This window comes from Littorina saxatilis, linkage group LG10, assembly GCF_037325665.1.
Source record: "Littorina saxatilis isolate snail1 linkage group LG10, US_GU_Lsax_2.0, whole genome shotgun sequence".
Lineage (NCBI taxonomy): Eukaryota > Metazoa > Mollusca > Gastropoda > Littorinimorpha > Littorinidae > Littorina > Littorina saxatilis.
This window is the reverse complement of record NC_090254.1, coordinates 17,351,425-17,422,701: the sequence shown is the minus strand read 5'-3', so window position 1 is coordinate 17,422,701 and position 71,277 is coordinate 17,351,425. Positions and strand designations below refer to the sequence as shown.

General features: G+C 43.1%; 4 protein-coding genes across 9 annotated transcripts in view; 3 read left to right on the top strand and 1 right to left on the bottom strand.

Moving 5' to 3' along the window:
• The window catches only part of LOC138978298 (centrosomal protein of 104 kDa-like), a 54,560-nt gene extending 50,380 nt beyond the window's left edge, over positions 1-4,180 (top strand). For all 5 annotated transcript variants that reach the window (XM_070350980.1, XM_070350978.1, XM_070350979.1 and 2 more), the window contains 4 exons: positions 343-451; positions 731-869; positions 1,504-1,650; positions 2,448-4,180. In XM_070350980.1, the coding sequence (XP_070207081.1) occupies positions 343-451; positions 731-869; positions 1,504-1,650; positions 2,448-2,518 (466 nt within the window). In that variant the 3' untranslated portion in view covers positions 2,519-4,180. The remainder of the gene's footprint in view (positions 1-342; positions 452-730; positions 870-1,503; positions 1,651-2,447) is intronic.
• A 576-nt stretch (positions 4,181-4,756) lies between these two features.
• Positions 4,757-13,575, top strand: LOC138978300 (short-chain dehydrogenase/reductase 3-like). Its single transcript, XM_070350981.1, has 6 exons — positions 4,757-5,460; positions 5,943-6,065; positions 6,565-6,705; positions 7,882-8,123; positions 9,782-9,907; positions 10,437-13,575. Exons 1-6 carry the CDS (start codon positions 5,263-5,265, stop codon positions 10,591-10,593), a joined length of 987 nt encoding a protein of 328 aa, XP_070207082.1. The 5' UTR covers positions 4,757-5,262; the 3' UTR covers positions 10,594-13,575.
• An 8,610-nt stretch (positions 13,576-22,185) lies between these two features.
• Positions 22,186-56,739, top strand: LOC138978296 (uro-adherence factor A-like). Of its 2 annotated transcripts, none has more exons than XM_070350975.1 (27): positions 22,186-22,402; positions 23,318-23,394; positions 23,741-23,944; positions 25,953-26,179; positions 27,165-27,283; positions 27,681-27,884; positions 28,775-28,815; positions 29,340-29,440; positions 31,025-31,109; positions 31,560-31,673; positions 37,769-37,973; positions 38,394-38,486; positions 39,010-39,099; positions 41,133-41,253; positions 41,472-41,628; positions 42,796-42,901; positions 44,268-44,343; positions 44,640-44,722; positions 45,085-45,169; positions 45,425-45,559; positions 46,065-46,192; positions 47,420-49,192; positions 49,731-49,826; positions 50,159-50,984; positions 51,581-51,726; positions 53,503-53,595; positions 54,062-56,739. In XM_070350975.1, the coding sequence occupies exons 1-27, from the start codon at positions 22,274-22,276 to the stop codon at positions 54,233-54,235; spliced, it is 5,688 nt and encodes a 1,895-aa protein (XP_070207076.1). In that variant the 5' UTR covers positions 22,186-22,273; the 3' UTR covers positions 54,236-56,739. The 2 variants fall into 2 exon arrangements, with proteins under 2 accessions (XP_070207076.1, XP_070207075.1); XM_070350974.1 differs by having other exon boundaries at positions 50,159-50,999.
• A 2,589-nt stretch (positions 56,740-59,328) lies between these two features.
• Positions 59,329-71,277, bottom strand: part of LOC138978295 (uncharacterized) — a 55,163-nt gene continuing 43,214 nt past the window's right edge. Inside the window, exons 4-6 of the mRNA XM_070350973.1 lie at positions 68,611-68,800; positions 67,280-67,422; positions 59,329-64,048 (exon numbers count right to left, since the gene is read on the bottom strand). Coding sequence (XP_070207074.1) covers positions 60,977-64,048; positions 67,280-67,422; positions 68,611-68,800 — 3,405 coding nt within the window. The 3' untranslated portion in view covers positions 59,329-60,976. The remainder of the gene's footprint in view (positions 64,049-67,279; positions 67,423-68,610; positions 68,801-71,277) is intronic.

Below are 71,277 nucleotides of genomic sequence, written 5' to 3'. Positions count from 1 at the left end.
TTTCAGACACAGCAAATGTGATTGTTCGTTGGATTAATTATATCTTGCCCAGAGTAGCACGCATCATGTTCATGGCAGTTTATGAAATATCACATCTTCATTTTTATTCTAATGTTTAAGCTGGTGAGCGTTTCTCATACCACAAGCTGCTCAGTCTCATGCTGTCAGTTTTGCAACTGTTCCATTTTCATCACATGATCAGTTTCAGCAATCATTTCTATTTTTTTCTCCTCTCTTTCTCTTTTCTTTGTGCGTGTGTGGGAATTGTGTGTGTGTGTGTGTGTGTGTGTGTGTGTGTGTGTGTGTGTGTTCAGTTTATTAAATGTGCTATTGTGATTGCAGGATCTGCATTTTCTGCTCAGAACGCAATGACGCGTTCACAGAAGAAGGACTGGACATTCACTACTGGAAGAGCTGTCCCATGCTGAAACGCTGTGCCAACTGCAAACAGGTACGCACATGTGTGTAAGAGATTGATGGGAAACGCAGAGAGGTAGACATACATTTTCAGTGATATCGAGAGGAAGAATGAGAGAGAGAGGTATGGTGTGATTAAAATCAATTGACGAACTAGATTAAGTGAGAGAATTTGAATATTGTTGAGAGAGGACATGAAAGAGATTAGGAGAGAGAGTTTTGGGAAGATATACACACACACACACACAAACACACACACACACTTCATAGCATATGGAGATTCATTTTATTCTTATCTACTCTTTCCTTACAGGTGGTGGAGATAGCTACCTACACAGATCACGTCCTGACGGAGTGCGAGGCCAAGAGCAACTTTGGCAAATGTCCGCGCTGCTCCGAGGCCATTCCTCGTGCTGAGCTGGACCAGCACATTGCCGACAAGACCTGCAACCGTGAGTTGATGGAGATAACTTTTTGTCACAGATTCTTTTTGATTATTTACACAGGTTATTAAAGAGTTTCAAAGTTTTCAAGTACACCTAATGCTTAGACATATTCAGTCCAAGAGGATTTGGAATACAAAAACAAATAGACTGCCAACGAACGTTCCAAAATCCAGAATAAAAAACAAGTTGTGTTATTGGAACTTTATATTTATAACAAAACAATAACATACCTTTCTTTTTTTCTTTTTCTGTTTCGTCTTTACACCTGTTCCTTTGTCCCGTTGTGCTCTCACACCGCCCCGTCCCTGCACTCGCTGCTCCAACCACCTCTGAATTTCGTTCCGCTGCCAGACTTGTCGATTTTACAGACGCTCCAGGGGGGGATGTGGTAGGCTACCCTCGGAAGATGACACTGCACTTCTGCTGAGTCACTTGTTTTTTTATTCTAGAGGATTTGGGTTTGTTGGTTCTGTAAACTGGTGTGTCACAGCCTGTGTACACATTTTAATGCTTGTTCTACATGTCTTTCAAACAATAAATAAAAAAAATTGTGTTATCCTCATCTAGCCATATCAACAGTACATGTAACTCAGCACTCACCATTTTTCTTGACAACTTCTATTATCTTCTTGTTGTGCAGCGTTCAAGCCAAACATGAACCACTGTCCACTGTGTCACGAGAACCTGTCTGGCCATGAGGATGGGTGGAAGGACCATCTCATGACTCGTGAAGGCTGTAAGCAGAACCCACGCAGACTCATCGCTCTCAACAAACAGCCTACCGGAGGTAATTGAAGTGACAAGAGGGAGACCGCTCTATAAGGATAATGGAGGGAAGGGTTAAGGGAGAGTGGCATGAAAATTCTCCGTATTTTCCGTATTTTTGAAAAAAATAAATTTTCCGTATTTTTTTTTCTCCTAGTCATAGTTATAGTAAAATAGTTTTGGGGCCATGCAGTTTGAATCCAATTTTAAGGCTCAGATAGCCCCAGATTGCACCAAATTGCACCCTTGAAAAAAAATTTCGGGGGGGCATGCCCCCGGACCCCCCTAGAAGTCTTGGCGCTTTTTTTTCAGTATTTTTTTTTTTTTTTCAGTTTTCATGCCTGGGGAGAGTGGAGAGAGAGACGCACCAGCATACACACACACACACGTGCATGCACAAACAAACAAGTACTCACATAATAGGTGCATTTGGCTGCCTGCTGAAGCCATCATTCTTATAATATGATATACGATCTGGGAGGCAAAGTGCTAGAAGAAAATACAAGTCAAAATATAGGACTACTCATAATTCCATGCTTTTGGCAATTTGGAAGATAATACAGGCTGAATTTTTGTGCCACACATTCAACGATCTTGTGCTCGTACACAAAGGCATGCATACTTGCACGCATACAATCCTGCATTCACACAGACGCAGGCACATGTATGCACACACACACACACACACACACACACACACACACACACACCAACCACATGCGCAGACACACACAGACACACACAGACACATTAACTGAAACGTTGAAACTAGACAAAAAATCCATTATAATTTTGTTCATTGTGTTCAACTATTTTCAGGAGCCAAAGGAGGAGCTCGCCAGCCTCCGTCTAAAATCTCCAGACCAACAGCCAAGAAAACTCCAAGATAATGTGAAGGCCTGAACCAATATACCCAGAATGCTGCTGTACAACACCAAATATGATTCAAAACATTGTTTGTTACACCACGTTTTACTCGATGGAGAGTATTTGGATAAATGTCTTCTTTGTTAGAAGTACATGTATTCATTTTTGAATGCTATTTTTCAACATTTTTTTCTTTCTCTTACATGACTGAACAATGGTACTAAAATCTGCTGAAATTCAGTGTGAAACCTAATTGGTTCCTTTTATCCCTTTTGCATGTTCACCGTAACCCATGCATCTCAGGCTTTTCCACCAATCTGATCTATGCTACTATGCTGTTTTAGCGTAGAATCTCTCTAGCAAAGGCTCTCAGTATGTTTTTATTTTATTTATCAGCTGATTTAAGATTTTCTTTCCGTCCTGACAGTTGGGTATTTAATAAGCATGTTAATGAGTAGATATATTGATGACATCTATGTTATATATCACGGATATATCACTGGTAGGTGAATTATACTGTTTTATTCTTAGGTTTAAACTGTACAACTTTTCCTAGTTAGATTTACATGCTTTTAAACAGATTTAAACACGCATTACCGTTATTTTCATTCTGTAATAATTTAGTTGGTTTGGGTTTATTGAAAGCTGTGAAAGAACAGAGGAACAGTTTGGAAAGAAGGAAATGGGTGTCGGGTAAACATTGAGCAGGAGGGGGGGGGGGGGGGGGGGGGGGGGTTAGATAAAGGACTTCAGGAAGTGTGGTAGAGGTGAACTAGCTAGAAAAGTCCTTGTTGATTTTTGTTGATGAAGCACTGATTTACACTGAACAAATGTCCCAAGTAAAAATCTGCTGTATGCACTATGTTTGTCATACACCTATGCAACAACTACTCTCTGAACTGACTTAAAACTGTGATTTTCATGTTGTGATGTTGGGGGTTTTCAAACCCAGTTTGCTTTAATTGTATTTATATTTTTGTTCGTCTCTGTCGTTCAGAACATGTACATGATTGTCTGTTATTAAAAAAAAATGCAAAGACTCTGTGATGCTAGAGCAGTGTCTTAAACCCAGATTCCAGGTTGTGGGATTCTGAATTCAGTGTTACTGTTGTGCCAACTTGATCTGAACAAATTAGCGTGGGAATAGTACTGGTTGTGTAATGGTCAGTTTTGTGTGTATGGAATTGTAAATGAGCTGAAGACCTACATATGAGTGGTAAGAAGTTGTTGGAAACATGATCTTGTTTGTTTATTTTTGTACTTTTCCTGTAGCAGGACTAAGCCAGTACAGATGACTTGGCCAGTACAGTTTCACAAGCAGATTGAAGTGTCTGGTTTATTTTTAAGAATGGTATCATTCAGGCATTTTGATAGTTTGAACTCAACTTTTATGTCGAAATATACATGGAACAGGTTGTGAACATGTTTTTAGCTGTTTGCAAACTACACATTTGGAATTATTGCATTTAACAAATATTTAACAAATTTGTCTTTCCTGACTAACGCCTAAGACTTTGAATTCATGGAGATGTCAGAATGGTACAGTTCTTATAGCAAATGCAGATGTCTGAATTGCGCTGTGAAACTCTTCCACGTTCGTAGTCCTGCAAGGGCAATACCTGTACATAAGACCATTACAGATGAAAAGGCTTGAATTGCACATCTTTTGTTTTCAGGGATGCTTGTCAATCACTCAATGTTATATGAATACATTTTATTAATACGCTTAGTTGGTAGCATGTTTGCATAGGTTGATAACTTCAGTCAGGATTGGCACATGACAATAATTATGTATATTATGCACATAGTCATTGCCATTGGTTTTACAAGGAAATCTTGTTATTGAATATTTAGTTTTTTCTTCCATCATTTCAACCCAAACTGCTGACTATGGAATTCTCAGTAACAAGAAAACCTTGCCTTACTCTTTATCCTGATTGGTTAATTATTGCACATATGTAATATGCTCTTAAGGCAATAGGAGGTTGTTCTCTCATAGCCATTTAGAAAACTTTAGTGTTTTTCTTTTTATATTCGTAGAGGCATTAATGCACATAGTTTCATTCTTTTTAAAATGGGTATGAGTTTCACAGTTATAGTATTCATAGTACTGGAGGGTTGCATGATGATGAGAATGGTTATTTGTATACAGTTACAGTCTACTGCAAATAAAGACATTTACATAAAGTAGTTTATTTGTTTGTTGTGGAAGTGGTGAGCATCATTTAATTGTGATGACAAAGAAACACATTGACACTACAAGCACATGTGCTAACACATTTCTCTCTTTTTGACAGACGGATTCACAGTCACACCAAGCAAACAAACAATATTATTGTTATGATAAGGAAACAAATTTACACTTCCAAGAACATGTGCTGAGACATTAATTTCTCTCTTTTTGACCGACACACACGCTCAAGTAAACAACAACAAAAACGTATCTTTCACCATTATACAAACTACCCTTGACACACATGTTGAAGAAAGCAGGCAACTACACAAAGACAAATGTCGACTCAAATCGAAACTGCACTTTTCCTGGGTACTTCTTTTACCCGGAACCGGTCGATTTCGGTCGATTCCGGTCGATTCCGGGTAAAAGAACTACTGCTTTTCCTGGAGAAGGGACGTAATCATACAGCACGGAGAGAGTGACTGTTCCTTACTAGGTTCGACAACTCGACACAAAATTTACCAGACACAAAAGTGCAGTTTCGATTTCGAAGGATACAATTTAAACAAGTTTTGTCTGCTCTGATGGAGAATGGCAGTGTTCACGTGGATGAAACGATTACTAACACTGTTAAAGAACGTGGTCTATTTATTTTTTAAAGAGGCGTGGGCCCGAATATCAAAGGCAGAAGCCAAATCAATACGAGAAGACATCATCTTGGTCACTGGGGGAGGCAAAGGGATAGGAAAACAAATCGCCCTGCAGTTTGCTATACATAAGCCAGCGCACGTAAGTATATTTGTGACAATTGTGTATAATTAGGATTAATGTGGTTTATCCCCCCTCACTGTAGTGTACTCGGAGGAGAAGACGAAACGTTAAAACCATGCAGTTGCATTAGTGTGCACATCGGTCAGTTTACGAAGGTCAGCCAAATCATGCAGAATTGTCAATTGACATAAAACGTCAGAAACGCCCTTTTTTTGTGTGTCTGTAACCCAACGACCACACACACACACACACACACATACACACACATATACACATACACGTTTATGATGCTCCCGGAAAAGCCTGAATTATTGTAATTTGTACTGTGTATCACGAACGGGCAGGGGATCACTAAATTCCATTTACCTCAGGGCAATTAGCACCGTCTCCAAACCCACCTTCCCTTTGAACAAAAATTATCATAAACTTGTGCTCAAGCTGAATCTTTTTGTTCAGAGCATTGAGTTTGTTACAGTCAGCATATTTAATTTATTTTGCAGATTATCCTGTGGGGCAGAACAGAGACATGTCTGGAAGAGACAGCAAATGCAGTTCGCAGACTGGATGTCAACTGTGCCTTCATGCTGTGTGATGTTGCAGATAGGGAGCAGATTTATTCTTGTGTAAATCTCTTTTTCTTCACACTTTTTGTTTCTGTGTGTGTTTAATATCAATTGTGGATATATATATTTAATGTTAGCACAGTAAAGGACCAGCCGGTTAACTCACAAAGAGGGAATATGATCTGAATGTTTAGTTTACGAGGGTTACCGATATTACCATAATTAACCATGTAATGCTTTTATTCTTCCAGTGCTTTGAACAAGCAATTAAAAAATAATGGCAACAATTAAGATAAATCAATAATAAAATATAACCTGAATTGAATAAAACAGAAACTGATCTTATTACAATGATCAGAAATGCACAGAATTCATGAGAGAGAGAGATCGAGAGAGAAAGAGAACCCTTGCATGCATGAAAGCATGAGTGTTTTATGTATAACCGTGAAACAAAATCATTTTTTCAAAATAATTACATTCCCTTGTTGCTTGTGCAAAAAATATATAAACATTAACAAAAATATACTACGGTATTTGAAATGGTTTGCATTCATTGCAGGCACAAGAGTTGAAGGCAAAGTTTGGAGAGGTCAGTATCCTTGTGAACAATGCTGGTGTTGTCATTGGCAACACCATTCTAGATGCCAAGCCTGAGGACATTGAACGCACTTTTGACGTCAATACTTTGGCCCATATGTGGGTAAGTTTTTGACTCACATGCGAAGCAAAAGTGAGTCTATGTACTCACCCGAGTCGTCCGTCCGTCCGTCCGTCCGTCCGGACGTCCGGAAAACTTTAACGTTGGATATTTCTTGGACACTATTCAGTCTATCAGTACCAAATTTGGCAAGATGGTGTATGATGACAAGGCCCCAAAAAACATACATAGCATCTTGACCTTGCTTCAAGGTCAAGGTCGCAGGGGCCATAAATGTTGCCTAAAAAACAGCTATTTTTCACATTTTTCCCATTTTCTCTGAAGTTTTTGAGATTGAATACCTCACCTATATATGATATATAGGGCAAAGTAAGCCCCATCTTTTGATACCAGTTTGGTTTACCTTGCTTCAAGGTCAAGGTCACAGGAGCTCTTCAAAGTTGGATTGTATACATATTTTGAAGTGACCTTGACCCTGAACTATGGAAGATAACTGTTTCAAACTTAAAAATTATGTGGGGCACATGTTATGCTTTCATCATGAGACACATTTGGTCCCATATGATCAAGGTCAAGGTCACTTTGACCCTTATGAAATGTGACCAAAATAAGGTAGTGAACCACTAAAAGTGACCATATCTCATGGTAGAAAGAGCCAATAAGCACCATTGTACTTCTTATGTCTTGAATTAACAGCTTTGTGTTGCATGATCTTGGATGACCTTGACCTTGGGTCAAGGTCACATGTATTTTGGTAGGAAAATGTGTAAAGCAGTTCTTAGTGTATGATGTCATTGCTAGGTTTAGTTATTTGACCTTGACCCTGAAGGTCAAGGTTATGTAAAGGTCAAGGTCAAGCATGTGAGTCGTATGGGCTTTGCCCTTCTTGTTACTGTAGTTTGTGTGTTTTTGAAGGTATCTGTAGGCCAAATGTCTTTGTGATGCAAGCAAACAGACACACAGATACACACACACTGTCACACACACACACACACACACACACACACACACACACACACACACACAAGTTAAAAGTATTACTCTTAATTTTTTTCTTACCAGAATCATGCTTTCAAACTAAGTAGTCATGCAAGTCAATATTTACTGTTTCATTAACCCCCCCCCCCCCCCCCCCCCCCCATGTATACAAGGGTTGGGATTATGCTCATAATGTTCAGCCTGTAGCTCATGTATGAGCAACAAGTTTATTTGTTTCAGACTCTCAAGGCATTTTTGCCAGACATGCTTAAGAACAATCGCGGACACATCGTCATCATAAGTTCAGTCCTGGGACTTTTTGGACTGAAAGGAGCGGGGGACTACGTAAGCTCTAAATTTGCGTCCACTGGTTTGTCCGAGTCTTTGCGACAGGAGATGCGGGCTCTGGGAAAGAACGTCAAAGTCACAAGCGTTCACCCTTACCAAGTTGACAATGACATGTTTCCTGGCATGCAGACAAGGTGATCATTAAATTTAAAGTGGAGTTTGATAATTAGATCAGAAATGACAATGAGGAATAACTGTCCTTTTAGCGCTTTTGAGCAAAATATGGCAGTCTCAGAGTACTGTACAAACATTTAAGATTCAATGTACATTAAGATACACATTAGTGTAGGTCCTTTTCTCTGTATTTTACACCAGCCAAAAGTGTTCCGACATTGTTTGTGGACAGGTATGTTTTGGTCAAAATGATAGACAAAGGGAGTACAGAATATGTCTTTTATCTGGAGGTGTCCTCACATCGCAGGTACATGTGTACAGGTATAGTAACCACTGTATTGATGTTTTAGGGTGGCTGCCTAGATCCTTGCATTTTGTTGTACAGTGGAACCCCCCTTTTAAGATCTAAAAAATCGGAGAAAATTAGGTCTTAAAAAGGAGGGGGGTCTTAAAATGGGGGTATTTTAATTACAGAGGTTGTGAACAGACAGTCTGAGAAAACAGGGCCTTAAAAGGGAGGGAGTCTTACCACTATTGTGACTAGCATTGCCACGGCGTTAACGTCCTGCCTGCCCAAGCTTGCCACCAAGAAACTTCCCAAAAAACAGTAACTGTAAAGAAATCTGTCTAGCAAGCTTGAATTAAGTCCAATCACCACCAAATTTTGTGTACTAATTCAAAAATGGATGCCCAGTTCAGTCGTGCTATTTATAAGTTTGTCACGCGATTTGTTTTAGCAAAGGGGGGTGAAAGGGGGATAATTTGTGTTTTTTAACTTTTTTTGTGTGTGTTTTCTTTTCCACTGCTTTTTTAAAAGTTATTTTTTAACAGAAAGTATTATAAATAATTTTATAACCAAACAAGGTGTAAAACCTATGAATTAGCTGAAATATTGTTAAAATTCTACACAGAAATAAGGAGACATTACAAAGAAAAAAACAAGCAAATCCCGCATTCACTCACAGCATCCTGACTCAAATGAAACAAAACTGTGACACTCACCAAATGATGTCTAGGTAATCCATATTGAATATAAGTCACATTTTCACAACAAAGTCCCAACTGTACACCTATGAACATTTCCAAAAGGATTAGGCTCCAGCCATCCATTGTTATCAGTGCTGCCACGCCCCCCCTTGCAACTACACATTCGAAGATTCATGCAGTACCACCCTAACACATGTAGTTTGCCGACTCATACTAGCAGCAACAACGGGACTGTTTCTTCCTCAATATCACTGCTATTATCGCTTTCTTGAGGCGAAAACAACACGTCGGAATCATGATCTACAGGGTCCTCAAGATCCAACATCCGGAGAATCTCCTCCCGTGACAAGGCTCGCCTTCGATTCATTTTTTTTCTCGAAAAAACCGCACAAACCAGCCTAATTTTACATATGGCGGAAGGGCACACCAAGTGTGTCAAGGGAAACAACTCAATTTACTGCAAGCTTCAAAAACGGGGAAGCAATCACGAGTCGTGTACCTTGTATGTCTAATACTAAAATAGTCACTTCCCGTCCGTGGGCGTTGCAGCGCTATTACTAATATAGTCACCTCCCGTCGCGAAAGTGTTAAAGGGGGGTGGGGGGGGGGGGGGGGGGGGGGGGTTAGGGTCTTAAAAGGGGGGTCCCACTGTATGCTCAATGCTATTCTGCACAGCGTTTTCTGATTACAGGTTGTCATTCCTTCTGCCACCCCTGTCAGAGAGGGACGTTGCTGAAAGAACAGTGGATGCTGTGCTCCACGACAGTTGCCAGATACTGATGCCTCGTTTCATGTATCTCTTGTACTTCTTTAACAGGTGAGCTGTTGGAAATGTGGCCGATACTGATTGAAGGGTGAATATTCATGAGAAAGTAGCTTTTTAATAAAGCGGAAAAACAAAATAGCGAAGAGATCTGCATGCACATAAAGAGATTGGAGAATGCCCTTTAAAAAAAAATTAATAGGTAGAAATATTGAAGTGTACATTGAAGGAAAGGGAATGTATGTATTTCACAGTGTAAGTGTTTAAGACCACATTATAAAAAAAGGAGCAGAGAACAAAAGCTTGAAAAGTAATAGTTCATGATGCAGATTTTATGATCATCAGAAACATATATAAACTCCATGAGCAGAAACAGGCACACACACACAAAGACACACACACACAAAGACACACAGACACACACACACACACACACACACAAAGACACACACACACACAGAGCAGTAAAATTACACAAAAGCATACTTATATAGTGAATTGTTCAAGATCAAACATACAATACAGTTTCGTCTTTCAGTCTGATTGTTCAAGATCAAACGTACAATACAGTTTCGTCTTTCAGTCTGATGCCAGTGACAGTGTCAACGATCGTCAACAAAGCCCTTGGTGTCGACAAGGCCATGGACACGGTCATCAAAAACTCCGCAGCAAGGGCGCGTTCAGCATCAATCAACAGCATTACCTCCCTTGGAGCTGCTTCTGAAACCACCGCCAGTTGAATTTACTGCAACTTGCATGACTGTTCGTGTTCATCTCTATTTACCTCACAGTTAGATTTTTGAGCTGGTTTGTTTGTGTGTGTGTGTGTTTATTTTGGTTCTTGTTTTTTTAATAATTTTTTGTTATAACTTTTTAATTGTGAATGTGTTTGTTTCTTTGTTTCCATCTCTGCATACTTTTGGAGTTTTGTGTGTGTATCTCTGTATGCATGTTGTGCAACTTCTGCAAGTTAATTTACTTTACCGAGTATTATTGATTGTTCACTGGAGTGTGTTTGACCTCTTTATGTCTCATTTGGTGACTCTGCAAAGAGAAACCCCACAAATTTTAGCTAATTTCTGTGTATGATGAGCAATGCTGAACAGACGAATTCCGTAAATAACACCATCGGGTTTGTGTGGGTTGAGGGAGAGTGACCCTTTTCTTGCAAAACGATTGACAAACAAAAGAGGGACCAATCTCTAGCGAGGTTGTGTGTGACTCCACGTGTTTCCGGCACGCCCCTCGCTAGTGAGTGGTCCCTCTATTGTTTGTCTGCCGTTTTGCAAGGAAAGATCACTCTTCCAGAACCCACACAAACCCGACAAAGTTATTTCCAAAAATTGTCTATTGGCGATTGCTTTTTTTTATTTGCAACTTAAAAATCAAAAAGGTTGGAGTGAACAAACTCAGGGGGAGAGAGTTTTGCATGATGCAAATCAGTAGAAAAGAAAAGTTGCTGCTTTTATTGACATCACAAAATTGTGCCAAACTGGTCATGTATACAGCATGGCCTGTATACATGTATGGAATTCAAAGATGCTTGGCATCTAGCTCCCATTGCAGGATTGCCCATTCAGAGTTAGAACTGAGGATTGATCCCTTGGGTAGGACCCATAAGATGAGATTTTTACCTGTCGTGTTCCTCTTCCTGTTTGTTTGAGTGGGTTTTTTTGGTGGTTTTTTTGTTGACATTTAGCAATGATTTCATACAGGTGCTGCTTTGGATGAGATATGATTTTATGTATAAAGATATTAGTTGATACCCCAGAGAGTTTTTTTGTTTTTGTTTTTTGGGGGGTGTCCCTGTTAAACAGTATGAACCACATGCAGCTTGCACAAGATGGATAAACGTGGTTTTACATGACTAGAGTGCAGCTGTATTGCGTGATTTTTCACAGTTACAATACATGTTGTTAAATAATATGTTGCCACTTGTGTGATCATAAATATTTTTAAAAAAATCAAATACATACTAAAAATCATGCTTTTTGATCCACAAATTAACCACAAGTCATTTACAACGATTTTTATCAATGTTGTATCAACTTAATAGAAATGAAATATTTAGTAATATTTTGAATGTTGCCACAAATGTATTCTTTCACGCAACTTTTACAAAATCTAGTCAACTTTTTGTTATTTGTGTGAAATGATTTTTACTTTGATTATTAAAAGTATGTACAGTTAAGGTTTTAATGTATTGTTTACTTTCTAACAAGTGTCATGAGAAACCAGTATGTGTTGAGTAATATTTCCTGAAAACATGCTTTTGTTTGCTACAAATTGACCACTAGTTATTTACAACAATAAATATGTTACTGTACTTAATTTGACATATTTGTTTGTTTTAAGTTACTTTTGTTTATAATTTTGTGTAAACATTGCTCTTGTACTGCATGAAATAAAATAACACAATTATTTAAAACCATGCAGGCAGAAAAGACGAATTCCAGAAATAACTCTGTCTGGTTTGTATGGGTTCTGACAGAGTGATTACCCTTGCTTTTTCTCGGACAAACTTACAACACGTGGTTCCTGTACACGTGTATAAAACACACACCCTCGCTAGTGACTGGCCTGTAATGTCACGTGGAAAAGTTTACCCAGGTGACATTATTTCCAACATGACATTACAGGCCAGTCATTAGCGAGGGGGGGTGCCTCATAAACATGTACAGGAACCACGTGTCGTAAGTTTGTCCAAGGAAAAGCAAGGGTACTCTCACTCTTTTACAATGAACCCTTACGGGCGCAGTGGCGTGGTGGGAAGACGTCGGCCTCCTAATCGGGAGGTCGTGAGTTCGAATCCCGGTCGCTGCCGCCTGGTGGGTTAAGAGTGGAGATTTTTCCGATCTCCCAGGTCAACTTATGTGCAGACCTGCTAGTGACTTAACCCTCTTCGTGTGTACTTGTACACGCCAGCACAAGACCAAGTGCGCACGGAAAAGATCCTGTAATCCATGTCAGAGTTTGGTGGGTTATGGAAACACGAAAATACCCAGCATGTCTACTCAACGAAAGTAGAGTGATACTGACTATGCTCTCAGAGTATAGTGTGGGGAACCCAAATGGGCAAAACGAGCTCACACGTAACCAGACAATTCTGGAACACTGAAGAAGAAGAAGAAGAAGAACCCTCACAATCCTGACAGAACTATTTCCAAAAATTGTCTATTAGGAAAAGTAAACCACAGTTGGCATTTTGTTTAAGGCCAAATAAAAAAAATTGTCTGTTTCTGGTAACATGGCTAAAAAAAATAGGGTCGGTTGGTCGGGATTTTTTTTTTTTTTTTTTTTTTTAATTTTTTTTACCCCAAATGTAGACCAATAAAACTAACTTTAAAAATCGCGCAAAGAGACTGGATTCACTATACATAGAGACAAGACACTCAACACATTTACAAATCGTCAGCGGACTTTCGTTTTCACACGTTTCTGTTGTTCATTTTCTCACCCTGTCCTTTACCACCCAAAAATAAATAAAAATTTTTGAGTTTGGAAAAAAAAAGTTTAGGGTCGGCGCCGAAATTTAGGGTCGGTCGGGTGACCAGAAACAGACAATTTTTTTTTTTTGGCCTAACCTCCTTCACAATTTTGTTTTGTTTTGTTTTGTTTTTTGTATTTGCCAAGCACATCATCGTGGGGCTTTTAATCCATAACATGCATCCGTCTACAATGGATCTTCATTCATCCTTCAACATGTATAATAAATATGTAAATGGCAATTTAATATCATATTCTTACTCCGAATCACATTAGCATTGAGTCACCTGAGATGCTTATCACTGAAAAACGCTTACCCGGCTAAAGAATTTAAAGGGAAGCAACCCCATCACCAAAACGAAAGTGAAAGTAGCTTTGGTAATGGGCCAGTACACCGGGAGTTACCTCCCATACGGGTGTATGCCACGTCACTTCCTCTAGGAACACGTGCCTATTATCATACGTCTTTTTCACCTCGGAGAGGACGGTTCACTTTTTGACGCTCTGTGGCTGACCTTGTGTGTTTGAGTGACACCCGCCGGCCACGTTACCCAGCTTGTCTGCTCGCCTTGCCTACAGTTTGGTGAGCTCGTTCCCGTTTGTTGTTGGTTGTTTGCGCTGTTTCGTTACTGTACGTTGTCCGTTTTTTACGGACTTGTGTGTCAGTGACTTGCGTGTTTCGCCATTTTGTTGTGTGAGTTAGTTAGCTAACTCGTGTGACTTTGCTAGTAGCTCTGCGTGCCCTCTTTCTGTTTGGGCAAGTGTAGCTTTAGTATTTTGTTGACGCGTAAGCGTGTGTGTTTACTGTGTTTTCAGTCGTTTTGACTTACGTTTCAGTAAATCTTTTTACTTTGCCACGTGTTGTTGACGTTTGTGTCAGTGTCTTGCGTGTCGCCATTTTGTTGTGTGAGTTAGTTTTCTAGCTCGTGTGACTTTGTTTGTAGCTCTCCGTGCCTCTGCTTGTGGGGCAAGTTTAGCTATAGTATTTTGTTAACGCATTAGTGCGTGTGTTTACTGAATTTTCCAGTCGTTTAGACTTATGTTTCAGTAAATTTTTTCGCGTTGCCACGTGTTGTTGTCAACATGTCTGATTCAGACAAGCGCCGTGGCAAGTCGGACCCCAAGGGGAAAATTAAGGCTAAGTCTTCCTCTTCCAAGGCAACGTTACTTGTTACAGACCAAGAGCGTAACACTTTGTTGGCTGTACCAATCTCGGCGCCTAGCGCTGTTACTACTTCTGCTTCTTTTGCGGCGCCTAGCGCTACTGTTACTTCTGCACCTGTCTCTACATCGGAGACTTCGTCTTCTTTGTTAGCACCTGGACAAGGTGCGTTGGTTTCCTCTCTGTTAAAGTCACTGGTTCCAGAAATCCGCAGCTTGGTGCAGGCAGAATTTCAGCGTTCCGTCGCCAGCAGTTCGGCGTTTCCGGCATCTGGCAGTGACGTCCGGGCATTGGCTTCCGTGTCTTTGTCCTCCACTTCCGGCTTGGAGCAGCGTCCCCCCTCTTCAGCGTCGGTTGGTAAGCAGAGCTGGTCCGATAGCCCTCGTGAGGCGCCTGGACGTTCTCCTTCGGGGGACAGCTCTTTCGCATCGGGTCACGACCGATACCTTGCTGATCTTTCATTTCCGGCGATAACCTACGAGGCCCCGGACTTGTTCGAACAGCGGCGGCAGTCGGTTTCGACTGCCGCATTTCCGGCACTTGCCGGAAGTGATGATCCGTCCGCTCCGGCACGCTACGGCGGTCGCGGCAGGATGGAGTATTCACTGACTTCCGGTCCTTCCGGATCGCGAAGTCAACCAGTGCAGTCTTCACTTCCGCATTTTGCGGTTCCGTTGACTACACTTCCGGTTTCGGCCGGAAACGCTTCTTCCTCTTCTGGTGGTTCCTTCCGGATACCAGATAGTGGATTACAGCGTGCGCCTTCCGGCTTTCAAGCGCCTAGGCTTGAGCAGGCATCACTCCACTCAGTCGGGGGAGTGACGTCAGCTCATCCAGCTCCGGTTTTTGCGGATGGTCGTCCTGCTTACCCTTTACCTTCACAGGGTTTTGGGCGGCAGGATGACGTTAGTGCTCAGGCTTTTCCGGTTTCCGGTTTGCCAGGGCATGCTTCTGCTTCCGGAACTGGTGACTTCGGTCATGGTTCCACGTGTGACTATTCTGATGCTCCATCAGTGGTCAGCGAGGAGTCGCGGGGCGTGTTTCCGTCGAAGCTCAAGGCTGTTCTTGACGTCGCGGCGGAAGTAACGTCTCGTTATTTTCCTGAAGGGGTGGTGGCTGCGGACTCTTCCGCATCATTCGTTCCTTCTGCCATGGCGGACTTCCGGCCGGCACAGGAGGATGTTTCTTCCTTCCGGTTCGCCGAGTCTCCGTCAGTGGCTTACCAACTTTCGCATTCACTGGTTCGTCCAGCACATGCGGGGAGTGGTATTCGGCCAGTGCCTGTTCCGTTACTGCTTCCTTTTGGTCCAGTTCCGGAATCAGCTCAGCAGTGGGTGGCTTCAGCTGCCCAAGCCTCTTCCTTCGTGCCTACGGCCAATAGGAAGCTTGGCATGCCCAATCAGAGCCAGAATTGGCTGGCGTCTTTTGCACTCCCTAGGGCTACCCTTCCGGTTTCCCGGGAATTGCTGCCTCTTCTGACTAAACCGATCAAGCGTGATTCGGTTTTGCCGGTTTCCGAGGCTTCCCTCCTCTCTGCTGAGGAGGTTGGACGTCGGCAGATCGAACTGTCCTCCATTGCGGAGACTCTCGTTCGGGCTCTGTCTCGGGCATTGACCGATTCGCTAGTTCCTTTCACTCTCAGTGAAGAACAGAATGCGGACGATGTCTCTGCGCTTTTGACCGCATTGGCCAAGGTCAATGAGGAACAATTGCGTCTTTCCTCCCTGCAGTACACCCAAGCGGTACTCTGCAGGAGGGATCTCTTCCTCTCGCAGTCCCAATTCACGGAGCTGGCTACTAGGGAGACCTTGAGAGTCTCCCCGGTCTCAGAGGAGTCTCTCTTCTGTCCGCTGGCACTGGATGCCAGACAGAAGGAGATTCAGTCAAACAAGGACAGTCAGTTCCTTGACTACACTCTGAAGGGGGTGAAACAGTCTCAGCCTTCTAAACAGAAGCAGGCTCAGACATCGTCTAACCCCAAGCCAGCTCAGAAGCGGCAGGCTTCGCCGGCCGCTCGTGGTGGGAAGAAGAGGACGGCATCGGGGAGGGGGCGTGGCGGCTCTGGAAGTAAGCCACACCCCCAATGAAGCGCTCCCGATCTCACCTCCCTCCCGCCCTCCACCTTGGTGATGGCGGGAGGCCCCTCCCGGGCACTTTCTCGTTGGATGTCGGTAGTAGACAGCCAATGGATTGTGGGAGTGGTGAGTTCGGGCTTCTGTCTACTCTGGCGGGAGGAAAAGGCGCCTCTTACCCGAGTGCCTCCGCGGTTCAAGCCCCCCTTCTCGCAGGAAGCACGTTCCGTCTTGCAGTCGGAAATTGCCTCCCTGGAGCAGAAGGGCGCGGTGGAGAGAGTTCGGGTCCACAGCTCCCTGGGATTTTACGGGCGTCTGGTCGCTGTTCCCAAAGCATCAGGAGGATGGCGTCCCGTGTTGGATTTATCTCTCCTCAATACTTTCTTGAGGGAGATAAAATTCAAGATGGAGACGCCAGCCTCTGTCCGAGACTCTCTCCGCCCAGGAGACTGGGTGACCTCGATCGATCTCACGGACGCATACTTTCACATTCTTATGCATCCGACCGACCGGAAATGGCTTCGTTTCCGGTGGGGAGATCAGATCTACCAGTTTCGCGCACTCCCTTTCGGGCTGTCTCTCGCACCGTGGATTTTCACCATGGTGGTGAGACAGGTCTGTGCACTGGTGAGGTCCCAGGGTATCCGTCTGCGGGCTTATCTGGACGACTGGCTCATCATGAACCAGTCCCAGAGCGGCTGTTCGCAGGATACCCTGACGGTTCTTCGAGAATCCAACTGGTTGGGGTTCTCGATCAACCGGGTAAAGTCGGAGCTGACCCCGTCACAGACATTCACTTATCTGGGGATGTCTTTCGACACGGTCGCTTGGACTGTCCAGCCTTCTCAGAGAAGGGTGGACAAGCTCCAAGCTCAGATTCGCTCCACTTTACCTCTCCTGTTGGCTTCCATCCGCTCGCTCGCCTCCATCTTGGGGCAGATGGAGTCTATGGCTCTTCTGGTTTCACTGGGCCGGGTCCACAAATGTCCGCTTCAGTTCGCGCTGAAGCCGTTTGTGGACTCTCCTCTGGTGGACTGGGACGCCCTCATCCCTTTGCAGGGATGGTTCCAGTCTGCGACCCTTCCGTGGTTGCACACGGAGTGGGTCTGCAGAGGTGTTCCGATCGTCGTGCCCCTCCCCGACCTGGACCTCTTTACAGATGCGTCCAGGGAGGGTTGGGGGCACATACAGATCTTCAGACTCCTCCCTTTCCGTTACTCAGCCGAGTAATCCGGAAAGCGGAGATGGAGGAGCCGGCCCTTCTTCTTCTGGTCGCTCCTCTGTGGCCGTCGCAGGTCTGGTTTCCAGATCTTCTTCGGCTTGCCCAAGGGCCCCCCATTCCTCTCGCACTCGTGCGAGGGGAACTAGTGCAGCCCCGAACAGGCATTCCACACGAGGAGCCCAGTCTTCTGAAGCTTCACGTGTGGAAGTTGTTCGGGACTCGCTGAAGCGCTCTGGGGCGTCGTCTTTGACTCTGGACTTGGTGGCTCGCTCGCATAGAGCGTCCACCTCTTCAGTTTATGCTTCCCACTGGAAGGCATGGACTGCCTGGTGTTCAGCTAGAGGGGTGAGTTCGGTGGCTCCGCGCTCTATTCAGGTCGCTAACCACCTCTCTTTCATGTCTTCACAGGGCGCCTCAGTCTCCTCGTTGAGGGTCCGGCGCTCCGCTATTTCGGCGACTCTTCAGCAGATTGGTCGTTCTGTTCGAGTCGGGGGCGTTATAGCTGCAGTCATTAAAGGGGCTGCTCTTAAGGAAGCTAAAGCTCGTTTGCCCGCTCCCAAGTGGGACTTGTTTTTAATCCTGGAATTCCTTCGTTCTGCGGATTTTGAGCCTTTAAGCGAGGCCAGTCTGTTCAATGTCACTCGCAAAGCGCTGTTTCTCCTTTTGTTGGCTACGGCCCGACGGGGTAGCGAGGTCCACGCCCTGTCGGGTCAGCCTGGAGATATCTCCTTTGAGCCGGACGGTTCCGCATCTTTGCGTTTCCGGCCTGATTTCCTGGCCAAGAATCAGTCTCCGGGGCAGGCCTCTCCGCTGGTTAGAGTTAAGGCTCTGACCAGCGCGTTGGCCCCGGGTGACCCCGATTCGGTCAATTGCCCTGTGAGGGCACTTCGTCTGTACTTAGCCCGGACTCAGCCGATTCGGTCTAGTTCTCAGAAGTTGTTGTTTATCTCTCTCCTTACTAGGCGCGAGAAAGATTTGTCGAAGGTAACGTTGGCCCGGTGGGTGTCCTCGCTCATCAAGCAGGCTTATGAGTGGAGGCGCACAAAGAGGGGGGGGGTTATGCCCTCCTTGCCACTTGACTCGGCCCGAGCCCATGAGACGAGGGCGTGGGCATCCTCTCTGGCAGTTCTGCGCTCCAGACGTCTAGAGGAGGTGCTGACAACTGCGTATTGGCGTTCCGAAGATGTTTTCATAAACTTTTATCTTCGGGACGTCACAGCTCTTCGACAGGATGGCTCCAGAGGCCTTCCAGCGCTCATAGCAGCAGGCCAGTTCCTGTCCAGATCTTGATGGTGAGTTTTGATTCATTTCTAGCCCACCGCCTTGTTGATGTTATCTGCTAATGTGATTCGGAGTAAGAATATGATATTAAATGGAAAATTTCCTAAATAAATTATCATTTAATTAATATACTTACCCGAATCACATACTGTATTCCCTCCCACCTGCCCCGCTTATGGTTTTAAGATTTTTTAAAGCCGTATGATAATAGGCACGTGTTCCTAGAGGAAGTGACGTGGCATACACCCGTATGGGAGGTAACTCCCGGTGTACTGGCCCATTACCAAAGCTACTTTCACTTTCGTTTTGGTGATGGGGTTGCTTCCCTTTAAATTCTTTAGCCGGGTAAGCGTTTTTCAGTGATAAGCATCTCAGGTGACTCAATGCTAATGTGATTCGGGTAAGTATATTAATTAAATGATAATTTATTTAGGAAATTTTCCAGTATACAAGACATACAACATTAGGACCTAACCGACAGACAGACATATAACATACCGTTCACTTAAGTATGGCCGGAGCATAACATCACATGCAGATTACAATACTGATAAAAAAAGGGAGAGAGAGAGAGAGAGAGAGAGAGCGCGAGAGGGGGTTAATGATGGTGGTGGTATCATTTATAATGTATACTCTTTAGTAATAATGCAAATAATAGATTCTTTTTGAACTTCCACCCTACAATAGTCAAAAGTCACTAAAATACAAGACACCCCTACTCCCATAAGATTGGACAGGGTGACAGACAGGTAAGAGGATAAGTGAAGCAGACAGACATAAGACATACACACACACTCTTGCCTAAAATCTTATAAAAACCTACAATTTTAAACTGTACAAAAAGTTAAGCTGAAATGGATTCACAATTTTAAGCAACTAGTGTAGCTTGAAGATTTATGTTAACGTGTGTGTTCATGAAATTACATTACCATACGTTGCTGATTTATACAAGTGAATTTGATTTGTGCAAATTTATTTGGTATGATTGTTAGTTGTTTTCATTTTTACAGTCTTAATATCTTCATTAGAAATGATACAGCTGTATGCATGATATACATGTTTATTTCTGCAAACAATTAACTGTGCTGTGCAGAAGGCATCCTTTTTATTTTGGAAAGTATTTTTCAGTTCTTTGATTCATCATTTAACACATTGCAGCCAACTTTATGATTGTAAAATATGTTTATCAAAGTGTGTTTTTTATTCATTGGAATTTTTTTGTTTTTTTCAGATTGTTTGACTAACACTGCTGATTTCTCCCCCATCCAACCCTGTACTTACCCATTTCCATATCCCATGTATGACACGAGAAAAACAGTATTTAAAATGTTTACCTTGTCAATATTTATTAAGTCTGTCACACAAATTTTCCACCAAAACTTACCTGTGACTTACACTTTTGTATGGGGGTTTAAAGCATGCATGCTCAATTGGGAAAGGGGGGGGGGGGGGGAAGGGTATATGCATGGTTTATATACTTACAACCATAAAACGGACTTAATTTCTCTGTATTCTTCCCACCTCTGAAACAAAGACACATGTTCTCTCTAGATTTTTGCGTTTTGTTTTGTTTGTAAGAAAACAAATATGCATGAATTTTCTGAAACTTACATTGTGTAGAAAACCCACCTCAGGTTTTAAAAATAAAGTTGTTAAAAACTCATTGTTTGACAGGGTGCATCTGTGTGTGTGTGTGTGTGTGTGTGTGTGTGTGTGTGTGTGTGTGTGTTTGCTTTCTGTATCTGATTACTTGTTCATGATGTCAGCTGTGGGTTTCCCATCGTTAAAACTGTTAAAACTGTCATTCATATTTTAAACGTTTCAAATAAAACCCAAAGCCACATTTTGATCCTGAATTTGAACATTGTATGCCCAACAATGGCGTCACATGTTCTATAGACATTTCTGTGAAATAACAGCAAGGGTCAGAGGTTATATGGCCTTCAAGTTACAAGAGCGTTGTCACAGGCCGTAAAAGTAGGCAAGTTGACGGTCTGCCGGTAGTGAGTGTAGTGTCGGCCTTCCATTGAAGTATTTTTTACAAGTACATGGGTGGGATTCTTCTGGTATATGCCGGATTTGTAATGTCTGTGGTGACGTTTTTTTGGTTGTACAAATCCTTCAGTGTCTGGGGGCCCCCAGAACCCCCCTTAAAATTCTTCAGGGTTCATGAGATTTTTCAGTCCCACCCATGCAAGTACCGTACTTTCCGGGTGACAAAAAAGGCGCTTCGTTATACAAGACGCACCCCCTTCTTTTTAAAAAAGATTGTAATCCAGTCACCCATTGGACGCAGGGGGCCGATAGGGCGCACCAAAATGACCCAGTTTTTGCCATGAGAGGTGGTTCCCCTGTCATATCTGAGAGAGGAAACACTTCCTGCACCGGGGTCAGTGCATGACCGGTCAGTGACCGACTTTAACTGAGTGAAAATATGTGTGCTCTGTGTGTGCGGCCAGATCAAAGGCATTGTGATAGCTGGGTACGTGGCCGCCTTGTTTATAGACACGACCTTCTTCCCAGGGGTCAATGACCCAGTTTTTGCTATGAGAGGTGGTTCCCCTGTCATATCTGAGAGAGGAAACACTTCCTGCACCGGGGTCAGTGACCGGTCAGTGACCGAGTTTAACTTTGACAGAGTGGAAATCTGTGTGTGCGGCCAGATCAAAGGCAGGGCAGTACCTAGTAGCTGAAACATGCATTATCACAAGTTGTTTGACTTTTTTATCAACAAAATTGCACCTCTTTGGAAAGTCCTTGCACAATCTCTTGAATGAGGACAAAATGTTTAATTTCTTTAAGAATTGGCTGGACGAAGACACTCAAATGTTGAAAATGATATTCGAATTTGATGAATATAAATAATTATTTTCTTGAATAAGTTATGCAGACCCAAATCAAAACAAATCTTTGAACAAATATTGATGGGATGATTTATGGGCTTCACGGCCTACTGCATTTGTCTTCACAAACTAAACTAAACTCTAAAGGTGAGGGTGGAGATAGAGAAAGGTACGGGTTGGAGGAACAGAGCTATACCGTTTCAGGAATCGGGAATACCCATTCTGGTTTGGTAAACAGAACGTCCGGTCGCAAAGAAAATGGCGGGTGATTTGTTTGGATGCAGTGGCAGTTTGGGGTTGCTGAAAGTTTTAGTTTTTTCTCGGTTTGTTTTTTCTCAGTGAGCTGTTACCAGCATGGCAAATAGAAGTATACGACTGTATGTTCGAACAAAACGAACGTATGGGCCGGAGTACTTTCAGATACCACTGTGGTACATTGATGTCACCGATTTTGCGGGTTGTACAGTTGGCAAAATCAAAGAGGTACGGAAATGGTCATTTAGAAAGTAGAACTTGGAAATGATCGGGAGATCACCTGTTATTGTTTTTCCTGTTCCATTGCATGGTGCACAATGGCTATAACGGCATCAAACTCCGGCACTCAGGCCAAAGATGATACAGTATAGGGCCTACAAGTTATTTTAGTTACAACTACAAGACAGTACAAGTACAAGCACCTGAAAGTCAGAACATAAGCCACCTCCCCCTACCCTCCATTTTGAGTCAAGCATTTTACTTTTTACTTTTTTTAATTTACACAAGCACATGTGGGTTTGTATTGGCCAAAAATTGTGTGCGCTGTTTTTGTAACGGTTAAAAAAAGTTACGGTTGGGAGGGAAAAATTAATAGGGCTCGGGAAATAGAAAACATTGATTGAATTGATTTTCTTTGCCTAAACTTGATAATGATAGAGTCAGACCAACATACAATAAGAACCAATTTGAGTATTTTTACCAAAGTTTAAAAATTATAGTTCTGGGCGGTCTTTCAAAAGTTAATGAAATAAGCTGAAATTCTTGTCAATGTTATTTGATTTATTCAATCATAGCATAGATAAATTAATAGATTACTACTTGCATCATACTCATAGTCATAGATTCAAACATACATTAAAGCTTACCAGTACTATTTGGAAAGTATAATTTTATTTATAAATCATTGAATGCATGTGATTGTGAGTTGTGACTGAATGACTGATGGTGCCTTCAAAATTACTATTCTCGATTTGAAGTTAAACTGATAACTGACAGTGACAATCAGATAATGAAAATATATGTAATTGTTATTGTTAGAATAATTAAAATACATGTACAATGTGGGGCCGCATAAGTCTATAAACTAGAGTCAATCATGAATCAAAGAACAACTGAAAACTTGGTTTGGTCTTTTATTTCCAGGCATGCAGGAGCAAGAAAGATAGTAAACCCAAGGTTGATGACCTTTTCTACCAGAATCAGTCTTTGGCTGATGACAGGTGAGAAATTTGATTTTGACATTTTGTGTCTTATTTTGTTTGTTTATTTGTTAGTAAATGTAAAGACAATGAAAGGCGTGGGAATTGTAATGAATTTCTAGAACCCAGTCTGAAAAGTAATTTTAAGGCTTCTCAATCTCAAGTTTGAAGTGTATCAGGTTTCAAATCTTTAGCAAATGTAGCTGTAAGTGTAACATTTATTTGGAATGTACCAGATTTGATGTTTGAAAGCTTTTGTTTATCTTTTTTTGTGTGAGACGTAAAGTTCACAGTTTGAAACATGACATGTCTGCTCTTCTTTTTTTCTTCTTTTTAACTTTTGATTATTTCTAATTCTATTTTACAGGTCAGTGGCACATTACAATTTGCCAGATGGGGCCATATTGGAAACTACTTCCAATCCAATCATGGTTGCAATGATTTACACCAAAATGATAGAGATTGAACGAGAGCGAGATGCCCACCCTGATGACATTGGGGTACAGAGATGGACTCACAAATCGCACATAAAAAAGCAAACGCTGCTGAGTGTTCTCTTCAACGCTAAAAAGTATGTCCAGAGATTGTATGAACTTAAGAGTAAACTGCTGAGTGCAGACTACATTAAGTTTGATTCTAGTTTGTTATTCCCTTATTGATTGGTTGAACTGAGGGAAAAAGAAGTACCAAACTGGTTCTGTCACGTTTCAATATATCACTTAAGGTGATTATGAACCGGTTAATTACTACTAATTAACTAACCACACCACGATCCACTCTCGCAGTCATACAATTAAATAGAGTCAACAAAAGTATAAGTTTCAGACGCCTGTTTATGTATAAACTCTCCACCTCCCTCGAGCCTTCACTCAAAATATGTTCCTTTTACGTTCTCAACACGTAAAAAAACCAGTGTTCACTGACAAAGTGCCAGTAGTATATAGAAAATTATAGTAACACGCTGAACCCGTGTAAATATAGTTAAATGCGAATGTTCTGTTCGAAAAGCTCTAGTTCGTGCAGGTGTCACACACCCCACGTTGTCACTACTCCAATGAAATCACAGATACGAAAAGACAACGGTGGTCAACGGGGTGCGTACGACATGGTGCACTTAGCTTTCTTTCTGTATGCTGGTTAGCCGGTATGCTGGTTAGCCGGGTTGCTGGTTAGCCGGTCTGCTGGTTAGCCGGTCTGCTGGTTAGCCGGTTAGCGTAGCTTCCTCAGGTCCCAGCTCCAACGTCTGCAGCTAGCAGTGTCCCGTCAAAGGCAGCCGTGCAGCGGTTACAGGAAAACGAACCGAAACGAAACGAAGGCTGCAAACAGAAAGCATCGGTGCACTAAACATGTCAGCTACCCCTCACCCACCACCTTAAAACATGTCATCTTTAAATATCTCATCGAGCACGTGGGCCTGCACAAAACGGACTTTTTACAACAACAAAACAGCCATTTTCCGTCCTTCTCTCCCTATCTGCAAAAACCATATACAGATTAGTATTTTAGCGTCACAGAGAGTAAATTATGCGCTAACCTGGAAAGAACAACAGAGAGTATTTCATTCCACAACACAGACTCATCAACAGCGTTAAATAATGATTTATTACCTCAAAAGCCTATGATTGTACTCTCAATGGAAGCAAAGTCCGCTTCCTCCCTGGAACAGCCTCTGTTCGTCAACAGTGACCAAAAACGTCCAGAACCCCTTGTCGAATCCTTATGCGAAAGCCATCGCCGACGAAGGAAAGTTGACGACTTGTCCTCAGCAAAATACGTGGCAGAGAAAAGGAATAACTTGTGGAAGTTCCCCTAGAGTGCCGAATATAATACTCGGTGAAAAACCATCATACTCTAGAAACTGTGTATTAGATCCTTCCCCTTCTGCCGCTGGGTGTCAAGTGTGTCGTCCTTTGAGTCTCTGACAGACCACCTAGCCAAATACACGTGACTGACCTTGTCACAAAACCAGTCCAGCTATACACAATTCTGCCTCCCAAGCAGAAAAAAGAGACACGAGAAACTCAATCCGTGAAAATCCCGTGCGCTACAAAACATCCGTGCTCATTGAGCACTGTCAGCAAACTCTGCTGTAGCCCAATATCACGCACAGGCGCTTTCTATCATACTCGACCAAGAACAGGCACTCCACCGAGTGACACTTTCCTGGTCTCTGTCACCCGATCGTGACAGGTTCCTTTGAAAAATTATTTTGAGTTCTACTTCTAGTTCTAGCAGTAGCAGATCTTCATTTGTTAAAAGTAAAACTTAGATTTGAGCAACCTCAAGTCTCCCACCTTGACAGAATTGATAGAATCAAAAAACAAGAATTGTAGGTTATTGGAACGTTTAATTATTGACAAAACAAAACGTTACATTCACAGTACGTCGAACCAGTGGCCTTTTAAGCAGACAGTCAAACACATGATATAGATAATTAACTTATCTCAAAATCGTTGATGAAAGTTGAAACACGCTTGCAAGATGCCGGTGAGGTAATGTACCTTGCACAGGTCTTCTAACATTACCTCCAAAAAATGATACCAGGAGGTGTGAAACATTCTCTTACCTTTGAATTTCAGGCTGGACGATGTGCAGCCTCCACACTTTCCCACCTATGACGACTTTGTCATTTACCTGGAGAGACTGGGCAGGAAAGGCGCTAACGTCAACCCCAGGTACTCTGGTCGTGATTTTGTGAGATGGTTCGCAGAATACCTGGAGCTGGACACCGGGCAACCAGACCCTGTCCGATCATTTCAAGCTCGCCATGCTGCTCGTCTGGGGTTGACTGGGCCTAAGGGTGCAGGTACAAACTACAATACAATACAAAACAATGATTATAGGTACAATGCAATACAATACATAACATACAATACAATACAGCTCAATTCAATAGACAATACAATACAACACAATACTGTACAATACAATAAAATTAAATGTGTACGTTTACAATCTCAAAATGAGAAATTAAACTGAAAAGGTTTACAATACATTGTAGGCTGATTGTGAGAGGTTGTTTGGTTTAGGGCACTGGCATTTTGAACTACTCAATGTATTTACTTAATAATCTTTTCGTGTTTGTTCTGTTTTTGGCTCACGTAAGTGTAGCCTATGCGATGCTAACTTTTGTCTGTTTGTGCGTATGTATGTATGTGGTAGAAACTCTAACATTTGAAGACGTCACATTACATTGACGTCACATTATGACGTAAGAGGGTTTGACGTCACGCGAAGGAATTACTGAAAGTCTCGGTCATTGTTTTTTTGAGCGGGCCGAGACTAGTTGGCAGTCGTGTCCCTGTAAGTAGGCTACATGCAGACAGACAGATCTAGATCTAGTGTCTCGCTTTCTTGCACAGTTTCACCTATGCTCTTTCTGTGTGTGTGTGTGTGTGTGTGTGTGTGTGTGTGTGTGTGTGTGTGTGTGTGTGTGTGTGTGTGTGTGTGTGTGTGTGTGTGTGTGTGTGTGTGTGACGGAGTTATTGAGTTTGTGTTACTGTTTGTCGATTTCTTACGTGAGCCTTGAAGGCTTCGCCTCTTGTTATTTTAATTTTTAGTTTTTACTTTTTTTGTTCTTGCAACAACAACAAAAAATCATTTTTTATGCTATTGTAACTATTTGCTTCCTCTTTCAGCATGAAATTGTAGGTCTTGCTTACTGATTATCTGTGAATGCATATATATATCCCTTTTAAGTTCAAATAATGTTTCGCTTGTTTTAAGCTTTTTGCACATACTTTTAATAAATATTTCACCATGACTGACCTCTGATGAATGGTTTTACACAGGCGGAGAACCTGCAGCAACAGGGGGAGATAAAAAGGGGAAGAATCCGAAGGGTAAGGGGAAACAACTTGTGAAACGAAATCCAGCCACAGCGCCCGCCAGACCCCGACAGCCAAAGCAGGTATAGTTTTGCAAGGGTATTGTTTTGAGTTATAAATTAAAACTAACTTTTTTACACAGATATTTTTTCTTAAAAATAAATTAAAATTAATGTTGTTGCATAGATCACAATATACACTCTTTGGTTTAAACAAAAAATTCAAAGCAGGTGTGTTTTTAAATTGATAGGTACATTGGAATCTAAAATTCACTCAATAATAAGACAGTTCAATGAGACATGCAATTAGAAAGAGAGAGAGAGAACAACATTTGTGTAAAATCAAGAGACAGACAAGCATTTTTTATACTCTTTATGTCTTTTCACTTTGTGAGAATCACATATGCATACAGTGACTTTGAAAAGCAATTTACGTATGAAACGAAACATGACTAAATTATCATGTTATCTTTTCCCCCAGGATCGACTGTGTGAAGACTGCGAACAGAACCTGGCAGAGATCTACTGCGAAAGCTGCGTGGGTCCAGGGGGTTCCCTGGGGGTTCTTCTCTGCCTCGAATGCACGCACCAGGTTCACAGGGGAGCCCTGCGCGGGAACCACGACTGCAAAGACATTTCCGAGGCTCCGAGAGCCCCGAGAAACCCTCAAGGATATTGTCCTCATGTAGGTTGTTTACTTTCAGTTAAACTAGACACTTCATAAATTGGTACTGTGGAGGGCGGGGATGTAGCTCAGTCGGTAGCGGGCTGGATTTGTATCCAGTTAGCCGCTGTCAGCGGGAGTTCGTCCCCACGTTCGGCGAGAGATTTATTTCTCAGAGTCAACTTTGTGTGCAGACTCTCCTCGGTGTCCGAACACCCCCCCGTGTGTACACGCAAGCACAAGACCAAGTGCGCACGAAAAAGATCCTGTAATCCATGTCAGAGTTCGGTGGGTTATAGAAACACGAAAATACCCAGCATGCTTCCCCCGAAAGCGGCGTATGGCTGCCTAAATGGCGGGGTAAAAAACGGTCATACACGTAAAATTCCACTCATGCAAGAAACACGAGTGTACGTGGGAGTTTCAGCCCACGAACGCAGAAGAAGAAGAAGAAGGTACTGTGGGAATTGTTCCAGCATAGCCAAATATGAAGTGGAAGGGACATTAACAACCAACAAACAATGGTCATGGTACAGTGGAACCCTTCTTTTTAGACCTCCATAAACCTGAGAAAATCATGTATTCTTCTTCGTCTTCTTCTGCGTTCGTGGGCTGAAACTCCCACGTACACTCGTGTTTTTTGCACGAGTGGAATTTTACGTGTATGACCGTTTTTTACCCCAAATTGTCAAGTTCCTTACTTATAAATTGTTCCTTACCATCCTGATGAATTCAGCGCCAAGCTGAAAAAAAATTGATGAAGAACTTACCTAAACTTGTTGCTGTTGTGTTTTATTTTTATGTTGAAATTGTCAAGTGTCACAAACTTCAGTTTTCCAGCTGACCCACAAGTAATTGTGTTTGTAACAGTAACACCCAGTTAATTTTTAATTGATTTGTTTTTGTTTCAGCCATACAAAGCACCGTTTGCCATTGTGCTGGCCATGACCAGGTAGCCTCATCTTCTTCTGTCTTGCTTTTACGTATTCATTTAAATTTTAAATAAAATGGTGAATCGTAAAATACTGCAGACTGTGTAACAAAAGGTTGGCTTTTAAATTTACCAAATGGGGAGTTCCGCGTAAATTTTTTCTTAAATCGTGACAACTGTCTTTCAATGCTCACACATACATACCCAAACACATGTACATGCATGGTCGCACACACACAAGTGCTCTCACGCATGCACTTTCTCCCTCTTTCTTTCTGCTTCACTCACACATGCACGCAAGCACGCACATACACACACACTCCCTCCCTCTCTCTCTCTTGCTCTTTTTCTATCTTTCTCTTGTTTTCTCTCTCTTCCTCTCTCAATCACTACTCACTCAATCACTCACCCATTTTCTCACTTACTTGCTAAGTTATGTGTTGTACCATCTGTGTGATGGCAATGTATTTTGTTCCTTTTTCGTTTTCTTTCCTTGTTTGCTTGTAAGTGTGTTTTGTTGTTGGACTCATTGTGATTGTGTGCAGGGCACTGAGTGAGAATCGTCAGCAGCTGAGTATGGATGAAGAAGAGATCAAGCAGAGAGCTCAGCCCTTGACCGACACTGACCTCCATGACAAGCAAGCAGGTCAGTTAGTGTCCTTGCTGATCTGGTTCTTGTTTGAGAGAGAGAGAGGGAGAGAGACAGACAGACACACAGACAGACAGAGAGAGAGACAGATACAGAGAGACAGACACAGAGAGAGAAAGAGAGAGATATTGGTTGGTTTGTTGGTTATTATTTTGTATTGTCCCTTCAGCTGATATTGCTATTCAAGACCAATGCAAGTTTGTTTTCTCAGTTCACATGGCAAGCTCCATGCTTCAAACTATTTTCAATCGGATCTATCACTGTAAAAAGAAGGTTCTAAAACTTCATAACTTTGACATTTGTTTATTCAGATCTTGTTAAAAATCTTGATCTCATTCAAAAAGTTACAAATCTTGTCCGGGGGAACATCCCGTAAAAGAGAGAGAGAGAGAGAGAGAGAGAGAGAGAGAGAGAGAGAGAGAGAGAGAGAGAGAGGTCACATATGATCAGGGTCAAGGTCACTTTGACCCTTTATGAAATGTGACCAAAATAAGGTAGTGAACCACTAAAAGTGACCATATCTCATGGTAGAAAAAGCCAATAAGCACCATTGTACTTCCTATGTCTTGAATTAACAGCTTTGTTTTGCATGACCTTGGATGACCTTGACCTTGGGTCAAGGTCACCTGTATTTTGGTAGGAAAAATGTGTAAAGCAGTTCTTAGTGTATGATGTCATTGCTAGGTTTAGTTATTTATCATGTAAAGGTCAAGGTCAAGCATGTGAGTCGTATGGGCTTTGCCCTTCTTGTTCGGTGTTTTGTTGGTGAGACTTTGATGTTTCATGTGCACGTATGTTTTCTAGCTTAAATTTGTCAGTACCAACAATGAATGGCCCCTTTCTCTCCTTCTCGGAAGCGGCATGCTTTTTGCAAGCAGTACACAACAGGACGTTTTTTTTCCCGATCATAGTTTAGCCAGTCTCTCTGCTCACCAGTCAGATTTTGTATTGTCTGCCTGGAAGGAATGCTTCCTCTGTCCGGAGTCATACTTTTTCAATCTCTCGGACTCCGTTCCCTCTGGTTTGGCTTTTTTTTTTTTTGGGGGGGGGGCTGGTAGTTGTCCAAGTATTTCTACATGTTTACAGCTTCAGATCTGCCTAGGCTTCTGAGACACACATGCTGCGTCGACAATTCTGATTGGTTAAAATCGCGTCAACGAAAAGTCCTGATAACCCTGAAATCATACGTTCATTCTGATTGGTTCATGGTCACTAAAGAAAATTTCCCGATCAGCTGGAACGGGAGCTTGATCACATCTAATTTTAGCAATCGTAGACGACAACGTGCTTCACAACAGACAATCGTCGCTCGGAAAATGATAATACCACAGACCCAAAATGTACACTCGCCAAGTGGGCGATCATTATAAGACTTTCTACTCGCCCACACTCATTTCTAGTCGCCTGTGGCGAGTGGGCGACCGATCTTGCTCATGCCTGTTATACGCATCACATGCACAGCTTGGTGTGTTCGACTTTAAGACTTGGCTTTTGAGGTTTATACATGAGGAAGGCAGTTCAGTTATATGCCGAGACAATTGTTATTTGAGTGTGTTCGGTGTCATATTTTTTTTGTTGCAGGCAAAATAATGGGAGGCTTTGACTGCATTGAGAACACACTCATCCCCAAAAACTTGATCCAGAAGGAGGCATCAGGTCGACACACGTAAGTACCATGGTATTTGAAGTTGTGAATACAATTTCTGCTGGCTCATTTTGTGTCCTCCCTTTGCTTATGTATCTTGTTATCTCTACCTGTTCTTTCCACATACATAATCTAAATGATTTAGACAAACAGAGGACACAACAGGAAACCAGGTTTGGTATGTTCTTCATCAATATTTCGGCAGCGATAAACTGCCTTTTTCAGGATGGTATGATGAAAGTACGGAATGACAACGTGATGTATCATCTTATTCCTTCTTCTTCTTCTTTTTCTCTTTGCTTACCTCTGACTTTGAGTGTTCTTGCATTAACTTCTGTGGAGTATATTATAGCTTATTTAATTGAATATCATTATGTCGAGACATCACTTAACACAAATTTACACATATGCACACAACATCCATCCTCATTGCGCACATTCTGAGATGAAGAAGGATGTATGTTTTTTCAGATATGCACTGACTCAAGCAGGCAGGGAACTTGGACAGAAACTGGACATCTACGACCAAGCGCTGCAGAGGTTTTTGTTTGACAGTCGGGTCCCCCGACTTCCTGCAAGGCAGAAGTAAGTGTACAATGCATACACTGTTTTAGTAAGATAGTATCATGGAACCTCCTCTCTAAGACCTCCAGAAATCTGAGAAAATCAGGTCTGATAAAGGAGGGAGTCTAGACAAGGGTGTAAATAGGAACAGAGAGTCTAAGAAAGTAGGGTCTTAAAAATAAAATGGAGGAAGTCTTAAATTGGGGGGTCTGAAAAGGGGGGTTCCACTGCATTGGCAGTTTAGGGGTTGACCTGTCACAGTGCATGAAGGAGGCTTGTTTTCATCTTAAAGTGAACTTGCATGACTTCTGTCCCAGACATTTTGGTGGGCAGGATGCATGCAGCAGTCTTTGCTCTTATCAATATCAGTCTCTGGCAATAAGTGCGTTTGGTGTTAGAAGCCAGCATGGATCAAACAAAACAAAAAGACAGTTTTCTTAAAAATGAGAACATTTTCACTTCAATCCATATTTCTACAAATACAACAAGTCGCGTAAGGCGAAAATACAATATTTAGTCAAGTAGCTGTCGAACTCACAGAATGAAACTGAACGCAATGCCATTTTTCAGCAAGACCGTATACTCGTAGCATCGTCAGTCCACCGCTCATGGCAAAGGCAGTGAAATTGACAAGAAGAGCGGGGTAGTAGTTGCGCTAAGAAGGATAGCACGCTTTTCTGTACATCTCTTTGTTTTAACTTTCTGAGCGTGTTTTTAATCCAAACATATCATATCTATATGTTTTTGGAATCAGGAACCGACAAGGAATAAGATGAAAGTGGTTTTTTTCTTCTTCTTCAGCGTTCGACGATGGCTGTGTCTAGATTCTTTGGCCCGTGATGTTGACGAAGTGGGCTGTCATTTCCAGGTCCTGAGTGCTGCCCCATAGCTTGGTGTGCAGCGATGTCCCTGTGGGCCAGACATGTTTCCTCTCACTGCAGTGGAGTTGGCAGGTCTGCAGGAAGTGGTCCGGTGTCTGGTCCGCCTTTCCGCAATGGCACAGGGCCGACTGTCTGATGCCGATCCTTTTTAGGTGGCTGTTTAGTCCACAGTGGCCTGTCCGGAGGCGGAAGACAATGGTCTGCTCGTGACGAGTGAGCTGATGGAGGGCATCTTCGTGTGGATTATATCCATTGTTTTTCTTTTTGAAGGTGGATTTTTGCCTGTTTCGGATTAGGGTCCTGGCTTCACTGTAAGTGAGATTAGAGGGTTGCTGCTCAGTTTTGCTGCCCTCCTTTGCCAGCCGATCCGCCACTTCGTTGCCCACAATCCCCGTGTGTGCAGGGATCCACTGCAGGACAACCGCTGTGGTTTGGGCCAGTGTGTTGATGTTTTGCATCAGGTGTTCCATGGTCGAGTCTGGATTGCCCGAACACAAGGCCTGGAGTGCTGACAAAGAGTCTGAAAGAAAGACAGCTTTCTTGGGACGGGTTTCCCACTGCAGGACTGTCTCTGTGGCTTTGTGGAGTGCCAGAACTTCAGCCTTGTAGTTGGAGCACAATCTCCCTCCGGATGCTGAGACCGAGACTGGGGGCAGGCCTGGTTTCTTGATGAATACGCCACATCCTCCGTTTCTTGTGGCGTCTTCAGCTGATCCGTCGGTAAAGATGTGTGTCCATCTAGCTGCAGGGTAGCGCTTGTCGATCTCTTCCATTGTCAGAGCTTTCAGCACAGCGTCACTCTGGTCTCCCTTCACAGTAATGCCAGGGATGGTGGTTCTGACTTCAGCTTTAAGGGTTTTTGGGGGCCAGTTGGTTGGATCAAGTTTCTCGCACAGTTCGATGTTTGCCGTCAAGATGTCAGCCTGCATGCGTTGCTCTTCCTTGACAAGATGGTTCAAGCTTTTCCGTTTTAGCCTGTTCTTTGTCAGGCTTTTTAGTTTGTCATGCAGGGGGTGGTCTGGTAGCCTCTTCATCTTTTCGGCATGTGCAAGAAGCTTGCTTCGCTGTCGGCTCTCAAGGGGTTCAACTCCAACTGTCTTTTCCATTGCGGCAATAGGAGTAGATTTCATGGCCCCAAGGATTATCCTGAGGCCAAAGTTTTGGACCCGGTCCAGTTTGTTGGTGTGTGTCTTGGCTGCGGTTGCCCAAGCACTTGCCCCATACTCCAGCACTGGGCGAACTGTTCCTGTGTACACAGTCTTCAGTATCTTGGAGTTGGCCCCCCAATGTGTTCCCGAGAGCTTCTTCATCAAGGCAAGCCTCTTGATCCCCCTTTTCTCCATGTCTTCGATCTGGGGCTTCCAAGAGAGACGTGGATCCAGTTTTACCCCGAGAAAAGTGGGAGTCTCAACTTGGGGCAGGGTTCTGTCGCCGAGCTTGATGGTGACTTTCTCTTTGGTGGTGGAGAGGGAGAACACAGTAGCCTGAGTTTTGACTTCGCTGACCTGAAGACCCCAGTCTTCTGTCCACTGGTGTACGTCGTGCACAGCTGTCTGGATCCTGCATGCTGCAGATGTGGCCAGGTCTGCTGTACTCCAGATGGCAAGATCATCTGCGTGCAGAGTGTTGGAGACATGGCGGGGGAGAACAGTGGTGATGTTGTTGATGTACAGGAGAAAGAGAGTTGGTGATATAACGCCTCCCTGGGGAACTCCTTCTCTCATCTTCACACTGTGGCTCAAGTGTCCGTCCAACTTGACTCTTGCTGATCGTTCATGCAGGAAGCCCCGGATCCATCTGAACATCCTTCCAGAAACCCCGCTCTCAAGCACCTTCAGCAGAAGGCCCTCTCTCCACACTTTGTCAAAAGCCTTCGTCAGGTCAAAGAACACGGCGACGACTTTTTTCTTTTCTTGGAACGCATTTTCTATGTCTTGGGCAATGAGGGCTAGCTGGTCTTCTGTGCTTCTGTGCCTTCTGTATCCAGTTTGTGTTGGTGACAGAATGTTACGGTCTTCAAGAGAGTAAAGGAGCCTTCTGTTGATCACTCTCTCCAAGAGTTTGCCCAGGCAGCTGAGGAGACTGATTGGTCGGTAGCTGTTTGGGTTCTTCTTTTCTTTTCCCTTCTTGTGGATAGGGATGATGGTTGCCTTCTTCCATATGGCTGGAACACTGCCGGTTTTCCATGACTCATTGAAGAGTTTCAGTAGTGTTCTTTTGGCAAGAGGTCCGAGGTGTTTTAGCATTTCATTGGTGACACCATCCGGTCCGGGTGCTTTTTTGGGTTTAAGCTGTTTGATGGCGGCTTCAATTTCATTCATGCTGATGGCTTCTTGCATGCATCTATCCGTTGGTCTCTGGTTCTGCCGCTCCTGTATTTGTGTTCTGGCCAGTCTTGTCCGTTCTCGTGGAAGCTTGACACTGCTCTCATGTTGGTAGTGATGTGCCAGGTGGTTGGCTGCTTTCTTTTGTGTGAGGAGTTCCCCGTCTGACTCTAGGACAGTTTGCCGACGTTCTGGGTTGTCTTCGTTCAGCAGCTTGGTGAGCTTCCACAGCCTGTTTGTGTCTTTTTCCAGGTTTAGGGAAGAGGTTTTTTCATGCCATGCTGCGCGAGTTTGTTGAAGCTTCTGGCGTGTGTATTCTGCTTTGGCTTTGTTGTGAGAGGCTGTATTCTGGTCTGTAGGGGACTGTTCCATGTTCTCTCTGAGTTCGGTGACGGTGTTGTGGAGTTGTTGGAGCTCGTTGTTCCAACCAGGGGTGTAGGTCTTCCTTCTGCCTCTAGGTATTGAGTCCTTTGCTGCTTTCAGGATGGCTGCAGTGAAGAACTCTACTTTGCTGTTTAGGTGATGTTGCCCGAAGTTGAGATTTTTGCAGTTTGTTTCTGCTTTGCTTTGGAAGTTTGTCCAATTTGCTTTTTTGTAGTTCCAGCTTGGGCACTGCTTTCTGCTGGAAGGCCTAGAGTCTTGCTCAATGTGGAGGGTGACAGGTTTGTGGTCGCTTCCTCCTAGCTGTTGTTCCACCTGTCGTCGCGTGACTTTGGCTACATCGTCCGTTGCGATGGCAAGGTCTGGGCAGCTTGTTGTTCGCCACGCCCTGGAGTAGTAGGTGTGGGGGTCATCAGGGTGGTTGATGAGCACCATCTGATTGGTGATAATCCAGTCTTCCACCTCTTCGCCTTTGTGGTCAAGATTCGGGTAGCCCCAACTGGGAGAGTGGCTGTTGAAATCTCCAACAATTATCCACCTTTCTCTTTCAGGCTGAAGAGCTTGGAGTCGGACCTGTTTTGGTGGTGGGGAGTAGATGTTGAAAATGGACAATGGTTTGCTTTCTAGCAGAAGTTTAATTCCAAGGACTTCTGTGTCTTCGCCTGCAGAGTAGATTTCCGCCGCTGGATGGGTGTTCTTTACCAGGGTGAGAAGTCCTCCTTTTGGCCCATTATCTCGGTCTCTTCTAAAGGTCTCGTAGCCTCTGATGGAGAAGCGATGATTTGGGTTGAGATGAGTCTCCTGTATACAGCAGACATCGATGTTTTGGTTCTTGAGGAAGTTTTGGAGCTCGAGCTTCTTGGCTCGGACTCCCTCAGCATTCCACTGACAGATCTTGAGGTTATAGCCGGTCGCTTTACTCTGCCCCGTACCAGCTACATGATGGGGGTCAGAGATACCAGTCGCTGAGGGTGGGCCCCTTTGAGGCTGGGGGCCCGGCACCGTCTCTGCCTGGCTGCCCACAGAGACGACACCATCACGTTTCAATGATGTAGACACAACCATATTTGTCGGTGATGCGTAGACACTCGGTTCTCACCTCACCCTGAAGGTCAGTGTCTTCCGTCTTCGGTAGGCCTTCGTGGGTGTGATTTTGGACTTTTCCTTGTCCTAGACAAGTTTCCTCACACGGTTATCGGCCCTCATCTGGCCGGGTTTGACTTCCGAGTGTCCTTCTCCTAGGAAAGCTGCCTATCAGGGCTGACGAGTCTTTCCAACCCGGCGCTTGTGAAAGCAGCAAAAGCATGGGGCATCTTCATCCGCCAAAACAGCCGTTGGGAGCTCCTCGTCCGCCTGTTTTACCGTTGGGATGTGAGACTAAGGGTCCTCTTCCGCCTTCACAGGCGTTGGGAGTACACTCTCCTCGTCCGCCTGGTCAGCCGTTGGGACGTAGAGTCTTTGTAGGTAACCCATACCTGGGGGTTTGGTTCATGGGCGCCAGGGCGTGTCCACGCACCGGTGGGCCTGCACTGCCGCATGTTCGGGGCCAAACCTCCTCCGCGCCCTTGCAATTCTGCCTGGGGACATAAGGCCCCCAGTTACCACCCAACACCTCGTGGAGGGTTGCTTTAAAGCTTGCATAGGACTTGTTGTGGAGAGGCTTACTGGCAGGGAGAGACTTACGCAAGGATGCTCTCTTTTTCGCCGGTGCTGCAAGCAGCTTGGCTAGCCGGCGGTGAAGGCTGAAAGCGGGATGTGACAAGCACATGTATGTATGCCAACACGCTGCGGGCGCATCACACAACCATTCGTTGGGCGAAAGTGGTTTTAAATTGATTTGAACAATTTAATTTTGATAATAATTTTTATATATTTAATTTTCAGAGCTTGTTTTTAATCCGAATATAACATATTTATATGTTTTTGGAATCAGCAAATGATGGAGAATAAGATAAACGTAAATTTGGATCGTTTTATAAATTTTTATTTTTTTTTACAATTTTCAGATTTTTAATGACCTAAGTCATTAATTAATTTTTAAGCCACCAAGCTGAAATGCAATACCGAAGTCCGGGCTTCGTCGAAGATTACTTGACCAAAATTTCAACCAATTTGGTTGAAAAATGAGGGCGTGACAGTGCCGCCTCAACTTTCACGAAAAGCCGGATATGACGTCATCAAAGACATTTATCAAAAAAATGAAAAAAACGTTCGGGGATTTCATACCCAGGAACTCTCATGTCAAATTTCATAAAGATCGGTCCAGTAGTTTAGTCTGAATCGCTCTACACACACACACAGATACACAAACACACAGACACACAGACACACGCACATACACAACGACCCTCGTTTCGATTCCCCCTCGATGTTAAAATATTTAGTCAAAACTTGACTAAATAAAAAAAATAAAAAAAATGTGACAATGAGATGCCAATGAGCAAACGAATAGACTAGCTTAATGTTCAAGCTCAAATCTAATGCAAACATCTGTGTACGGTTGTGACAAAGAGATTTTGCTTGTTTTCAGTTTCAGTGTTGGCAATCAGCGTCTCGTTCTTGTGGTCGACGAGCACGAGAGAGATCTGCCACGTCTTCACTCTTTGGCTAGGACAGCAGGGGTCAAGGTCATTGTGCGAAAACTGCCTGTGGCAGATTACGTATGGGTGCTGACACCTCAGTCTGACCCTGCAGGTGGCGTTTCCTATGAAGGTGATCATCCTGAACAGGAAATTGTGAGTTGTTTGTGAGCGTATTTTGATACATACTTTTACTATGAGGCACACACACTTTCAGGAACTTACAATTACAGAATTATTTGCAGACTCCACACATCCACAATCACTCATAATCCCATCTACATCTACATGATTATATTTTCCTCTACTCTCCAGCCTAGTCTCTGCTTTGTCGAAGACTCAGTCACGCATGCACATGCAGGCACATGCAGACATACACACATGCATAAACAGAGAGAGGGAAACTGACATGCACAGACACAAACACACACATAAGGACACACATGCACACACACTCACGCATGCATGCACATGCGCACACACACACACACACACACACACACACACACACACAACACGCATACACACAGAGGCACACATCCCAGTAACTAAAATGTTTCAATTAATTAATTTCAGATGCTGCCAGTGCTAGTAGAACGCAAGTCTTGGAATGACCTTCATGACACCATGAGGTTTGGCAGGTGGGATCAGCAGATACGCAAGATGAAGGTTGGTGTTCATGTCAATAAACTTTGGCAGAGTTGCTTGACTGTAAGTGTTAGTGTTTGGAAAAAAAAAGGGTAATGCTTCTGGTGTCTAATATGAAACCAAAATCACGTACTGAAAAGTATTACGATTTGTTTGATGTTTTAGTGTGGTTTGATCTGATCTGTTTCTGTTACATTCAGTTTGATTTGTTTGTTGATTTTTGTTGATTTTTTTAGGTTTATCTTTGATTTGGTTAGACATACTTCCTATTTTGTATGCTATAAGCTTGCATTTTTAATGCCATCGTAGTTTACATAAACCTTCATCATTGGCATGTGCAGTGAGATTTGTGTGGAGACGTAAGATGAATGTATATTGAGGTAAACTGACCTCTTCTTCTTCTTCTTCGTTCATGGGCTCAAACTCCCACGTTCACTCCTGCAAGTGGGTTTTTATGTGTATGACCGTTTTTACCCCACCATTCAGGCAGCCATTCGCCGTTTTTGAGGGGGAAATTGACCTCAAATTTGCATTACTGTTCCAGGCTTGTGGGTTGCTGCTGAACTTTGTGCTGATAGAGGGCTGTATTGACGACCTCAGACAGGTGACTCACGACAGGAAAGACAAACTGCAGGTAAAGTCAGTGTCAGACCAGGGCTGAAGTGCACAAGAAAGTTGCCGTCCCAACAGGAGCCAGCTGCGGGATCTGATTGGTTTTGTTTGTTTGTTTGTTCGTTCATGGGCTGAAACTCCCACGGCTTTTACGTGTATGACCGATTTTACCCCGCCATTTAGGCAGCCATACGCCGCTTTCGGAGGAAGCATGCTGGGTATTTTTGTGTTTCTATAACCCACCGAACTCTGACATGGATTACAGGATCTTTTTCGTGCGCACTTGGTCTTGTGCTTGCGTGTACACACGGGGGTGTTCGGACACCGAGGAGAGTCTGCACACAAAGTTGACTCTGAGAAATAAATCTCTCGCCGAACGTGGGGACGAACTCACGCTGACAGCGGCCAACTGGATACAAATCCAGCGCACTACCGACTGAGCTACATCACCGCCCATCTGATTGGTTGAAACTGAGGTTTGTGTGTGATTTCAAACAATCCGCGGTTGGCTCCGGTTGGGGTGGTAACTTTCTTGTGCAACTCAGCCCTGGTTTTTCTCTCTGTGGCAGACCTGTTTACCAGTACAATTTGGGCGTATTTTGCACGCCAAATTATTATCGGTACGCAAATACGCGACACACGCACAAAATACGCCTACGAAAAAGTCTAGAATACGTTTTCCGGTGTTGGTGTGCTGATTACGGAATGGTACAACTGATACCGGTTTCGGTCGAAGGGAGATAAGCATGACAGCGAGTCTTCAGCTGTGGAAACCTTGTTCAGTTGTTGGCACGTGCGATCGTCTGGACAATCGTGGCAAAATGAAGCGGAAAAATGTGCCAGTTTCGGATGACTGTACCAAGTCTAAACAGCAGAAGCAGCAGATTTTCTTGGAGAAATATAAGAAAGAGCCAGGAATTGTGGAGTCTACTATGGGAAAAAGTTATGCACACTGCAAGTATTGTAAATCAGATTTCTCCGTTGCCCATGCTGGGAAATATGACATCGAACGACACTGCAGTTCCAAAACTCACCTGGACAAGGTTGCTGCAAAGAAATCCGCTGAAAGCTGCCAAGGAATTATGAAGTTCATTCCCGCAAAGCAAATCCTGCCAGAAGAAAAGGCTGTAGTCCGCGCTGAAGCAATGTTTTCTGAGATGATTGTAAAAATGAACTTGCCACTGTCAACCGCAGATGTTATTTCACGAACTTCATCTTTTCATTATCAATCTGTTTGGAAGACACTGGTTATAATGCTATAAACTGACAGGTAAATAAAATTGTTTTATTCCTGTTGTATTGGAAGGAGTTAAATTCTGAAGGTGTTCACAAGACATGCTATTCTTACACAAACACGTTTGCACCCACGCGTACATTTTCCCTAGCCCATATGGTTTTGCTTGCAAAGTACACCAACTTTTTGAAAAATACACTCAACTTTTTGGGAAAGTACTCTTGCCTCGGGTTTAGGGTAAACAGGTCTGCTTTGGGCAATTAAAATTTGAAATGACCAATTGTCTTGGCTGGGAGTGTGTGGAGTGTCCCATTGAATTTGTCATGTGTTTGTCAAGAGTGGTGTTGACTGATCCATGGAGTTTTAAAAGGATTTCATAACGCAGACAGACTGACAGAGGCCTTTTCATGACAACGATTTATTTGCTTAGTGATCACACTGTGAATTTGCATTTACCCTGTTTCATTGAAATATTGCTTCAGCTCATTATTGTTCCCAGTACAATGTATTAGAGTTGATGATTTATTAATTGTTTCCACAACCAAGAAACAAGAATTGTAGGTTTTTGGATCGTTTAATTATTGACAAAACAAAACATTACATTTAAAGTACATCGACCCAGTGGCCTTTAAAGTGGACAGACAAACACTTATGGTATAACTAATGAACTTATTTCAAAATCGTCGATGAATCTCGCATGCAAGATGCCGGCCAGGTAAAATTAAACGTTCCAATAACCTACAAGTCTTGTTTTTTTATTTTGAATTTTGGAACATAAGCAGTCTATAGATATGTTTATGGATTTTTAATTGTTTCCGCAGTGTGACCTGGAGAGGCTGTCGCTGGAAGAGGGTTTTCACGTCGGTCGCACATCTTGCTGGTCAAAGTCCTCTGCATGGCTCTTCTGGATGACTCACCTCCTGGCCTCTGCTTATGCACGAGGTCCGTGACAAAATCTGAAGCTGGAATGCAGCTGCCTAAAAAGAATTTTTTGTGTGTGTGTAGGGTTGAGTGTGTGTGTGTGTGTGTGTGTGTGTGTGTGTGTGTGTGTGTGTGTGTGTGTGTGTGTGTGTGTGTGTGTGTGTTTCTCTGCTATTTGATAGGGGGTTCTAGTTTTTCCACTGTATTTTTAATCATTAGGGCATCATTCTGTTATGCAGGTCGGTTTCAAGGTAAAACTCTGCTGTTCTCCGACCTTCAGTCACGGGTGACCAGAGGCCTGAGAGAAATGCGTGCAGGGCGTGTGGTGCGACCGCTGCACCCACCGGGTCCCTGCCACGTGTGGGAAGCTGATCAACTCGTCACTGCCATTTTCAGGTGAATATGAGTTAGATATTAGTGCTGCTAGTGCTAGGCTATATTCCTCACTTACTGCCTGTTATGCCGGTGGGCATGTCGGGCAGCAACGAAGGACCTCGCTAGGCTATATGGTTTATAGGTATTCATATAGGATGAATGCATGAATGAAGATGTTTTGCATGTAAGATTCATTCACAAACACACTTTCTTAAATGTAGGAGTTTGGTAAAGAGTGGGCATGTACCCCATGGTTAACTCATTCGGGGCGCGTCTAAATTGTCACTCGTGTTCCCTCCCGACGCACGATTTTGACCCATTTAAAAAAATAAAAATAAAAATCAACAACACAAAATAACCTTGCATTTTTGCAAAGTTTGAAACTTGCTCTTTTAGAAAATATATGGAACATTTGAAAGAACATGACTTTTGTTGTCTTCACATCCAGTCAAACTACCTCTTTGAAGCAAAAAAACAAAAACAATTTCTGTGTCATGGGTTCATCATACACAATGTCTTGATCGACGCTTTCACTGTTCGAATCATCACCCAAATCATCGTCCATTGGCACAAACTCGTCACCAGAATCTAAAATATCATCTCCACTATCATCATCACTAAGGTCAAGATCAGAATCGTCCTGAATAACAAGTTCTAGCACTCTTTTCAAGTTACTACGTCTTGTAGCAGAACGATCCGCCATCTTGGAAAAGTCAAAACACGTGGGTGGTACACCGTCAAAAAAATCATATTATTCCCAACAATTAAAGGGAAGGAACTGTTTACAGTGAATGGTTCCACTGTAGACAGGCAGAAGTTTATTGCGGGGGTTGTTTCCCTTGGTCAGCGGTTCACACGGTTAAAAATTCGTGATATCCGTCCGATCGTAACGTCATTGCCAATGTGTCGGCAACGCAAAGCACAGCTGTCGAACTTCCAATTCCGACACAATGCGAATGAATTAGAAGTTTGAGAAATAAGTTGTTTGATTAGACATGCATTACCATGTCTGACAGATACCAAACGAATGGAGATTTGCTGCATCTGCCCGAGAATAGATAGTGTGTTGATGAAAAATATTTTCATGGAGAAAATCTGTTTTGAGCTTGACATTTGCTGGTGTTATGCCATGATGATTGCTTTATTTCCAAGATGATGCACATCTGCTTGTGTCTCGACTGGTTGCAGGGAGAGTCTTGGAGAGAAGAAGATGGAGGACACATGTCGCTCAGTGTTCCAGGCAAATGAAGTGAGGCAGCTGCTTGTCCTCCGTGATATGAATGCTTTCAACAAGGTGAGTATTGACACTGCCTGCACTTTGTTTTATGTCCCTCAGTCTCTCTATCCTGTAGGCTTTGGTAAACAGTGGACCCCCCCCCCCTTTTTTTTAAGACCTCAAACTAATGTGAGAAAACCAGGTCTTTAACCCCTTCACTGCCCACCCCGTATGTAATGCGTGGTCATTTTCTGGTTATCTTACGCCCATAACCGTATCTCATACGTGGGATTTGTGTCAACAACATTTCAGGACATTTCTGAAAACTAAATGGGAGGTAACCACTGTCCAAGTACTTGTAGGGGTTCTAAACACAGTTCTTTCCCATAGACCATTCGGATAAGTTACTACCACTGTGGCAGTGAAGGGGTTAACCGGAGGGAGTCGTAAAATGGAGGTACATTTACACAGGTTATCAACTGAACTTCTGAAAAATCAATGTCTGGGATGTAGCTCAGTTGGTAGCGCGCTGGATTTGTATTCAGTTGGCCGCTGTCAGCGTGAGTTCGATCCCAGGTTCGGCGGAAATTTATTTCAGAGTCAACTTTGTGTGCAGACTCTCTTCGGTGTCCGAACCCTCCCCCCGTGTACACTACATTGGGTGTGCACGTTAAAGATCCCACGATTGACAAAAGGGTCTTTCCTGGCAAAATTGCTTAGGCACAGTTAATAATTGTCTACCTATACCCGTGTGACTTGGAATAATAGGCCGTGAAAGGTAAATATGCGCCGAAATGGCTGCAATCTACTGGCCGTATAAAATTTCATCTCACACGGCATCACTGCAGAGCGCCTAGAACTGTACCCACGGAATATGCGCGATATAAGCCTCATTGATTGATTGATTGATGTCTTAAAAAGGGGTAAGTCTTAAAAGTTAAATCGGGGGGTCTTGAAAAAAGGGGTTCCACTGTACTAACACCTCTGAAGCTGAAATGGCAGACTGATTTTCTGACTGATTAGTGATGGTGGATAACATGTCAAATGTATGTGTTTTATAGACGGGCATATATAGTGGTTCTGGTAGGACATCGGCCTCCTAATCGGAAGGTCATGAGTTCAAATCCCGGCCGCTGCCGCCTGGTGGGTTCAGGGTGGAGGTTTTTCCGATCTCCCAGGTCAACTTATGTGCAGACCTGCTAGTGTCTTATCCCCCTTCGTGTGTTCACGCAAGCACAAGACCAAGTGCGCACGGAAAAGATCCTGTAATCCATGTCAGAGTTTGGTGGGTTATGGAAACCCAAAAATACCCAGCATGCTTCCTCCGAAATCGGCGTATGGCTGCCTTAATGGCACATAAAAATCCACTGGTGCAAAAGCACAAGTGTTTGTGGGAGTTTCAGCCCATGAACGAAGAAGAAGTATGTGTTTTATAATGTTGCAGAACAGACACACATTGTTGTACAACTGCTTGAGACAAGCATCTGCCTTGGAAGCTTGCACCAAGGATGCAGTCACAGGTGAGTACAATTTTTATTTTATATTTTACTATTACATAGTGTTTAATTCTGTTGAATATCTGCCTCGAGAATGTGTGTATGTGCACTTGTGTGGATGCTCACTCGTGTATGTGTGTGAGTGAGTGTGTGTATTCTGTGGGTGTGAATGCGCGTGTGTGTGTGTGTGTGTGAGTGTGTGTATTCTGTGGGTGTGTGTATGTGTGTGTGTGTGTTTGCATGCGTACGTGTGTCTGGCTGTCTGTCTGCATACATGCGTGTACACCAGAGCTTAATGACAGCCTTGCTTTTCCTTGCAGCACTGATCGAGGACCAGCTGATGGGAAACCTGAAAGGATTGGTTCACTATGATGTCTTTGGCTTCTGGCAGCTCTCTATTCAGGTATGTAAAATAGAATGGAATGCAGTGGAAACCCTGTATATTACCTGTCTCAGTATCTGTGTCAGTTGTGTGTATGTGTGGTGCTCGCTGTCTTCACATAATGATCAAGTACATAGAGCATAGATTTAAAGCGTGGAGAGCATAGATTACTGTGGTTCACGCTATATAAGCTGTCATTATTATTATTATTATTAAAGTACCTCATTTGATTACATTATGGAAGTGCTTGGCCTAATAATGTTACAAGTCATATCAATGCTAAATTATAAAAAAAAAGTGATGCATCCTGTTATTTTCACTTTTGACCTTTTGGTGTGTATTGGTTTATTTGCCTTGTACAAACGTTTTTTGCACCTTTCCAGGTGAATCATCAGGTGTATGTGATGAGATCAGACACGGAGGAAGACACCAGAAAGCTAACTGACCACTTCTCCAGGGGTCAACAGGGTCAGTTTATCTCACAACTAGGGCTGAATTATAAATGCCAAATGTTCTTGATTGCAACATTTTCTTGGAAGGTTCATCTAAGTTTAGAGTGGTTCAGATACAATGTATCCTAATCCTCACCTCATTGCACCCTACCCTTCCAGTAATAAAATGCAGTGTGTGTGTGTGTGTGTGATTGTGAGTGTGTTATTATGTTATAAATGAGTTAAAATCGGCTATTTCTGTTTTAAGCAACACAACCTTTATAACTTTCAGATGGCAACACAGGTGGCAACAATGCAGCAGGTGGGCCCACAAGGGAACACATTTTGGGGGTACCTCCTGCAAATCAACAACAGAATGGTGCTGCTGCCTCTGTCACTGTTCAACCCACTCCCAGCACCTCTCGTGGTAAGAAAGACTGACGGGAAATGTTGGATAGATGACGCATGCTGACTTTGACTTTTTTTTTTAGGGTTAAAAACTATGTTTATATGGAGGAAAGACTGACGGTAAATGTTGGATAGAGGACGGATGCTGACTTGGACATTCTGTTTGGAGGGTTAAAAACTGTGTTTATATGGAGTAGAATAAACCAGTGTTGCTTTTGTAAAATGACGACTGCAAGATCTCAGATTTTTGGAGGCCTTAAAAAAAAAAGTCGGCTCTACAGTGGAACCCCCCTTTTAAGACCCCCCAATATAAGACTCCCTCCTTTTTAAGACCTTTGTTCAGAGTTTTGGAAGTCTTAAAAGGGGGGTTCCGCTGTTATTTTTACTGTGTGTATCATGAAAAACCACAACCACCATAGTTAACTTGTCCTTGTCAATAAACCACTCCACAAACTCAATCTCCTGTGCATATTTAGCTATTGTTAAAGATGGGTAGAGTAACAGTAATGCCTGTGGGGTTACAGCTGCGGATGAAGTGGGGGCAGGTATGGGAGAGGAACCAAGTGCCAGCCTGGAGGAAGAGGCAGACAAAACCCTGGAAGAAGATGACTTCGCCACAGACTCCCAGGTGGAGGAAAGAATGTTGCAAGAGGTGAGCTGGACAAGTGCTGCCTATGTGTTGATGAGCGTAGGGACATTGAAGTTGTGTTTGCAGTAGGGTTTTCATTTGTAGGTGTGTTTGCCTTCTGTCACCATGTGTGTTGTGGGAGAAAAAGTGTGTGTTGTGGGAGAAAAATGTGTGTGAGTGTGTCTGTGTGTGTGCGAGTGTGCGTGTAGGTGGGTAGTTGTGTGTGTGTGTTGAGATACTGATTAAAAATCAGTTGCGCTTTCACCTAAAAATCAGTTCTGCTGTGAAAGCCTATGAATCTCCTATTAATGATGTAGATAAAATATGCCCCAATCTCTGGTTTTTTACATTTAGTCAAGTTTTGACTAAATGTTTTAACATAGAGGGGGAATCGAGACAAGGGTCGTGGTGTATGTGTGTGTTTGTGTGTGTGTGTCTGTCTGTGCGTGCGTGTGTGGACCGATCTTTATGAAATTTGACATGAGAGTTCCTGGGAATGATATCCCGGACGTTTTTTTCATTTTTTCGATAAATACCTTTGATGACGTCATATCCGGCTTTTTATAAAAGTTGAGGCGGCACTGTCACACCCTCATTTTTCAATCAAATTGATTGAAATTTTGGCAAAGCAATCTTCGACGAAGGCCGAACTTTGGTATTGCATTTCAGCTTGGTTGCTTAAAAACTAATGAATGAGTTTGGTCATTAAAAATCGAAAACTTGTAATTAAAATTATTTTTTTTATTAAACGATCCAAAAACAATTTTATCTTATTCTTTGTCATTTTCTGATTCCAAAAACATATACATATGTTATATTTGGATTACAAACAAGCTCTGAAAATATTAAAATATGAAAATTATGATTAAAATTAATTTTCCGAAATCGATTTAAAAACAATTTCACCTTATTCCTTGTCGGTCCCTGATTCCAAAAACATATATATATGATATGTTTGGATTAAAAACAAACTCAGTAAGCTAAAAAGAATAGACATACAGAAAAGCGTGTTATCCTGCTCAGCGCGACCGTTACCGCACTATTCTGCATGGCTTGTCGATTTCACTGCCTTTGCCACGAGCAGTGGACTGACGAAACTACGAGTTTGTGGTCTTGGTGAAAAAAGCAGTGCGTTCAGTTTCATTCTGCGAGTTCGACAGCTTGACTAAATGTTGTTATTTCGCCTTACGCGACTTGTTTGTTGTTGCGCTTCACTGTTTTATACAAAGTGTTTTCTTCTGTATGTTTCAGGCCTTGTCTCTGAGCCTGATATCATCTCTAGAAACACTGGATAATGACGCTGGTCTATCAGTATCACCAGCCTCTCCAGCAACCAGCATCAAGCCCCATCAGCAACAAAATGAATTACAGAGCAAATCTGATACTTTACATCCCACTCAGTCTCTTCACTTCACCGAAAGTTCTCAGAGCTTGGATATCATTCCACCTTCCATCAGTTTGGTAACAAGTGAATGTTTTGGAAGTTTTCCTCTGTCTGCACCATTGTCTTTTGCTGCTGGTCAGACGTCCAAACCAGAAACTGTGTGTCCTGACAGTGACAGGGTCGGAACAAAAACTCAGAACAATAACTTCTTGCCAGCATCTTTGAACTGTGAGCTGAGACATTGCAGGGTTGGCCAGAACAGCCGTTTAGGTCCCCCTTCAGACAGCGTAGAGTGGAACCCAGTGTGTGAATCCACCCTTGCTTGTGATGATGCTGCAAGCGGCGTCAATACACAAGATTCACTGAACGATGCCGGTGCAAGTTACTCTCCACTAGGCGTCAGCATGGACGATGCCATTACGATTGACTCTCAGGGTACTGATTACGAGCCCGATGTTGATGAAGTTGAAAGCAGGTCTGCGGTCCATGAAGATGAAAGCTTGGCCAAAAGACTGCAAGAGGAAGAAAATGCCAAAAGCTGTACGCTTGCAGAAAGTCCCACGCAAGAAGAAAGCCTGAGCATTCTGGCGCCGGTTCAAATAAGTCAGGAACCGCCTGAAACTACTTGTGCTTTAGGTTCAGTCCTCTCCCCAAGACGGAAAAGGAGAATGAAAACTGCAGGAGAGCGTTCATCTTCAGTGGTCCCAGAAAAGAAATCCAAGTCCCTTGTTGAAAGCGATGAAGAACTTGCCAGAAGACTGCAGAGAGAGTTGAACGGGGAAACTGAGGAAGGAGATGGACATTTCTTTCTTCCACCTGAATGTCCAAGTGGAGCAAATTCAGCGGCAGCATATGCTCCAGAAACTGTTCAGATTGGTGAAAGTTGTTCAGTCAAGCAGCTGCACAAGGGACCTGAGACTGAGGGAATCAATTCGGAATCCGTTCAGAGGATTCCAAACCCTGAGCATTGTGAATCTTTGCCAGTAAGCTCAGAGAGCGTATCTGCACTTACTCCGTCCACAGAAAGCGATGAAGCTTTGGCCAGAAGACTGGCACAAGAAGAAAAGTTAAAAGTAACGAGAAAGCAGACTCATTCAAAAGAGCTTGTGTCAGGGTCAAATAAAGATGAATCATGTGGAAAAAACAATGTGATTGACGTTAATGTTAGCTCTTTCGTGGATGACGATGAAGCACTGGCAAGAAGACTTCAACTGGAAGAAGAGTTGCAAAATGGAAATGCAAGCACCTCAGGAATTCAGCCTGCCTCAGCTGAAATGGCAGGGGCTCTTTTGGAAAGAGAACAGAGTCCTCTTTCAACATCGTTTGGAATGGACACATTTTACATCGATGAAGACGAAAGGCTTGCCAGACAGCTTCAGGAGGAGGAAGGACTGGAGAGAAAGGGGGCATTTTCTCTAACAAGTACGCCAGTGGTTCCAACAAAAATGTCCACAAGTAGATTGGAGACTCAGAAAGTGGTGGGCATTTCAGCTGTTGAGGAAGATGAACAGAGAGCTCGGAAACTTCTACTTCTAGAGGAGGGTGACACGGGGGCTGGAATAAGTGATCATTTGCAAGACGATGAGAGACTGGCCAGAATGCTACAAGAACAGGAGACCAAAGGGAGCTCAGCAGACATGGTATGTAAAACAATAAAGGTTAAGGTTTGTTTTTTGGTTTATTTATGTATTATTTTATTTACCTTTATCTTATTCTTATATATAAATATTTTTAAAGTTTTATTAAGAATACGAGTGTAAGCCGTTTGTAAGCCCAAATATCTTGGAAGAAAGCTGATTTCCACAAACAAACAAAAAATAAAAATAAAAAAATAAAATATGGAGGAAATGTAATGTTATGTAAATATTTTGGTTTAAATGGTGAGAATTAAGATCTGTTTAGTCTGTGAGGATATATACTTTTTTTCTGAGGGTGAAAATTAATTTCCATTTAATGCTTCTTACTACATAAAGTGCCTGAAAAATGATTCCTCATATCTCTTGCAAACTCTTTGCCTGTGGTAAAAGTACTTACGTCTCTTTGTTGTTAACTGTTTACTTTGGTAATGTTAGGTACGAAGAAGATATGCGTTATTTACACAGAATTACAACTAAAGATCCAGTATTTGAGTGTTATACTTATAGTGGAAATAATTGAGTGCTGAGTTTCTATTTGCAGAAAATGGATTCTTCAATAGATTGGATAAACACAGAAAACCAAGGTGATGTTCACAAACTGTTTGATGGAGACAGCAAGCTGAATGTTTTAAGTCAGGTGAGCAAGTTTACGCTTCACATTTATTTATTTAATAAACAGCATGCTGCATAATTGACATGGCTTAGGCAGTAGTGTGCTGGTTTTGAAACAAGTTTACCTTACCTTATCTTATCTTATCTTACCTTATCTTACCTTACTTTCTTTACATTCATACCTGACCTTACCTTACCTGATGATGATCCAATCGGAATAGCAATATCAGCTGAAGAGACGATAAAAAATAAAAAAAACAACCAACTACCTTACCTGAACTGTGTAACTGTCTATAATCAGACTGCACAGCGATTGCTTTTGATATATAGGTCACTTACAGTATCTTTTTTTTTCAGTTGGAAGAGTACAGAAAATCTCAAGAGCAGAAATACGCATCTCAAAACCACATCACAAAGAAATCCCCTTCCTTCACCCGGCCAAGCAGAAAAGGCTTTCCTGCCTCCACATCAACTCCAAAGAGAAGTACAAAGAACAACCCTGATGGAGTTACACCTGGCAAGCAGAAGCATGACACAACATTTCCCAAACCAGGGTCACCAGTAGGAGATGCCAAGACTGGCTTTGGCAGGCTGGGAAAAGCAAAACACAACACTTCTTTAAGAGAAGACAAAGCGGCAGCAAGATTTTCTGACATCAAGGGTAAAACAGATGGACAAGCATCAGAGAAGGGTGCAGCTCTTCAAAATTTCTGGAACGCTTTGACGGGCGACAAAGCAAAAAGCATAAAGTTTGGCAGCATGGACACTCAAAAGACTAGTCAACAGTTTGGAGGTGTTTCTGGGACTGGAGCAGCTTCTCAGTTTGCAGCCAAAAGGAATATTGCGGCAACGGTCACTAAAAGTGAACTCAACGACTCCGTGGATCTCACGGATGGTGAAGATTTTCCAGGAGGTGCCAGTTTTGGACAATCATCACAAGGTTGGAAAGAGTCCAGTGTGTTGCCTCCTGCAAGTAAAAACAAAGGAGATATTGGCATGAACGACTCGATAGATCTGACTGACGATGACGTATCGTTCAACGCCTCCTGTTACAGTAAATTCAGTGCTGCTTTATGTGACAGTGTGTGCAAAAAAGATGACTCTGCTTTCTTCTCGACCCTCAGCGGCCCAAAGAACGGAGAGAGGAACAAGGAAGAACTTGACTTCAAGCAGGAAAATGGCGGTGAGCAAAAGTTGGGTGAGTAGGTGAAACTGACACCAGGGTCATAGGTTTGAGTTGCAAAAGTTTGAGCCGCAAATGTCAGAGGCAGATTTTAGCTATGATTATCTGAAAGAAAAGTCGGTAAATGAAATAACTAGTAATCAGATAGCTTTTGTATCTGGATTTCTTTTCCCTGTTTTCTGTTACTTCTGCTTGCCTGTCTATATGTCTATCTCAGTGTTTGTCTGTTTCTCTGTCTGCCTTTATCTTTCCATTTTCATTTTACCAGTTCTTAGCACGGCTGATGACTTGCATTGTCCAAACTGAAACCTGGCACACTGTTTGTACTAATTGAAGACTTGATCACACAGTGACACACATACTCTAGAACCTACCCCCCATTGAAGACTGTCCCTCTTTTGAGACCTTCCTTTTTCACATTGTCTCTTCATGGCGTCTGTAAATTTACATCCATTTTGAGACTCCCTCCTTTTGAAGACCTCAGTTTTTGGTCCAGATTTGTGTAGGTAGATTTGTTGTACTTGTAGGCTCTACTGTACCGTGTACGCCTTGGTTTAAAACTAATTGCTAAGAGTTTGGCTTAAAATTTCTTTCAGCTACTGGAGCTGAATCTTCAGGTGACGCAGTCTCCACTGAAGTGGCAAGCAACGTCAGGTGTGGAAGCTGTGGCCAGAAGGGACACAATCGCCGCTTTGAACATTGTGCCAACTACTACTCTGAGAAAGAGATGACACGGAGACAGGTAAGCACATTTTCTGTCGAGTTTGTATTGTTTGTGGCAGAGTGACCCTTTCTTGCAAAACCTCGTTAAAATATTGGAGGAGCCAATCACTAGCAAGGGTTGTGAAGGAAACAAACAGATAGACCCCTCGCTAGTGCTTGGCCCTCCAAGAAAAGGTCACTCTCCCACAACCCATACAAACCTTGACAGTTATTTTTGGAATTGGTCTATTATTACATTGAGAGATGAAACGAAGGGAGGTAGGCATAGTTTGGTGTGCTGATGTGTCTCTTGGCCTGACAGGAGGGTTTATAATGATGCAGGGAACGAGATATGAACATGCATTGTGAATGTCTTTACAAGCAGGGTAATACATACATATATATTATACATGTATTAAGCTTCTGTGTATGGCAGCTTGTCTTACTTTTCTTGATGTAGGTTAATTTGCTCTGTTACATTCTTTCTCATTCTGGATTTGGTTTGAGTAATTGTGCTACAGATTTATTATTCCTCATGTTGTTGGCATACAACTTGCAGCTTGGTCAACTCTTGAACTTTCATTCTTTTGTCTCATCTTCAGGTGTTTTAGTTTTAGCTTCTTTTGGGAGAGACTTCACATTGTATGTTGTTAGTTTGATTGTCGGCTACGCAGATTTAAAAAAAAAATTGTTACCAGTTTCATTCTGTTTGATTGGCATATCCAGAAACATAATTTAAAGCTGAAGAAGAAGATACCGAGAAGCAAGACATTTTTTTTTGGTATCAGGCAGGGCCTCACATCCACATCGGACATATGAGGATATTTTTTCCAAATGTCCTATACATTTTTCATGCAGGAGGACAAATGTCCTATTGTTTTTGTCACAAAGTGGTCAATGTCCGATTATTCTATCATTTGATCCGGACATCGTCAGTACTTCTTAATTTACAGTAGTTTGAATGCTATGTTATCGATGTATTGCGAAGCGATGTGTAGCAGACGAAATTAGACACTTTGTGCCTCTAGTACCAAAGAGTTTCCAAGGCTCGCAACTCGGAATGCTCGAAGCCAGTTGAGAGTTGCCTCCCTTCGCGCTTTCCCCGAAAATAACAAACGAAAACCGCGATCCCAGAAAAGGGACAGAAGAAATTACACTTCAAGTCCCTTCCCTCATCATCTGTCAGTAGCACGGAAACTGAGCTTCCTCCAGCCCCAGAGCAGTTAGAGCCCGATCGCCCAGGTGAGAATGTCGATCGCGATAGTCAAACATCGGAGCCGAAGAAAGACACTACCCCCTCCCTCACCCCCACGCGTAACTTCGTCTCAGTCAAGCTGGGCGACATCATTCCCGTGGATGTCGCATGACCCAGAGAGGAAACTTATGTTTTGCTGTTCCAACCGTTCGCAAATCGGCCCTTACCGATCATCAAGAAACCAAAGACCATGCTGTTAGTGTGCTTGTGCCATCTCTCCAGAGAGACAAGGAGATAGTTGAAACCCGACAGCTGACAAAACAAGAAAAGGGGGCAGCTGTGGCAGTCAAAGCTGCTCACTTTTTGCCAAGAAAAGTATTTTTGTTCTTTTACCCTCGTGCCAAGAAACTAGTCAAGTTTAATCATATTTACGTTTTGTTACGGGAAAAAAATGTCCTATTGATTTGTTTTTGTTCAGGACAAATGTCCTATCACTTTTACATTGGCCAGGACATTTGTCCTATGCTACCTCTCATGGATGTGAGGCCCTGGAATCAGGTACAGTTATCTTTGTCTCAAAGGATTTTGCTCACAGCTTTGTTCACTTATTATTTCTTTCAGGCATTAGAAGAAGCCCAGAGAAGGAGAGCGGAGGAGAGAGCTAGAGAGACAGAGGAAAGACAGAGGGAGGAACAAAGAGCATTGCAGAGACTGGTATGTTTTCTTCTCTTTTACCTTCATGTGTTCTATGTTTCAATCAGTCCATTATTTGACTGATTAGTTAGTTTACAGTGAGACTTTTCAGTGCTGTGGCATTATAGTGTTTGTTTTGGAGAGGGTTTTCATGAGCTTTTTCTTCTCCTTTTTGTATGTGTGTCATGAACAAACTAATTCAATAGACTTGATTTCTGCTGATTAAGACATTCATACATTCTAGTACAAACAACCCACTCCAATTTCTTTTTACTGGTTCATAATAATTCAGAAAATAGGTAGCGATTGAAGTAAAGCAAGCAAGTGACACAGAACTTGAAAAGTAGATAATCACGACTGTGGCCCCATTATGAATACTCATTAACACAATTTTATTTTAATATTTTTCATGTATGTGTCTGTGTTTGTGTTGTATGTGTGTGCGTGCGTACGTGTATGCATGCGTGTGTGTGTGTGTGTTCCATAGACCACAACCCGTGACGGACTGCAGCGGAACAAAGAAGAGATGATGCAACAGATTGCCTTGGCCACACAGCAATGTGCGACGCAGTTCCAGACACAGCTTGACGATATTGATCGCCTTGTCAAGTCCAAAGAGCGCAAGGTTAAAGCTTATGACGCCAGGCAGGGAAGGAAATAGTGGATTCCTCTAGAAAAAAACACTAATGGAGGAATGTTTTTGAAAGTGAAATGATTCACTGGTACAGATTTATGTCTTCACCCCATTTAAAACCTTGCCTTTTCAGCTTGTTTTTCTCTGATTCTCTGTACAGTTACTGTACACTTCCTTTACTTTAAGACCTGTTTTGCTCAATGAAAGACCCAGTTTTTTTCTTCTTCTGCGTTTGTGGGCTGAAACTCCCATGTACACTACGTGTTTTTTGCACGAGTGGAATTTTACGTGTATGACCGTTTTTACCCCGCCATTTGGGCAGCCATACGCCGCTTTCGGGGGAAGCATGCTGGGTATTTTCGTGTTTCTATAACCCACCGAACTCTGACATGGATTACAGGATCTTTTTCGTTGCGCACTTGGTCTTGTGTTTGCGTGTACACACGGGGGTGTTCGGACACCGAGGAGAGTCTGCACACAAAGTTGACTCTGAGAAATAAATCTCTCGCCGAACGTGGGGACGAACTCACGCTGACAGCGGCCAACTGGATACAAATCCAGCGCGCTACCGACTGAGCTATATCCCCGCCCTAAAGACCCGTTTAAGACCTAAACAAAATCTGAGCAAATCAGGTCTGTTTAACAGAGGTACATTTACAGAGATTATGAACAGGTAATCTGAAAAGGCAAGTTTGTCAAAAGAGGGTTCAATTAGTATGGAAAAAATACTGCCACTAGACCAGTGAGGTAGAAAAATAGACAGCTTTGCTGCTCAAAGCATCTAGTGAACAATATATGAGGTTTGGGAGGTTAGAGAGAGGAAAAGATAAATGACCTGCATGATCCACTCCCAAAAGCTTCTGTTCAACTCCTCAATCGTGTATGATTTTCCTTTTTGCCTGCTACGGCAAGTGTGGAAACCTCACTGTGAAGACAATATTGGCTGTGAGCAGCATTGGTTAGACTTTGATTTAAGCTGTTCTTGTTTCTACTTTCGACTTGATTTTCTTCATGAAATTAATGTTCTTTTCCTCATGCTTTGAAATTTCGACATTCGAGGTAGACCAAGACTGTATTTTCTGCCGAGAACATTTGACAGTACATGTATAGCCACTTGTCTGGGGTAAGACTGTGATGTGCATTTGTAAGTAAAGGGCATCCATATGAAACTGTGGAATGTACCAACAAATGCAAATCGGTGAATGTTATTTACAGTCAGTATTTTTGTTGTTGTAAATAGGATAAAGAGAAACATGACCAAGTAACTTGTGTACTCCGATTTTTTTTAACGGTAAGTAACATTTCTTGTTCATATATTTGACTGTTTTCTTTTTTTGACTTCAGAAAGTGACTAAAAGTACACTTTTTATTTCATCCAGATCTTTTTACAAAATTATCAACCATAGATACTCTGAAGTTAAATGCACAAGCCTTAATTAATACAAGGAAGAAAGATTCTATAGTGTGTTTTGCAGCTGTAGTTGTAGAATTTGTCAGGCATGGGAATTGTCCGCCGAAAGGCAAATTTCCGCCGAATTGGTTTTTTGTTCCGCCGAAAAAAAAAATAGGGGAGGCAAAAATGGTTCTAAAAACTGAATTGAACGGCAAACTTGGAGCTAAGATGACACCTTCTTCTTCTTCTTCGTTCGTGGGCTGAAACTCCCATGTACACTCGTGTTTTTTGCACGAGTGGAATTTTACGTGTATGACCGTTTTTTTACCCCGCCATTTAGGCAGCCATACGCCGTTTTCGGAGGAAGCATGCTGGGTATTTTCGTGTTTCTATAACCCACCGAACTCGGACATGGATTACAGGATCTTTTTCGCGCGCACTTGGTCTTGTGCTTGCGTGTACACACGGGGGTGTTCGGACACCGAGGAGAGTCTGCACACAAAGTTGACTCTGAGAAATAAATCTCTCGCCGAACGTGGGGATGAACTCACGCTGACAGCGGCCAACTGGATACAAATCCGGCGCGCCCCCGGACCCCCCTGGTAAGGCTAGGTGCTTTGCGCCGTCGACTTTGTTATTACTTACACATTTTCAGCCTTTTTTACAATTTTTAATTCCCATGCCTGATTTGTGGAGAGTGCTTGTGAGTCGTTTTTCTTTCAGGGAGTTAAAAGGAAGTAATGATGTACTGGTGAAATTTTATTTTTTGTTTGAAGCTATGCTGGGCACAGCACTAAATACTTGAAAAGATTTTTCTTGACTTGTTGAGATTGTGACATGTGAATACTTGCCAGTATACTACACACACGCACACACACTGTGACACACACTCTCTCTCTTTCTTCATAGTCTCTCTCACTCTCTCTCTTTCTTAGGCTTTAATAATTATGTTCTGTTCAGACTTTATCACGATGACAAACATCGTTAAGGTTCTCTGGTCACTTATTTATTGAAGACACACAAACAGTGAAAATGTCAACTTCTGCGATAATCATTAAGTGACAATTAAGTTTTATATGAAGATTTTTGTTCCATTGTATTGAAATAAATACAGGTGGAGGTAGTCTATACTGTAGTGTTGCAGAGAGAAGTAATAAATAATTACACAGTGGATATCCGTGTTCACAGTTGAACATGCTTTTATCAGGCCTGGGAATTATACACCTTTCGTCGTAAATACGACAAAGTCCCTTTTTTAAATGTGTAAGAAAAGAGCCTCTGTGTGCCCTTAAAAATGTTTAAAACGAAAAAAAATTCCGTCAGTACGCCCAAACCACTTTTACTCATTCCCAGGCGTATTTTATGCAAATAAAGGCTAAACTATAATTCTAAGCAAATCCACACACTGCATGCAGATAGTCAAGCTTATGCTTGCACACATGCACACACTTTTTCTGTCTCACACTTACTCCACACTGTCTCACACTTACTCCACACTGTCTCACACTAACTCCACACTGTCTCACACTTACTCCACACTGTCTCACACTAACTCCACACTGTCTCACACTTACTCCACACTGTCTCTTTGGTGATTTCAATGAATGTGAAAATACAGCAGGATGACAATATCATTTTATGAAATTATATTTTTGTAATTCGCATGCCTAAGTCGCAAGAACAGAATAATATACTCATGGTAACATACTTAAGCATCATTAAATACCTTAATAGTTTCTAAAGCTGGGCAGATTAGAGCAACATCACAGAATTGTGAACAAAAAACAGATGTGCAGTGGTATCAAGAATAATTCATATTGTACCCAAAAAACCGACAACTTCCAGTCCCATTGATTGTGATATTCCTTTAATTTCATTTTTGTTCAAATGACAGAGGATGAGATGTGCTGTAAACAAGCAACAGAACTAAACAGATTCCTTTTCTTCACAACACTTGTATGTCATTTGAAATAAGCCATGCCGATACCCATTTCATGAACAGCAATTATTAGACATGTAGTGTGAAAAAGAAAGAAGTGTTGGTCCTCTCATGAACAAAAGACTCATAAAGATGGAATAAACACATACATGTTTGATCTCTTTCTCCCCCCCCCTCCACACACACACACATTTGATCTCTTTCTCCATCTCTTTCTCACACACACTAATAGCAACAGGTGTCCAGCACCTGTGAAAAGGATATTGTAAACCTTGAGAGGAGGATAGTTTCAGGATACAATCAATTGCAGGATCGGAGCCATCCTACACGAAACCGCAAGCAGGGGAACTTGTGCACAGAAATATCAGTTCACTCTGCAACAGGTGCTTGAATGCAAAGCTATGCGTATTAAAGATAGTCACTTCTGTAGCCTGAAAGTTGAAACTGAAAAGTTGAATGCACGATGTTCCTGTCTTCCACTACCGTTAAACCCCCTTGCCACAGTTTAAGACCTCCAAAAATATGAGGAAATCGGGTCTTAAAGGTCCTTGTCTACATTTTTATACCGAAATCGCCAGGAAAGACGAAGCCAGTGTAGCTGTTTGAAAATTCATTGTAGTATTCCAGCGTAGTACTCATAGTAGGATATCCTTATTTGGAAAATGCCAAGCGCAAAACTCCTCTCAAATCCCATGCATTTCGTGCGTTTAAAAAAAAGCGTGGACAGCGCTCCAGTGTCTTCTTCTTCTGCGTTCGTGGGCTGAAACTCCCATGTACACTCGTGCAAAAAGCACGAGTGGAATTTTACGTGTATGACCGTTTTTTATCCCGCCATTTAGGCAGCCATACGCCGTTTTCGGAGGAGCTCCAGTGTCAAACTGTTGCTGCACTTGTTTGGGCGTGGCTATAAGCATAGTGACATGAATTTGATTGGTCAGTATTTTTAGGCAAAGCACATGTTTTCAGCAAACAGAAAACAAAATAGTGGAAGCGTGAGTCACGCTACCCAAAAACAAAATCTTTTTTTACATATATTTTTTTTTCTATAACTTTTTCCCCCATGGTTCATTCATCATCTGACATAACGTTTTAGCGAAATCTAACCATAAGATTATTGAAAAAAAGCAAAAATGTAGACGACCACCTTTAAAAAGGAGGCAGTCTTAAAACGGATGTAAATTTACTGCCTGCTTGAATAGACTGTCTTACTAAGCAGGGTCTTAAAATGATGAAAGTCATAAATTAGGAACTCTTAAAAGGCGGGTTCCATTGCACAAAAGAACAAGTCGCGTAAGGCAAAAATACAACATTTAGTCAAGTAGCTGTCGAACTCACAGAATGAAACTGAACGCAATGCCATTTTTCAGCAAGACCGTATACTCGTAGCATCGTCAGTCCACCGCTCATGGCAAAGGCAGTGAAATTGACAAGAAGAGCGGGGTAGTAGTTGCGCACGCTTTTCTGTACCTCTCTTTGTTTTAACTTTCTGAGCGTGTTTTTAATCCAAACATATCATATCTATATGTTTTTGGAATCAGGAACCGACAAGGAATAAGATGAAAGTGTTTTTAAATTGATTTCGACAATTTAATTTTGATAATAATTTTTATATATTTAATTTTCAGAGCTTCTTTTTAATCCAAATATAACATATTTATATGTTTTTGGAATCAGAATATGATGGAGAATAAGATGAACGTAAATTTGGATCGTTTTATAAAACAAATATTTTTTTTACATTTTTCAGATTTTTAATGACCAAAGTCATTTATTAATTTTTAAGCCACCAAGCTGAAATGCAATACCGAAGTCTGGGCTTCGTCGAACAGTACTTGACCAAAATTTCAATCAATTTGGTTGAAAAATGAGGGCGTGACAGTGCCGCCTCAACTTTTACGAAAAGCCGGATATGACGTCATCAAAGACATTTATCAAAAAAATGAAAAAAACGTATGGGGATTTCATACCCAGGAACTCTCATGTCAAATTTCATAAAGATCGGTCCAGTAGTTTAGTCTGAATCGCTCTACACACACACAGACAGACAGACACACACACACACACACGCACATACACCACGACCCTCGTCTCGATTCCCCCCTCTACGTTAAAACATTTAGTCAAAACTTGACTAAATGTAAAAAAGTTACAACTATGATGTCTGTCTCTTTCACCACCACCTTATAAGGCTTGCAAGCTGAGAAGCTATTCAGTAACACTATGACACCGATTCCAAAAGCCCGTGTTTCCATCTAGCATATATTGCACATTTGTCAGATAAGTAGTATTTTTACACAACGCTGATAATTGATTCTCCATGCTGCGATGCAGACGTAATTGATCAGTTCTATCAACGTATTGCAAATATATCTAGAGAACATAAAACTGATTAAAAAGAATATGACTGAAATAGAAAAAGGCAGAGGGGAGGGAGGGATGGTGGTGGGGCGGGGGAGGGGGCAATGGTGTCATCGTTTGGGGCATAATTGAAAACAGGATTGATTAGGAAATAGAGGCAATGTGAGCAACTTATCTCTGTCATTCTTGTCAGAAAAAAATAAACGAAACAAGAAAACAAACGGATATTCCCCACATCCAAAAAACATTCAAACGTAGCACAACTTCAGTTCAAGTGAAACCAGTATTGCGCGAAGAAAACTTAAATGAGAAGTGCAAGTTAGTGCAATATAATGCTACCTGGTATGAATTAAGCCCTGGCAAGAGAGAGCATTTTGTATCAGCTGGTTGTCTTGGTAATGCAACATGGACCCTGCGAAACTGATGTTATGCCTAATAGTGATACCCATACCATTTCATTCTTACATCGCCTTCATATTCATTGATAATGCTACTTGAAATTGAATCATGCAAGATATGTTCACAAACTTATTTATATAAATATTCAAAAGCTCCTCCATAAAGGAATACTATGAAGGGCAACCTCAAAAAGACCAAAGGAGAGGGGGAACAGGAAGGGGGGTGTCCTGCGGAAAAGATGAGATTTTTTTTGCTGTGCCACATACTCGGCCATTAGCTTCTCTGACGGTTCGAGGCTTGGCAGAAAAAAGTCTCTTGTACGAATTAAGTCCTGCACCCAAGGATGTCAGTCAAAAATGATTGTGCTAACATTATGGTGGGTAGCAACATTTGCAGAAAGAAATGTCATCGGAGGTGATTGAAAAGTAAAGCTGATATGTTTCGTAAAACAACATTAACAAAATGCACATCACAGCATATACTCAGACAAACTTAACATAGAACATGTTCTGTCTGTCCGTCTTTCTGTCTGTTTGTGTGTCAGGCTATATGCCTGTCTGTCTGTCTCTCCGAGTTCGCGCTCTCGCTCGTATGTCAATCTCTCTCTCCCCCGTCTCCCTCTCTCTCGGAGCTCCCTCTCTCGCTCTCTCTCTCTCTCTCTCCAATGCTACTAACTGTTCTAAAAGAAGACAGGGTCTATATCAGGGGTCTCAGAATCGACCCTTTGTGTGTCACTGCCCCCGTTCTTAGCTGCTCCACCGCTCTCTCCTGCCTTAGAATCATTCCCGTAGCCTGAAAAACTGACGTGTAATTCCTCGGAAAATTCTGAACCGCCGTTAGCACTGTGATTACCAGAGTCTGTCTCGTCACCAAAACTGTGTTTCTCAAAGCCGTCTGGAGGCGAAAAATCTGAATCGAACCCAAAACTGCCGCGTTTCTGGTCTACGCTTGGCCAAGGTGATGGTTTAGTGAGACGAACGCGTGGAGAATGTGATGGTTCAGAGTCCTTGTCCTCCGTCGGTTCTTCAAAAGTCATCAAAGACTCTGCACCTTTTGTGCTAACTTGGTGTGTTGCCGCTGAGAATGGGGTGACGGAGGCAGGATCATGCGGAGAAGTGAGAGGATCTCTGCCAGTGAGAGTGTCAAGTTCTGAGGAGCTGCTGTTTCGAGAAGGTGGACAGGACACTATGGTGGTTTTGAATTCCTCGTCAGTTACTTTGAGCGTGGAGTTGAGGGAATCGGACAACTCCTCAGGCTCCTCCTCAATCGATTCAAAACATCGTCCGAAATTTCCGTAGTAAGGGTTCCCACCTATGACGTGTTCCAGCGCTAAAGCGTCCTCGAAACCTTTATCGGTTTCCTCGTCGAACATAGGATAGGGCTGATACGACCCAGACCTGTTGTTATCTCTTACACTCAGGAGTTGCTCGCTGTTGCCCGAACTCTGGAGAGAGTCTGACGAATCCTCCGGCGTTCTCGCTTCAAAAGTATCGAATGTGAAAGGATTCTGATTGTCAGACCTGCTCACGGGAGTTCTGTTTTCAAAGATCGTTCCAAGCTCAGCGTTGCTTCCAAAGGAGCTCCCGAAGACATCAGAGTCTTCAGAAGAGCGCCCATCAAAAGGGTACGTCCCAAAAGGGTTTCTTTTGGGCGTGGTCGGAGCACTGTTCTCATCCTCGTCAAAGTCTGTGTCCATCCAAGGAGGTCTGCGGTCACCGTGATAAGGTTCCAGCGTCACGGAACGGTCACTGCCGTTGCTGCTCGTTTCCTCGATGTCCAGAACCATCGCTTTGTCTGGAGGTTGCACATCGCTGCCCACCCTAGTGAGCATCACATCTCCTTTCACTTTCTTGTTGTTGGCATCGGTGAACTCCTCATACGTATCGTTTTCCGCCTGATCGTAAGTATCTCGGATTTCTGTTGGATCTTGCCCGATTTTGCTCATTTCACTGTTTTCAGAATCAAAGCGTAAGGGATGCCTGTAATCGCTGATATGGTCCAGTTTTATCTGTATCTCGTCTGGGGGTTTTGCTGCAGAAAAACCCATGTCAAATTCGTCTTCGCGAAAGTCCTGCAAGAAAGGGTTTGTGGGTGACAAAGTGGAGTTTCTGTTGTCGACTTCAAAGCTGGGAGGAGCTGAAGGTTCGCTGACAAGATAGTTGCTATTATGAAGGCGACTCGAGTCGTGTTTGTCTGCCGGGTTGGTTAGGATTTCTGTACCATCCTCCAAAAGTATTCCCAACACGCTAGCTTGCCCTTGAGGTTTGAAATCTTCACCACTAAAATCCCTTTGCGCTGAAGGTTCCCCTGGTGTCAACGATTCACTGACGTCATCAGAGTTCGATGCGTCACTTGTGACGTTGTCTATCCTGAGGTATACGTCATTTGTGTCCACAGCGGCACTAGAGTTGTCAAAATGTGTGTCGGCAATGTCTGAAGCGTTCAATCTCTCCTCTGCAGTGTTCAACACCCCTGGCATGACAGAGAGACTGATTTCATCAAAATCCATTGTAGTCTCTTCAACACTGTTGAGAGCCTCTGTGCTACCGTACCTACTACTTGCGATACCTACTTTGTCACTTTCCTTGGATTCAAACACGGGATAAAAACTACCCTGAGAGGCAGAACTCAACGGTCTTTCAGTGAGATCAGCGGCTGCTTCGGCAAAGTCCTCCTCACCCTCACTCACTGGTTCTTCCCGAACCGTTCTCTGGTGCTGCAGGCTAGGCCGACTGCCTTGTCTCAGAGCAACGCCAGTTCTTCTTGGAGGCTTTCTTGTCCCTGGATGCGGATGTCTTGAGCCTTCGCGGCCTTCTGTTTTTGTGTCTGACGCGGTACTAACCGCTGCTGCTTGTGCGAGCTTAGAAGAAGAATCTGTGGCTGAGTCTTCGTGGATTATGTAAGGGTGTTCGTTTTCTTCCCCTTCGCCCAAGAAAGTTGACAAGCGAGAGGTGTTGTGAAGGGACCTGATGCTGTGATCCCTGTCAAGGATTCCCTCAATGTCATTATCATCGTACTGATAGCTGCCTCCCTCACTCTCGCTCTCCAGCCTCGGCAGGCTGTTGCTTCTGAGGTTGTCGTAGTGAAAGTCGCTGGACATGTAGTAGTGGAACGGCATGTCGTCACTCTTTGCGGCTCCTCGCTTAGTGACGTCACTCCTGCTAACTCTCGTCACGTCAGGCAGGGCTTGAGTTTGAACTTCGCCCGACTCCGCTCTCTGCTGATCACGGATCGCTTCGTCGGGCTCGAACGACTCGTTGATAAAGACAGCGGGAAGGTGCTTCTTTCTCATCTGCTTCTTCCACACTTGTCGAGCGCTCCCTGAACGTCTGATGTCGGAACCGCTTCTGGTAGGTGTTCCTAGAGACGATTTGCTTGGACTCGGTGTGCCCTGGGAGTTTCCCGGGCTGTTTTCGGAGCCCCCTGGCGACATCGGCACTCCTCGGTCGTTTCCTTGCCTTGTGGCCGGCGACGAGGGCGCTCTTCGCTCGTTTCCGGAACTCCCTGGCACGGCCCCGTCGGGTTGGTCGTAGATGTAGGTGACTTTGTGGGAAGCCAGGTTGGTGATGACGGTCATTCCGTCGTCAAGGTCGGTCGTGATGACCTCCGTGCTTCCCCTAAGTCTTACGTTGCGGTCTGCGCCTGTGCCGTCTGCCACGTGACTTCCGGAAGCCACTTCCCGATGACGTGAGACATCTGAGTGTGCGTCACTCAGAGAGCTGTCTCGCACTGGAACCGCGTTTCCATTGAGCTGAAAACGAATAAGTAACAAATGAGCGTCAGCACTTGCACTGTATTTGGGGTTGCAAACTAGATGCGATCTAAAGAACCCTGCAAAGCAGTGATAGAAGCTGGAAGCTTGGTTATGGGAACGCATGCTGTGTCCTACTTTCCAAAATTAACAAAGACAAGAGAACATGCAGTGGTGAAGCTCCGCTTTCAAAAAAGTTTTGAAAGGTTCACACGCACGCACACACACACACACGCACGCACGCACACACACACACACACACACACACACACACACACACAGCAACGACGACAACACACTTTACTTTGTACACAAGAAACACAAATATATCCTTTTCGTCATTTTGCGATTCATAACATACACATTGGGAAAACATATGCCTCTTGGCATCAACGCACATATCCGGAGCGTAGTATTATGATCACGTGAACATCTTGTGCACACAGTTCTAATCTAATGCTGTCAGATGAATTCCAGTTGTTTTTACAACTCAACAATACTTTGAAGGGTTATGCTGGTTAAACAGTGTACACACGCCTACACAATAAATCGAGATTTTAATGAACAGGAAGTTATGCATGTTGCCAACAATAAAGAGGAACAACGAGAGAAGAATGAGCACATATGCGGTAAATTAATATTTGTTTACACCCAAGTGGTTCCAGTTCATGCATATTCATCTTCTTAAAGCAAACAGTTTGCCTTACACTCAGTGGACTAAAACTGAATACAGAATACAGAATACAGTATTTATTGAGCAAAGTGACATTAAAAAAACATTTAAAGCACAAGGAATTTAGCGTAGTGTTGGTAAAATCACGCACACACACACACCCACACACACACTGACACACACACACACACGCCCACACATGCACTGACATGCACACCAACACACACACGCCCACACTACAGCAGTCACGATCACACCATCACACGCAGGGCAGACATGAGGTAAAACAAATGACAATCATCTATTAAAAGAAAAAGTACAAAGAGTGGTCTAAGATGCTGGTGGAAGGGTCTACACAGAAGGGTATGCTTTTATTTACAATTACGAATGGCTTTTATGCTATGTGACGAAGTTGTGTTCTTGATCTTCTTGTGTTAATTCATGTATTTCATTATATGAATCTACGATCGTCTCATATACTGTCAGATACAAAGTCATGGGTCTCAAAATTAAACTGAGTAAGCTGATACATATATCATCAACACAAAATATTCATAACAGTTACACGGTTCATTCACACGGTATATGTTCAAACACCAGCGAAAACTGGACCACAGTAACACTCACAAACCGACACTCAAGAAGCAGCTACTTGCAGGCAAAATAATCGGAGAAAAGAACATGTAAGCTTTCATTCTTGTCAGCACAAAAATCCATGCACACTACACATTTTGGCACAGTCTTGCCTGCGTAAATGCTTCGGCTCGCAATCTCAGAACTGGGTGGCCGAGTGGTAACGCACTTGCGCTCGGAAGCGAGAGGTTGCGAGTTCGACCCTGGGTCAGGGTGTTAGTAATTTTCTCCCCCCTTTCCTAACCCAGGTGGTGGGTTCAAGTGCTAGTCTTTCGGATGAGACGAAAAACCGAGGTCCCTTCGTGTACACTACATTGGGGTGTGCACGGTAAAGATCCCACGATTGACAAAAGGGTCTTTCCTCGCAAAATTGTATAGGCATAGATAAAAATGTCCACCAAAATACCCGTGTGACTTGGAATAATAGGCCGTGAAAAGTAGGATATGTGCCGAAATGGCTGCGATCTGCTGGCCGATGTGAATGTGTGATGTATTGTGTAAAAAAATTCCATCTCACACGGCATAAATAAATCCCTGCGCCTTGAATATGTGCGCGATATAAATTGCATAAAAATTTTTTTTTTTAAAAATCCCTGCGCTTAGAACTGTACCCACGGAATACGCGCGATATAAGCCTCATATTGATTGATTGATTGAGAACTGACCAGGCTTTCATATGGAATAGTGCCATCCCTCCACTGGGGCACACTCAAACCAACAGGCTATATGCTTTCTGTGCAGTGTCAATTTGTTGATGAATTTAATTTTACAGATTCTTTCTTTCTTTATTTGGTGTTTAACGTCTTTCTTTCTTTATTTGGTGTTTAACGTCGTTTTCAACCACGAAGGTTATATCGCGACGGGGAAAGGGGGGAGATGGGATAGAGCCACTTGTCAATTGTTTCTTGTTCACAAAAGCATTAATCAAAAATTTGCTCCAGGGGCTTGCAACGTAGTACCTTACTCAATCAATATGAGGCTTATATCGCGCGTATTCCATGGGTACAGTTCTAAGCGCAGGGATTTTTTTTATTTTTTTATTTTTTCATTTCACCTTACTGGGCCGGACAATGCAAGTTTCCAGTACAAAGGACTTAACATTTCTTACATACTGCTTGACTGAAATCTTTACAAAAATTGACTATATTCTATACAAGAAACACTTAACAAGGGTAAAAGGAGAAACAGAATCCGTTAGTCGCCTCTTACGACATGCTGGGAAGCATCGGGTAAATTCTTCCCCTTAACCCGCGGAGGGGGGGGGGGGGGGGATGTTTAACGTCGTTTTCAACCACGAAGGTTATATCGCGACGGGGAAAGGGGGGAGATGGGATAGAGCCACTTGTCAATTGTTTCTTGTTCACAAAAGCACTAATCAAAAATTTGCTCCGGGGGCTTGCAACGTAGTACAATATATGACATTACTGGGAGAATGCAAGTTTCCAGTACAAAGGACTTAACATTTCTTACATACTGCTTGACTAAAATCTTTACAAACATTGACTATATTCTATACAAGAAACACTTAACAAGGGTAAAAGGAGAAACAGAATCCGTTAGTCGCCTCTTACGACATGCTGGGGAGCATCGGGTAAATTCTTCCCCCTAACCCGCGGGGGGTAATTTTACAGATTAACACTGGTGTTAGTTGAGCAACGAAATAAACTAGAAAAAAACACCAAAAAACCAATCTGCACATATAGCACCCAAGATGTTGATTTTTTTTATTTTTCAAAGTGAAGAGATAACCTTATACCTTGTGGAAGGAAGCCTTGGCAGATCTGAGATGTCAAGCCGAAAAGTTTACATGGGCAGGTCTGTGCCTCAAAGCTTTTTTGTAATTCTGGGCAACACAAAAGTACATGCACACTTCAAACTTAAAGAAAAAAGGTGGACGCTGGGCGGCGTGCGAAAAAGCAACTCACTTGCCCTTCAGGGATGGCGTTGCCATGGTTTGGTACCATGACGATGGGGCCATGACCCCTGGATTTGGCCATGACATTCACCGTGCCTCCTTCCGGTAACCGGACTTTACGGGTATAGGATTGCAAAGTACAGGCTGATGAATCTGCGAAGGAGAAAACACAGTCAAAACTCTGATAAAGTCTTATTTATTAACTGATGGCGTGATTGTTTCTGTTACAACTTGGACAACTACAACCTCACTCTCACACAAATAAAAACTATGGATCAGGGTAAGCTAAGGTTCACAGATAATGGCGCTGCATGCCCGTGAAGATAAAGCGTGTGTGATTAAAAACCACATCTAAAACAACAACAACCAACCAACAACCAACAACACTGCCGACAGAACGAATTTATTCTTTTTATGAGCATATAGTTATGTAAGCATGCAAACTTCAACCGCAGTGTAAAATAAGAGAGGAAATAAACACAGAACTTGCAATAACCTTAACCACAGCTGCTGCTGTAGTTTTTACGAGGCGGGTGACTGATGTACATGACATGAATCATTATTCTTCCACAATCGATCACCCACTCAATGGAACAGGTGTAGAAACACTATAGCGTAAACAAACATCACATTACAGATTCTGAAGATCTCGCGTCTATAGCATGTTTTGAATGACAAATGGTGACATATTGTATGAAAGCACAGCATGCAAGGGATCAAGGTTTTAATTCTTGCGATGCTTATTCGTTCAACTGGTGATGAAACGAGAATGGAGCCTGCGAAAATGAGGTGTCTGTGACAGTCATTTTTATGATCTTTCAATTCGACGGTGTAATAAGCCCATGGGGTCATGTTAAAAGCACCTTCTGAAATCACTGCTGTCATATTCTTGCTATTTCAGTGTCCAAGTTATATATTCAATGATGCCTTTACAGGGCTCAAGGGGATGGCCTCAGAGCAACTTCTGTCATTGCTGTTGTAATATAAAGGGAAATTGTGAGTCTGGTTTCAACTGGATGAAAGGTCTTCCAAACGGCATAGAGTTTGAGGCTTGCTTCTTCGTTCGCTCTGACAGGCAATCGGGTCCTGTTCTGTCTGAGGCTTACAACGAATTTCCACCTGAAATTAGATGTCCAAAGTAGTCAATATCTTGGCATTTCAAGTATACAAGTTTCATTTAGAGATGTCTTTACTGAGCCCAAGGAAACTGGGTTCAAAGCAGCATCTGAAATCGCCGTTGGAAAGTAAATGTTCAGTCTGTTTTCAGCTGGCTGAACAGCCATTTTAAACCTGAAGTCTGAGACAAACATCGAATGTTCAAGTCTGATGATTGGGACCTACCTTCCTCCTTAGCGGAGGTGTCTCGCAGGATGTGCACGGTCCACGTGTAGAGCAGCGCGTGACGGTAGCGACGACTGAGAGCCCACAGCACGTGCGGCGCGAGAAGACTCTGTGTCAAGGTCAGCCACAGCACCGTCGTCTCCGCCGCCTCCCGGTCAACCTCTTGCACCAGCTGTATGAACTGTAGAACCTGGGAAAGAAAAGAGAAATACATATAGTTTGTGAATATTTTTGTCACAGCAAAGTAGCTCGCTAATGTCAATTTATTGGTGCCCTCTCATCAAAGCATCTCATCATAACTTCTCCTCCGCCACCCCATCCGCCTCTTGGATAAGCTGTATAAACTGCAGAACCTGGGAAAGAAAGTAGATATATATAGTTGGTTAATATTGTGACACACATTCAGATAATTGGTCGCTTTCTAAGGAGGTCGCCGGAGAAAACACAAGAGCTGGGCCGGCCAACAACAACTGGACGTAGATGACTGACCTCCTGTCGACGGTTGCCAACAGAACAGCTTGGAGAAGGGTTTTTGCCGTGGGGTCGGTCCCCTAACGACTGTGAAATTCAAGGGACTGAGAGAGCGAGAGAGAGGGACAGACAGACAGGTAGGCGGACAGACAGAGACAGACAGACATGAACAAAGAGAGCTCAAATGTCACCCCCCACCCACCCACCCACCAACTGACCAACATATCTTTTGTTGCTAGCTATTTGATACAAGGTAGTACGAAGAGAAGACCTGATCAGTGGAGTGTCATATTATAAACGCTATTTGTATAATTGCATTTTACAGTTGAACTGCATTTAAACCGCTGACTCGGTGTGGTTTTTACCTGCGTTTTTGATAAGATAGTTTTATGAAGCTAGAGAAGAAAAGTTAAGCCAATGAATGTAGCCGAAGATGTAAAAACATAGTCAACAGCATATGAGTAAAGCCTGACAGGTAAATACATGTGGCAAATAGAAAATCTTAGCAAGAGAACAACCCTGTGAGCCTGACAGAGATGAAGACCATCATTAAGTCTCTGCACAGGACGCCCCAGCCACAGGACAGCTACCACCTGCTATCCAGACCACAGCAGGTGGTCATCTTCCGCCTGAGAACGGGACACAACAGACTTAACCAGCATCTCCACAAGAAGCTGCATGTTGTGCCCTCCCCCTTGTGTTCTTGTGGAGAAGCAGAGCAGGACACGGCCCACATCCTACAAGACTGCAGGAACCACCAGGTGCTGAGCCTAAGAGGAAATCTGGCCATTGCCGGAGTCCCTGCACAACAAGCTGTACGGGCCAGTGGCTGTGCTGCAGAGGACCACTAATTATATTTCAAGATCTGGACTCCAAGTGTGATCGGCGATCGAAAAGAAGAAGAAGATAGAAAATCTTTGCATAAAAAATCTCAACAGTAGATAATTGATATGCGGGTTTTTTCCTTGGTGTTATGTGTAAACAAATCCCAAAACTCTCTTTGTTCGATAAAAATTATTTATCAGTGTGCAAACGTAAAATGTTCAACGTAAAATCTGCGCAAAATCACTGAGCTAGACACGTACACTGGCCTTGCCGTTCCGTCATAAACAGCACCCCCGTTGTCTCACGGGAATACGTTTTGGTCTTTTCGTCGAATTCTTCCCGGCTTTTAACTCTGAACTCTCGAAAAATACAGACCGTAGTCCCTAGATACCCATTTTGAGGCAAGAGCACGTGGTAGTGTTGACCTAATAGAACGCGGCCTAACGTTTACCACGTGACACTGTTGGAATAAGCTGATTGGACAATATTTGACAGCGGCTATGACAAACTTCCTCAGGTCCGAGTAAAGATGACTTCGCAGGGTCCGGTTAGGGTTGAAAGGGCCGAGAAGAAGAAACATTGAGGGGGGAAAGAAAAGAGAAAATAGAACAACAAGTCAAAGCAACGCCAAGGAAGTGTTCAGTTGCGACCGGACAGCTGTGTCGATCCGAAATATGGTCGCTGTCCCTCTGTCATATTCTTCGAGAACATGTGATTTTCCGTCAACAAGCATTCCTCTCGGATTTTTTTCTACTGGTCGGGGCTGATGTCAGCGGGAAAATATTTTTACTTTATAGATTTCTGTATGCGTGCGCGCATGCGTGTGTGTCTGTATGAGTCAGTCGGTCTTCGTGACTTGTTCCAATGAAACGTGACATTGAAGTACACACACACACACACATACGTACACTCTTCCTCTCTTGCTCGCTTTTATAACGAATGAAGATATGAGATATTTCAAATGAACAAATAAGCTAAAGGTGAGCCCCCCCCCCCCCCGCACACACACACACACACACTCATACTGCTTAGCCGGGGCTACACACACTGCAAGAGAAAAAGAGAGGAAAAACAGACACTGAGAGACAGAGAGAGGAAGAGCGTATGGAAATTAACAAGTGGGACAGACACAAATGAAACATTCACGGTAGCAACCGCTGCCAAGACGAAACATTCACTCTCACAACCCATTACTATGGAGAACAAGCTTTTAGCGTTCATCTGAGCACTCGGGGTTGACAGAAAATCGTTACCATTGCCAGCTAAAAACAACGACAAAATATCACATTACCAATTTTACAGAACAATGTAATTTCGCCGGATTCATTGTGTCCGGTCGCCTGGGTTTTGCGGGGAGACGCATTCTGCGTT

Bases quoted from the DNA above. Each gene is read 5' to 3' on its own strand.
- LOC138978300 (XM_070350981.1), top strand. From the start codon at position 5,263: ATGGCAGTGTTCACGTGGATGAAACGATTACTAACACTGTTAAAGAAC. The intron at 8,124-9,781 runs GTGATCATTAAA...TTCTGATTACAG, and splicing joins TTTCCTGGCATGCAGACAAG to GTTGTCATTCCTTCTGCCAC. The intron at 9,908-10,436 runs GTGAGCTGTTGG...TTCGTCTTTCAG, and splicing joins CTCTTGTACTTCTTTAACAG to TCTGATGCCAGTGACAGTGT.
- LOC138978296 (XM_070350974.1), top strand. From the start codon at position 22,274: ATGGCAAATAGAAGTATACGACTGTATGTTCGAACAAAACGAACGTAT. The intron at 37,974-38,393 runs GTGAGTTGTTTG...AATTAATTTCAG, and splicing joins ATCATCCTGAACAGGAAATT to ATGCTGCCAGTGCTAGTAGA. The intron at 42,902-44,267 runs GTGAGTATTGAC...ATAATGTTGCAG, and splicing joins ATATGAATGCTTTCAACAAG to AACAGACACACATTGTTGTA.